Here is a 60,948-nt window from a genome sequence, read left to right as displayed (position 1 = left end):
GGCTGAATCCATCCCTCAATGGGGATTCACACCAAAGAAAAATTTCAGAATCACTTGGAATACACTGGACAAAAAACACTGAATACATGCAACGGAAGAGTAAAATAACGAAAATATAATTTCTAGGGGTTGATGACTATAATTAACTAATATAGTGAATACCTAAATAATCAAATCGAAAGGCGTTTTATATTGAAATTAACTAATATATAAAAAAAATCATCATCAACAGATCATTGCCCACACTAAAATTCGCATTTACAATTCACGTGGAAAGGTGAAACTAGTTGATTAAGAATTTAAATTTGAATTGGCAACGGGGAGATAGCCGTTGGAATGAACATACATTTTCAACCCTGACATGTGATCCGCTTGCCTTTTAAGAGAGGGTTAAATTTCGAACAACAAGAACAGTAAAATTCCATGTACCCGATCTGACCCTCCTCTCTGTCTTTCCCAACGGCCACAAGAAAACAGAGACTCCACTCACGTCAGATCATCTCTCTCCTCCCTCCTCGCCTCCTCCTCCTCCTCCTCCTCTTCTGCTTCGTCTGCGTTTCCTTTCTCCTTCGTCTACTCATTCCCTTTTTCTCTTTCGACGGAGCCGCGGTCGAGCCAGCGGTGCCTGATTTGGCTCGATCGAAAAGGGGCGGAGCCAGATGTGGCTGCCTGTGCAGCGGATCATCGTTCACGGTACGGAGAGACAGAGGAAGGTGGGCGACTGGACTGCACACGGCGGCGGAGGCGAGGCGAGGCGGACGGACAGTGTGTTGGTGACAGATTCGAGGGCTTGCTGGATAGAGTTCAAGGCGGGCTCTTCGATGCTTCGTGCGGGATCATCCTGTGAGTCTCTCGAAACTCCATCGCTCATGTTTCTTGTTTTTCTTGTTGATGAGGCAGCATTGAATTTGTTTGTTGCCGGTGGTTGTTAATTGTCCTGTTCTTGCTTTGTAATCTTGCTGGGAGTTTCTCGATTCTTTTGGGCTTGTGTGAATGGGTGTCGGCATTGCACGCCGATGATGCTGTGGGGTTGTGGGAGATTATCATCTCCAAGAAAACGAGCGCAAGAAATCAGAAGAACTATATTCTGGCAACTTTAACTCTCTGCCCGTGAAGTTTCACATGCTTTTTGATTATCATACGATACGTTGTATACCCAATTATGGGGAAGTACCTTATCTGATGATGTTTCTAACGTCACCCATTCTCAAGTCCAGCCTTGTCATCGTCTGGCTGAAAAATCTTTCGACTCTGCTATTCTTTACCGATTTTCTTGCCCAAAAAGATTTGAGTATTGTTGAACAGAACTGCTTTTGGCAAATGACCATTTTGAACCATCTGCTATTCGACTTTTCTGTATATTTCCCAGTCATCTGGGATGCATATTTGGAAAAATGTTTCTCTTAGAACTATATCCTGTTATTCTGGTCCAATGATCGGTCTTCCGTAGCTCTGGAATTAGTCTCTGAAAATTGGTTTCTATCAAGCCTTTCGGTAATTTCGCACTGAGAGTGTTAGAGGTTCTTTTTTCAAAAAGTTTATCAACTTCAACTGGAACTATTTGAGTCCTCTTTACGTAGAATTTTTGCGCTACTTTTTTAAGATGTATTTTATCGGCCATCTGTATTTGTCCCTCCTTATTCTGTCTGTGTTATCTTTCCCAAATCTCAGAAAAGACATGATAGTTCAACACTGATACTTTAATGTGTGCACCGAAAAATTGTGTCCAAAGAGGCAATGCCTAAGAGGTGAAGAGAATAATTTATTTTGCAAAACTTGCCATATATCTAAGAGTATATATATATGTGTATATATATATACAATGAAGTATATATATATGAGAACAATGAAGTATAAGAGATTGGCAAATTTATGAGTATGAGAAAACTCTAAAGGTTCTATGTTTCTGAAATAATCAAAGAACTCTCGAGTTCTATAACAGTATGATACAATATAATAATTCAAATGTTAAAGTAATTATTGAAAGGAAATAAACTAAGTAAAGGAATGATGTATATATGATGATAAATAGTATAAATAGCGTAAGCAATGTATAAGATCTAAAGTAAGAGTATGCAGAAACAAAATCCAACCATATAGGTATTATAAGAAATTATATTACAAGACTGCAAATTGTTTTAAAAAGTGCAAAAACTAAAATATCAAATCATTCACTGGGGCGGTAATTTGCACTTCAAGAAGTATTGATATATGTATTATAAGAAAATGTATTTAAAAAATAAGAATACAAGGTAACAAAGCTTGAAGCTTGAAATGATGAAGGATTATTATAAGAGAGAGTGAGGAGGAAGAAGAGAGAAATCTGAAATTTGAATCATGCCCTCTCTTCGTGTTGAGAAAACCGTATTTATAGAGGGTGCTATAGTGAAAATGTTATAGTACTAAACAAAGTGTAAAGTGAACAGTACTGAATGAACAGTATTTGTTAGATGTTTGTCATTTTCTATATAGTGTATTGCTTTTCCGCTGTTATAATAGTATTGTCATGTGATATTCTGTAGGCAAAATTGATCTCATGGCAGTCATTTTTGTTAGTGTCACTATGATGTGACTGTGAGGATTCATCTTGGTTGTCTTGTGATTTAGAAAATCCACATCATGATTCTTCCACTTCCGAGAGTATTTGTCTAAGAACATTGAAGTATTGGATGGTGCTATATTTATTCTAGATCAAGGAGTGTTGCACTCGTAATAGATTTTTCGTGCAAAAATGTTATATTTTTCCTAGAGATAAGACAGAATATTACATGCCAATACTGTTACAGCGACGGAAAAGCAATACAATGTAGCAAATACTTTTTCACTCAAGATCTTGTATACTTTACACTGTTCAGTATTATAGCACTTTCACTATAGTACCCTTTATAAATACGCTATCTCAGCACAGAAGAAATGGGGGCTTGATCCAGATCTCATAATTCTATCTTTTTCCTCCTTACTCCCTCTTGTAATCCCCTATCTCTCTTCAAGCTTTCTTACCTTGCACTCCTAGTCACAAAGTAAGTTTATTTCAAATATATTTAGTGTAGTTTATACATAGTTGTCAGCTTACATGATGGTTGATTAATATTTTCTTGTAATACATATATCAATACTTCATGGAGTATGAATTATTGCCCTAGTGGATGACTTGATATTTATTTTCTACACTTTTCAATATATGTAATTTCCAATTTATATAAATACAAATTCATACCACCTATATGGTTGATTTTTGTTTTTGTATATTCTTATTTTATATCTTATATATTGTTTTGCTCTTTAGATTATTTTTAATTCTCAAGACTTTATTAGTCATACATGTTCATAATTTTATTTAACTTCATATTCATAATCTTATCTTATACTCTTAAGTTTGTCAATCTTTTATACTTCCTTGTTTTATGGGTTAAGATCGAAGTACCATATGAGAGAATACAGGAGTATAAGAAATTAACAGATCTATAAGAGCAGAGAATGTATAAAGACTAAATACAATGTAAAGAGCAAATGCAATATATAAAATACAAAGTAAGAGTATGTATAAACAAAAACCAACCATGAATGTAGTATGAACTTGTATTATATAAACTGAAAATTACATGTATTGAAAGATACAAAAACTAAAGCATCAAGTCATCCGCTATGGCGGTACTCCGCACTCCACGGAGTATTGATGTTTGTATTACAAGAAATAGTTAACCAACTATCATGTAAGTCGGTAATCGTGTATGAAATATTCTAGGTGTATTTGATAACGAACTTACTTTGTAACCAGGGGTACAAGGTAAGAAAGCTTGAGGCTTGAAGAGAAGAGGGTTTACAAGAGGGTGAGGAGGAAGAAGAGAGAAGTGAGATCTAAAAATTTCGAGTCCCTTCCTCTTGTGTTGAGAGGGTGCATTTATAGTGGGTGCTACAGTAAAAGTGCTACAGTGTTGAACAATGTAAAAGTGAATAGTGAATAGTGAACAGTGAATGCCTATTTTGCTATAGTGTATAGCTTTTGCGCCGCTGTAACAGTGTCAGCATGTGATGTCTTGGCTTTAGTCTCTGTCTAGGTTGATCCCGTAGCAGTCGTCTTCATTGGTGTTTCCACTATGATGCGACTGTGAGGATCCGTCTTGACTATCTTGAGATTTGGAAGATTCACATTATGATTCGTCCGCTTCCAAGAGCATTGTCCTGAGGATGTTTGTCAATCTCTTATACTTTCTTGTTTTATGGGTTAAGATCGGAGTACCATATGAGAGAATACGAGAGTATAAGAAATTAACAGATCTATAAGAACATAGAATGTATAAAGACTGTATAAAATCTAAATACAATGTAAAGAGCAAATGCAATATATAAAATATAAAGTAAGAGTATGCATAAACAAAAACCAACCATGAAGGTAGTCTGAACTTGTATTATATAAACTGAAAATTACATGTATTGAAAGATACAAAAACTAAAGCATCAAGTCATCCGCTATGGCGGTACTCCGCACTCCACGGAGTATTGATGTTTGTATTACAAGAAATAGTTAACCAACTATCATGTAAGTCGGTAATCGTGTATGAAATATTCTAGGTGTATTTGATAACGAACTTAAGAAAGCTTGAGGCTTGAAGAGAAGAGGGTTTACAAGAGGGTGAGGAGGAAGAAGAGAGAAGTGAGATCTGAAAATTTCGAGTCCCTTCCTCTTGTGTTAAGAGGGTGCATTTATAGCGGGTGCTACAGTAAAAGTGCTACAGTGTTGAACAGTGTAAAGTGAATAGTACTGAGTGAACAATGTAAAGTGAATAGTGAATAGTGAACGGTGAATGCCTATTTTGCTATAGTGTATAGCCTTTGCGCCGCTGTAACAGTGTCAGCATGTGATGTCTTGGCTTTAATCTCTGTCTAGGTTGATCCCGTAGCAGTCGTCTTCATTGGTGTTTCCACTATGATGCAACTGTGAGGATCCGTCTTGACTGTCTTGAGATTTGGAAGATCCACATTATGATTCTTCCGCTTCCGAGAGCATTGTCCTGAGGATGTTTGCAGTATTCCTCTTTGCTCTAGACCGCAAAGCAAGTGCTGCACTTGCTATGAATTTTTCCTATAAAAGCGATGTATTTGATGGGACCGTGGTTATTTGGGTTTTCTAGCTGTTTAGCCATGTTCTAACCGCAGTTTCGGATCCTTGTTCAAGAAATCTGAATCCATCCCACCACTTTGTTTTGTATTTTCGGATAAATATTGGTACATCAGGTTTGGTGGATGTACTATATTTAAATTCCCATGCTGTTACCCAAGAAATTCTGAATATTATGAAGAAATGCATAAGGCATGGGAACCTTATATCATGCGGTGTTGGTATGAAGTATTCACTGAAAACCCTGTATTCTTATATGACTGTGGGGTGTAGTATTATGTCCAAAGGACCAAAGAGATCCCACTAGGAGTCAAACCAATTTGGAAGGCTTTGTCTTGGGAAGTTATCTTTAAAAAATAATAATAAAGAGTATTGGAAATTTGTATTTTGTCTGAAGAAAACATTACACCAAGCTTGTTGGTAATCTCAATATGTATATGAGGAGGAGTATGGTAGACTTTGGGTAAGTTTTGTTTGGAACTTTTTGGATGTATGAGGTGAGGCTCCCTAGTGTGAGGGATGTATGACTTTGCTAATGAATATAGTGGAGTAGAGGATGTTTTTTTGTATTGTTTTTGTCAGCAAAGTGAGTGGACCTTGCTGATTCTGTCTTCACTAGGATTTGCTCATAATAAGCAACGGTTTTGTTTGTATTGTGTGGTTTGAACAATCAGTTTTTTAAAAAGATGTTCTTTGCAAATTTGATTAGATCTTCATCGAAGAATCCATCTTCTACACCTCACAGTCAAACAAGGATACAAGGTTTTCAGTGAATATTTCATACCAACACCGCATGATATAAGGTTCCCATGCCTTATGCATTTCTTTATAATATTCAGAATCTCTTGGTAATAGCATGAGAATTTGAATATAATACATCCACCAAACTTGGTGTACCAATGCTTATCCGAAAATACAAAACAAAGTGGTGGGATAGATTCAAATTTCTTGAACAAGGATCCGAAGCTGCGGTTAGAACATGGCTAAACAGCTAGAAAACTCAGATAACCACAGTCCCATCAAATACATCGTTTTTACAGGTAAAATCCATAGCAAGTGCAACACTTGCTGCGGTCTAGAACAGAGAGGAATACTGCAACATCCTTAGGACAATGCTCTCGAAAGCGGAAGAATCACAATGGATCCTCAAGTTGCATCACAGTGGAAACACCAATGAAGATGACTGCTATGGGATCAACCTAGACAGAGATTAAAGCCAAGACATCACATGCCGACGCTGTTACATCGGCACAAAGGCTATACACTGTAGCAAAATAGGCATTCACTGTTCACTATTCACCTTACATTGTTCACTCAGTACTGTTCACTTTTACACTGTTCAACATTGTAGCACTTTTATTGTAACATCCTCTATAAATACACCATGGTTACAAAATAAATTTGTTTTCAAATACATCTAGAATATTTCATACACGGTTACCAACTTACATGATATTGGTTAACTGTTTCTTGTAATATAAACATCAATATTCCCTGGAATGCGGATTACTGCCCTAGCAGATGACTTGATGCTTTAGTTTCGTATCAATACATGTAATTTTTAGTTTATATAATATAAGTTCGACCACTTTTATGATTGGTTTTTGTTGGGACAAGGACCCCTGGAGTGCCAAAAGTTACGAAATGTACACTTAAGTGCCAAAATCGGAGCAAAATGGATCACTTGAGTGCCAATCCGGCCAAAATCCAACATTTTTCTGGCGAACCGAGCCCAAAACGACGCCGTTTTGCATGATGACATGGCCAAATAATGCAAAAACTAAGGCGTCGTTTTTGAGCTGTGTGATAAAAAAAAAAAATAATATAAAATTAAATAAATTAAATTTAAAAATAGATTTAGTTAAAATATTAAAAAATAATAATTTTAATAGTTAAAATAATTTTAAAATTAAATTTAAAATATTAAAAAAATAATAATTTTAAAAATAAAAAAATAAAAAATAAAAAATAATAATTTTAAAATTAGATTAGTTAAAAAATTTTAAAAATAATAATTTTAAAATTAAATTTAAAATATTAAAAAATAATAATTTTAAAATAAAAAATAAAAATTTTAAAATTAGATTTAGTTAAAATATTAAAAAAATTAAATTAAATTTAGTTAAAATATTAAAAAATAAAAAATTCTCAAAAATTTATAAATTAATAAAAGGGGGGGGGCGGTGGCCGAGGGCAGCCTCACCACCGCCCCCTTTTTTTTTAATTTTTTAATTTTAAAATTATTATTTTTTAATATTTTAATTAAATTAAATTTTAGAATTATTATTTTTTTAATATTTTAACTAAATCTAATTTTAAAATTATTATTTTTTAATATTTTAACTAAATTTAATTTTAAAATTATTTTTTAAATTTTTTTTTTTTATCTAAATCTAATTTTAATTTTTTTTAAAATTTTTAACTAAATCTAATTTTAAATTTTTTTATTTTTTTTTAAATTTATTATTTTTTTATATTTTAACTAAATTTAATTTTTTTTTAATTTTTTAACAAAATCTAATTTTAGAATTATTTTTTAAATTATTATTATTTTTAATATGTTAACTAAATTTTATTTTAAAATTATTATTATTTTAATATTTTAACTATTAAAATTATTATTTTTTAATATTTTAAATAAATCGAATTTTATATTTTATTTATTTAATTTTTATATTATTTTTTTACCATGTCAACCGAAAGGGACGCCGTTTTTGCAATATTTGCCACGTCGGCATGCAAAACGGCGTCGTTTTGGGTTCACTTCGCCGAAATTGTCGGAAAATGCCACGTCAGCCTTTTGGCCGGACTTTGGCCGAGTGGCACTTAAGTGATCCGTTTTTCTTCGAATGTGACACTTAAGTGTACCTTCGTAACTTTTGGACTTAAGTGTCCATTTGTGCCAACTTTTGGCACTTGAAGCGTTCTTATCCCGTTTTTTGTTTATGCATTTATGCATACTCTTACTTTATATTTTATATATTACCTTTACTCTTTACATTATATTTAATTCTCATGGTTTTATTTAGTTTTTATATAGTCTTTATACATTTGTTATTCTTATAGATCCGTTAATCTCTTATACTCCCTTATTATCTCATATAGTACTCCGATCCTAACCTCTTTATGATATATATATATATATATATATATATATATATATATATATATATATATATATATATATATATATCACAATGGGAAGCATTTCATTTTGGATTAAATAGTTTTTTTCTACACATTCCTTTTTCATGTCAATTGTATAGCATGTGATGATTTTCTTGAAACAACAATTTCTACTTAAAGGCTTCCTTTTTCTATTAAGTTTTCTCACACCTAACACTATTTTTAAAAAAAAATGTAATTTTTCTTTGAAAGGTCAATTTTTCCTCCATGCTTTTCTAAAATTATTGCAACTTTTATGTCATGACTGAATCCTTCGTGGGTGATTCTTTCCCAACTTCCTGCACTGCAACAGCCCCCCATAAAGTGTCTCATTTTCCCTGTCATCCCTCTCTTGCTCCTTTTTCTCCTTGCTTCACACACTTTGAGAAGGTCTTCCCCATTTGCGAGCATGTCCACTTCCCAAGTGTCTTTTGGGCTTCCCGAGGGCGATTCAAACACCGCGAGACCCTCCTCCAACTCCTTCGAAATTTCTCCTTCCGAGGATGGAACGAAACTTGATAGGTGCGATCCTATCATGATCGTAAGGCTCCGTTGGTGATCAAACTACCGTCTAACATTGGGCAAGAATTTAAGGTCAATAGAGATGGCGATGGAGAAGACGAGGAAGAGGGAGGATTCAAGACTTCTACGTCCGCTAATAGCAAGACAGCTAGCCGAGTGTCCACCGATGCCGAGGAGGCCCAGGTCAGAAGAGATTCTAAACTCGAAGACGCCACCAAGTGTTGGTGAGTCTTGCTTGACTTGTTGAGCGAGATTCAATCTTCCTTTGCACTTCCTTTTTTGACAAATTTTGGCAGGAAGATAAACTAGAGACCCAAGGAAGGGGACATTGTTGGGATATGTTTTGATAAACAAGAATATGTGAATAGATAAATTTGAACCAAAATTATTCATAGCAGGAGTAGAAACGCCCATACATATATTTCCTTAACATTATTTGTGCATTTTAATAAGAAGCACATAAAAGTGAGAAGAACGCTAATCACATTATCCTTGGTCATTGCCTAAAAAGTTTGGTTCTAATGTTCTTCAAATTTTGACTACGAACATTTAATTTTTTGACACAAACGTCTGATGTCTTTTGATAATATTGGTTCTAACATTTTTCAAATCCAAACAACGAACGTCTAATCTCCTTATAACGCAGGTTTTGACGTTCTTTAAATCTAGCTCTACAAATGTCAAGCCCACACACCACCAACACGCGTCGAACGGTGGAGAGAAACTTGAAAGGGGTCACCACGATGATGGTGCTAGCAATTTCTCTCATGTTGGACTGTTTGATTGATCACTATTGTCAGTCAACTATTGGCGATCATCGTTCATCCCATGATCTGCTCTCTCAATCACCTTTTTTTATAACTAGTCCTAAATCATATTTAGATCGGTTCATTAACTCTAAAACCATTTAAGAGAACTAATTCGGCCATAAAATCTGAGGGACGTAAGTTCGGTCATTAATTCAAGCATTAATTGGTCATTCAAATTTGAAACCGTTTCAAATCATTTATTTGGTTATTGACTTTGAACTCATTTCCAATATTAAGGTGGCTATTAATTTTGAACTCACTTTAAATTATTAATTCAGTCATTGAACATAAACTCGCTTAAGATCTTTGATTCAATCGTGAAGTTTGAAACCCCTTTCAAGTATTTTATTTTTAGCCCGATTCAATCTAATTGCCTCAATTGAGGGATTATGGTATGTGATATCCTTAGGTTCATCACTAAACTGGTAGTAGGATTTATACTAACACATTAATACAACTAAGAGAAGTGATAGTCCAAATTAGTCTCAACTTCCTACAAACCATGAGTGGCGTCTAACAATATGCCATGGCTACCATTGGGGGGGTTCTATGCTTGGAACTAGGGAAAGCTAGGTTAATTGAAGCAGGTATGTTATCCCAATGGGTGAACCTCATGTTCAAGCCATTCAGAGACTACCTTTCAAATGCAAACTACCCATAAATTTAGTTCAAAGCATAGAGATACTTAATGATGCCAAGATGATAACATTTCTAAGTAATCAAGCTGCATTTCTCAGAGGATTCTACTAAACTGGAGAGAAGGAAATATTTAGGGAGACATGGAGAGATTTGGGAGATAGGGATATTTACTTCTCAACCTGTATAGGCGATACAAGCCGCTCTTTCTTACAAGGCCTTTTATAGGCGATAAGTACAAAGCAGATTTGAAACAACAATAGAAAATAAAGGTAAGATGGGACAACACAAGGGGGACCGAGTATTGTTTGCTATAGTAATTAATGACCAATGATCAGTGCTATAGTAACTTTATTAGAAGCTTATCTCCATTTGGAGTTATAGTCATAATCTAAGCCGTCTGAGCTGTGAGTGTCTCTTTGTAGTAGCAAAGCATCCCACATGTTTAGACCATTTCAAGGAAGTTTGTTTTTAGGTTCATATATCCTAAAAGGTCTTGGAGTGTCAATCTCTTAGCTCAGTTTTTGGGTATGATTGGTTAGGGCCAGTTTGATTTATGGACATAATAAGAGATGGTGTTGGGGTCTAGTGCAAAGGATAAGGACAAAGATCCGTGATCATAAGAATCCTAAGAGGTCCCCCTTTTGATCCTAAGAGAATTGTGCGGGATTGTTAGTGTTTGCCGTTTCTTGCTTATATGCTTAAGTTGTCCTTGCCCAATTCTATGCCTAATTGAATTCTTCGAGTCCCCATCTTGCTACAAGTGTAAGTCCTTTGTGGTCCCATGGAACAAGCGTTGAGTAGTACTATATTTTTTCAAGAATGGTCCGATTTTCTTGACATAGAATTCTCTGGAGTTCTTTATAGTTGTATTTAATGGATCTAACGTAATCAGGAAATAATTTGTAAATACGAGCTATTTGAAGATGTGGTTGAGGTTTGTAAGTTATGTTACCTATTATGGCTAGAGTTTTATTATGTAAAAAGTCCATGGACAACAAAGATTCACAATAGTGTGTGTTTCGTTATGTTTGTGTAATTCTCAACTCCTTTAAGAAGAGTCGTTTTCAGTAAATGGGAGGATAAAACCATTTGAGCACGGTTAAGAGATTTATGTCATTCTCATGTTCATTATTATAATCAAGTGCGATTAGTTTGGTTAATTTAATAAGGAATTTTCTTGTGGAAAACTTAATAGCTATTAAATATTTATTGGTAAATACCATAACAACCTTCTAGATTAATGGATGTATAAATGAATAATATATCACATGGAGCAAATTAAAGAGAACAAAAAAGAGGGTTTAGCAAAAGCTAATCCCATTACAATTGATGTTGAAAAAAAAATCCTCCACCTTATGGAAAAGCTAAAATAAGAACAATCACAAAACTAAAGGAAGCCATGCAAACTCTTCCCCCATTATATCATGTACTGGGAAAATAGTCATTTAAACTGATGCTAGCGATGAATACTGGGCAATTATACTATTTGAAAAAATTAATGGTAAGTGACACTTTTGCCATTATAAAAGTAGAAAGTTTTTTCAATGTGAAATACATTATCACTCTACATCAAGGATATATTGGCAATGAATAATGGAATAAAAAAAAAAAATTGAGTCTAATCTTATCGACCATCATTTCCTAATAGAATCGGATATGGAATCTTTTCCCTAGATTACCAAACTCAAGTAAAAGCAAATTCTTCATTCCCTGCTGCTTTGATGGGATGAATGGTTTTTGAAGTACTTTTTCGAAACCAAACACATTGCAAGTAAGAAAAATGTACTTGCTGACTTTATCTCTAGGCCAAAGGCACCAGTGAAAATCAACATGTACATTCTAAGACATTCTTTTCCTTTGTCAGAAAAGTATAAAATCGAAAAAAAAAAATGCAAGAATGGCCAAGTCTGGAATACCTCTAGGAAATTATTGAGCAAATCCATAATGATAGGCTCATTGAAAATCTTGACAATCTCATGTTGCAGTGTCATATAGGCTCATTTATACCTCTATTAATATGGAAGGAAGATTTCCTTGAAAAACTTTGATGGTTATTATGATACTTAACTAATAAATAGTTATTGAGTTTCCAACCAAAAAAATTCTTATCAAATTAACCAAGCTAATTGCACTCGGTTATAATAACGAAAATGAAAATGACAGAAATATCTTAATCTTGCTAAAATGGATTTATCCTATTGTTTACTAGAAACACTTTTTCCTAGAGAAGTTGATAACTGCCCAAACTTTGATGGTTGTTTACTAGAAATAACAATGATGTGTTTCACAACCTAGAAACTTAATAACTCCATCGTCCATGGACTTTTATTCTTAATAACGGTACCCTCTCTAGTACTCTAGCCAAAGTAGGTATCACAACCTAGAAACTTCAGCCACATCTTCAGTAGCTCGTATTTACAAATCATTTCTTGATTGCGTCGGATCTATTGAATACAACTATAGAGAACTCCAGAGAATTCTATGTCAAAAAAGTCGAACCATTCTTGAAGAAGTATGGGACTACTCATGCCTATTTCATGGGGACTTAATCATAGGAGCAAGAAATGGTAAACACATATTATCCCACACAATCCTCTCAAGATTAATGGAGGAACCCCTTTCTCACAATTCTTATGATCATAGACTTTTATCCTTATCTCTTAGACTAGACCCCAATATCATCTCTTATTATGTCTAAATATCAAATTAGCCCTAGCCAGTCATGCCTAAAAGACTTAGCCAAGGACTAACACTCTAAAACCTTATAAGATACATGAATTTGAAGACAAACCTCCTTCAAATGGTCTAGAGATGCTTTCCTACTACAAAGAGAATTCACTCACAACGTAAACAACTTAAACTATGACTATAACTTTGGATGGAAATAAGCTTGTAATAAAATTATTGTAACATTGATCATTATTCACAATTATAGCAAATAGTATCTGCTCCCTATTCAGAATCCTAAGCTTGCAATAATTGGGTTACGGAACTCTATCCATTGTAATTATGTCAAGGACCCCAGTTTGTTATGCTGTTTTGTTTTGTCTTTATTTTTTATTTTTGATTCAAATCTACTTTATACTCATCGCCTATAAAAAGCCTTGTAATGGTAATGAAGTGGCAATTGGTGAGAAGCAAATATTCAATGTCACCTATAAGAACACAATGAACTTGTTAACTTTGGCGACCATATAAATCATCTTTCTATCTCACAATGTCCTGATCGAACAAAGGCCATGGAATTATTTGTAAAGCCACTAATTTGATCATATGTCAAAATTTAATTGACATGTATTTTTCGAGACATGAACCATTCTTTCTTGGTTTGTCACGATTAGATCGCATAGGACATCATTATTGTATAGATTGCATATTGTGCACACCATGTGCCTTCATATGTGAACAAATAATGACCATCAAGTATAATGATAGTTTGACAAAGCATCAATATGCACATTTGTAAACTATGGCCATCCAACATACAAGTCGGTATTGTGCTTCACGTCTAAGTATCTTACACAAGACCAAAGCATGAACTATTAGTCATTGACCATGTTAATAATCATTCTATACATGTCATGTTTAGTGAACTTGTTCAAGACAAGCACCTTTTTTGGCTTGGATATCACAATACACAATGACTTGTGACCCATCATCTCTCTAGATATCCAATACTCAATCGAGAAGCTTAAGAACATATCGGTCTCAACAAGATCATCAATATTCTTTCAATAATCCATCCACTATGAGTGATTTAAGGATCGAATATAACTATAAACCCATTACACATATTATTAACCCGTTCGGTCATAAATGATCTTATGGACTCATACATATAAATTGGACAATGAATGAATATTTTTCTGCCATTAACTAAATAATGCATCTTACATTCCTAACATGAAACAATTACATGATTGCTTTAAGACATATGACCGAAAGATGTAGCAACAATACACGAAGTATGACTAGTGGTACCGGCACCGGTGGATTCGAAAGGTATTGCTTTATCTCTTCAAAGACTTTCTAGTACTCAGCATCCTACTCAATTTCACTATATTTCTTTAGAAGTTTGAAGATGGTTTGGCTATCTCCAACAATTGAAACATAGCTCAATCTACCTAAAAGACTTCGAACTTACTTGACAATAGAAGGAGCTTTGAGATTATAGATGGCTTTTTTTATGTGTCAATTCCAATTCCTCGGCAACCGACCATGAAACCTAACAATTTCTCGGACTTTGCTCCCGATATGCATTTTATGAGGTTAAGTCTCAGTTTAAATTTTGTGAGTTAGTCAAATAACTTCTTTAAATTGTGAATATGGTCTTCCCCATACTTTGATTTGTCGATCATGTCCTCAAAGCACACCTCTATTCCCGTACTTTACCCCAAATACGAATTTTACAAGGTTAAGTCTCAATTTAGATTATCTGAGTCTGTCGAATAATTCTTTAAATTGCGAACATGGTCTTCCCCACACTTTGATTTGGTGACCATGTCATCAGAATACACCTCTATTTCCTCATGCATCATGTCATGGAGCAATGTGAAAATCACTCTCTAATATGTGGCTTTTGCATTTTTCAAATCAAACAACATCACTTTGTAAATCCATGATATAACGACCCGGGCCCCACTGTGTAATATTGTCCACTTTGGACATTGAGTCCTCACTGCTTTAAAACGCATCACACAGGTTAAAGGGACCCCAAGCCTTATAAACTAGCCTAGGACTCCCTCCCTAGGTGATGTGGGACTAGAGAGGACCTTTTCCCCTTCCTTGGGCTGGCACACTCTCCACCCCTTAAGAGCACAGTGTCCTCGTTGTGGCCCCCACACACGGTCAGGCACAATGTGCTCGCTGTGGCCCCCACACATGGTCGGGAGTCAGCTCTGATACCATTTGTAACGACCTGAGCCCTATTGTGTAATATTGTCTGCTTTGAACATTGAGTTCTCACGACTTTAAAACGAGTCGCACAGGTTAAAGGGATCCCAAGCCTTATAAACTAGCCCGTGACTCCCTCCTTAGGTGATGTGCGACTAGAGAGGACCCCTTCCCGTTCCTTGGGTTGTCACACATGAGGAGAATAATTCAAATCCTATGGTGCTATTGATGTCACGCCCCGAACCTCAAGCACGCGCACATCCCACTGAGGCCGATAGAAATGCGACTTCCCAGGACACGTCCCCGACCCATTCTTTTTAATTACACATGCGGAAGCGGATAAATAATCCCCAGACAAAACTCAATTGGGATAGAAAAGCAGGATCACATTTTCAAAACCAACCACATACTTTTTATACATATCAAACCAGTTCATTTACAGGACTAGGCTATTTACAAAAGATCTATAGAAGATCAGTCCTAAAAAACTAAGCTGTCCTAAGATCAGCTAGACAGGTCCATTCGCTAGCTCTTCAGTCGAGATCGACGAAGTAAAAAATCCTCTCAACGGCCCTCACTAGTCTACCAAAAAAGCTCAGGAGGATCCGCCATTTAGGGACTTGAAATATTATCCCACAACCGGGATGAGACAATATCTCAGCTTGTCCTACCCTCTAAAACTCGATTAGGAAGAAAATAAGCCCTGTGGTGCTCTAGTCACACAAAGAGGATGGAGGACTTACCTCACCTCAATCCATTCTTGTACGTCAGTACAATTTGAACATTTCTCAAATCAAACAATTGATCCAACGATTCAATCCAATCATACCATCAATCTTTCCATTCCACTCCATACTATCTATCATTTAATACCGTCTATCAAACTAGTCGTTAATATGACATATGCTTTCCAAAGCTGTAATATATAGATGGTAGCTCGCTCAAGCTGTATAAATAAATAGCTCACCAAAGCTGTAACTGATATAATAGCTCTTAAAAGCCGATAATTCAATAATAAACTAATCCATACTTCAAATAAATCAATCAATAAATCCAATCGATTCAGACCGGCTATACAAACCAATCACGGTGCTAGAAGCTAACACCGGGTATTTTCAAGTTAAATACCAAAACTTCTCCAATTTTATTCAATTCCTCACTTAGGAATAATTAACCATAATCATCCTTTCCACTCAATTTCTCAATTTAACATATAATTAGCACAAACCGACCGCATTGCTACGATCGCGCGAAATTCTAACGACGGCCATCCCAAAAATTTTCGAAATTATTAAATAATTAAATTTAATTCCGAAAATTAAATAATTAAATATTATATTATAATAATATAAAATAAATAAAATAATATTTAAAATTTCGAAATAATTAATTAGGGCTTAAACTAGATTACACTAATTTAAACATACAATTAGCCCTAATTAAACATCAATTAAACTAATAATACAACTAATCTAATTTACATTAAAATAATCTAATCTAACCACCTAAACCTAATTAGACTAATCTAAACACCCCTTAAGCATGATTAACTTGCTAAGCGAGGTTTAGAGGATAAACTCACCGGTTTTGCGGGCCGGTGAGTTCACGGCGACCACGACACCAAGGCGGTCGATAAACCCCAAAGTGACGACACCAACGGAGGTCGGGACGGGCTTGAAAATGGGCCATGAAGTCTCCAAAACCTTGCTGTCTTCTCGCTTCGATCCGGACCAACTGCAGAGAAGAAACCAACAACTTCAATGGCAAAAACGGGCTGACGGAGCTCCGGCGAGCGGGTGGTTGGCAACCGGCATCTCCTGGGGGTTAAGGGGATCTTGCTAGTGGTTGGTATGGGTGGAGGTAGGGTAGAAATGGGGAGAAAATGGCTGAAAACCGCGAAACGGGCGAAACAGGCGGAACCGGATGAGTCCAGACGGTCCGGCGAGCGGCGGCTTCGGGCGGCCGTACGGGACGGCCGAAGAATCGTTTCGGCAAGCGGCGAGGTGCTCCGGAACGGTCTGGATGTCTTCTTCGCGGCGATGGGTGACTCGTTCACTAATTCAACCGGGAAGTTAAATTTTTACTCGGATCTTTGGCGAAAGGTCGGTTGGAACAGAAACTGGAACAAGGGGAAAACAGAGGAGGAAATGGGGTCCGATGGGCATGCAACGGTGGAGGGCTGATGCTGCTCGGTTCCTCTGGTTTTTGCTGAGCTTCTCTCCTTCAACAATAATGGAGAAAGCCTTGGATTAAGGGAGAAGAAGCTGTTGAAGAGTGGGGGGGTCTCCTTGGGCTCTCTAGAGCTCAACATTTGCCATCTTCTCATTGGCTTTGCCCCACCATGACACCACATGACCTCAGCCACTCTCTCTCCTCCAAGCTTCCTCTACAAGCTTGGCAATAGGTGCAAAATGTGGTGTGCCATGGGAGCTACGAATTTTGGACATTCCCCCATTCAATCCATTCAATTCTCTCTCAATTCCATCCAATTGAAGCTCAATTAAACCAACCCATGTGTCCTCGGCCTTCTCATGACATTTCCCCGTCAAATTATCCAACTTGCATCTCGAAGATTCGATTAAAAATGGCCCTCTGACAATCTCGAACAAAAACGGCCTTACTTTGTTTTTCCGCCAAAATCTCGCCTTGTAGAAAAATCTTCAAGATGAGTCGACGTTCCTAAAATGAATTGTGACATGCCGTAACCTTCAATTTCTGAATTCGGGTTTAAAATCACGGTTAATTTCAATCTGGGCGCGATTTGAGCGCGTCCTAATCTACCGGGTAGCTTTTAGGAAATTTTCAGTGCAATTGACCCGTGGTTGATTATTTTCAAGCCACGGAATAATCTTCGACACATTGGTGACTTTTGATTGTGGTGAAAATCTCGAGATTTCAAATACGGACACAAGGTATCAAAACGACGTAAATAATCGCCCGGTGCCGGTCGACGGGGATATTGAAATCTGGTGGAATCACCCACACTCTAATTACATATCTTAGTCGAGTCGACCTATTACTGATCTCTGTTCGATTCTGACAGTGTTGTAATGATCCTTGAAGATTTATACGGTCGAGCGCCGGTTCATGGTCGATTCTCAAGCCTATTGCATTTAAATTCCTTAATGGCTTCACCTGATAGACTAGTTATCTCATGAGTGATCAGCTCGGAGATTTGAACTATAAGCGCATCGTTGAAAAGTCCGTCTCATTTAATTGAAAACGGAATTAGAAATTTAGGATGTCACAATTGACCCAAATGTCAATATGAGGTAACGAGAAATCATCCTTCAGACTTGCTCAATTTAGATCTCAGTTGCTCTAACCCATTCATCTTTCTTCATGACTAGCATAATATTAGAAATTCAATCAGGGTAGTGAGACACTTCGATAAAATCTACTTTTAATAACTTCATAACCTCCTCTCGATCTTCTTGGAAAGCTTTAGTTTCATTCTTCAAAGTTTTTGCTTTTTAGGCTGCACATTCGAGTTAATTGGTAGAGCATGCTCCACAATTTGTGGGTCTAATCCCGGCATATCCACATAGGACCATGTGATTACATCCTAATATTCTTTTAAAAATTCAATCCTTATTGCCTTGACCTCAAAGAGGTCCACCCCAATCTTGGTTTCCTTAATGTTTTTTGCATCGCCTAGACTTACAGTAATCATTTGTTCAGTTGTCAAAGGTTTCGATTATTCATGACGGAATCAATCTCTTTCAACATCATTCTAGACATCAATCATCCCCTTCAAAATATTTTCCATTTCATTTTCAGGTTTCATTCGAACATTGGAAAATAATTACATTTTCTTGGAAAATGATTTATTGGAAAATATTTTCCTGAAACGCCACATTTTCCGCAAAAGGAACGGAACCTAAATTTAAGAAAAACATCAGCCATAAATTGATTTATGAAATAGGTTATTGTCCACGCTTTTAAGATTTCATTTAATTCTAAAAAAAAGTACGTTTCTAAACAACAAAAATACTACAATGGCAGTTTGATGACATAATGCAAATTTGTCCTGCTTTCTAAGATTCATATCAAATTTAGCAGATTAGGAAATCTTGAATTACCATTAGGAAATAATTTATTTAAAAAAAATAATTTGCCAAAAATATTATTTTTATTGTATAGATGCCAATTTAGTATTAAACTCTTCAATTTTGTCAATTTAATCATAAATCTTTCGACAATTTACTAACGTAGTACTTCCAACCAAAATTGATTGCAAGTCAATGATGACGCTGACTATCCTACATATGATTAGTGTTGACATTTTAATTTTCTAATTTTAATTTTTTTCCTTTCCTTTGTTTATTTCACTATGGTTGATGAGGGTCGCCAAAGCTTGCCGGCCATCAAGTGACGACCGCAAAGCACTTGCCGATCATAGTGGGAAAAAAAGGAACAAAATTAAGAAAAAAATAAAAAAGTTGCCCATAATGGCGTCGATCTTAGCCGACACCAATTTCCAACTTAAATCGACTAAAAAGATTACATTAGTAAATTATCGAAATGTTTGCAACTAAATTGGTCAAATTGAAATATTCAAGACTAAATTGATATTCAAATAATATGACTTTTTTGGAGTCATTTCCGTTAATTTTTCAATGTCGAACTTCCATCTTATTTTAAGTGTTTGTGTTGTGAGAAAGTACTACCAGAAATGCAACGCCTCATAAATTCATAAAACAGCAAAAGGAATCTAAGCATGACTAAGGAATATTTAAGGAACCTGAATGAGTTGAAACCTCCAACCTTTGATCTTAAACGCATATCACAAACATAAATTTCAGATGATTAAAGTTGCAATCAAGTCAATGTTGTGGCTCTCCAATGAATTTGTGTAGGAACCAAAAATGCCGTCCACCATGTCCCGTGTTACCTACGACGCAGTTTCAGGCATTTATTAATCAGCTCCACCTCTAGACCCCCATGAGAGTGACAATCAATTACGAAGGCCACCGGGACATTTGTGGCAGAGGAACGGCAAAGTGTCTCAACATCAACACAATCCACGATCGTTAATTTCGATATTGATAATTGCTTGGAACGAGGAGGGGCGATGGTCGCAGAGGTCTATAATGAAAAAGAAAGGGTTGTGTGTTTTCGCCGAATTAGAATATCTTTAAGAAAAGTTGATTTCTCCCAGATAATTAAAAAAAAAAAAATGCATAAAGGAATGCCATACTACTACTTGACTACGGCTGAATCCATCCCTCAATGGGGATTCACACCAAAGAAAAATTTCAGAATCACTTGGAATACACTGGACAAAAAACACTGAATACATGCAACGGAAGAGTAAAATAACGAAAATATAATTTCTAGGGGTTGATGACTATAATTAACTAATATAGTGAATACCTAAATAATCAAATCGAAAGGCGTTTTATATTGAAATTAACTAATATATAAAAAAAATCATCATCAACAGATCATTGCCCACACTAAAATTCGCATTTACAATTCACGTGGAAAGGTGAAACTAGTTGATTAAGAATTTAAATTTGAATTGGCAACGGGGAGATAGCCGTTGGAATGAACATACATTTTCAACCCTGACATGTGATCCGCTTGCCTTTTAAGAGAGGGTTAAATTTCGAACAACAAGAACAGTAAAATTCCATGTACCCGATCTGACCCCTCCTCTCTGTCTTTCCCAACGGCCACAAGAAAACAGAGACTCCACTCACGTCAGATCATCTCTCTCCCTCCCTCGCCTCCTCCTCCTCCTCCTCCTCTTCTGCTTCGTCTGCGTTTCCTTTCTCCTTCGTCTACTCATTCCCTTTTTCTCTTTCGACGGAGCCGCGGTCGAGCCAGCGGTGCCTGATTTGGCTCGATCGAAAAGGGGCGGAGCCAGATGTGGCTGCCTGTGCAGCGGATCATCGTTCACGGTACGGAGAGACAGAGGAAGGTGGGCGACTGGACTGCACACGGCGGCGGAGGCGAGGCGAGGCGGACGGACAGTGTGTTGGTGACAGATTCGAGGGCTTGCTGGATAGAGTTCAAGGCGGGCTCTTCGATGCTTCGTGCGGATCATCCTGTGAGTCTCTCGAAACTCCATCGCTCATGTTTCTTGTTTTTCTTGTTGATGAGGCAGCATTGAATTTGTTTGTTGCCGGTGGTTGTTAATTGTCCTGTTCTTGCTTTGTAATCTTGCTGGGAGTTTCTCGATTCTTTTGGGCTTGTGTGAATGGGTGTCGGCATTGCACGCCGATGATGCTGTGGGGTTGTGGGAGATTATCATCTCCAAGAAAACGAGCGCAAGAAATCAGAAGAACTATATTCTGGCAACTTTAACTCTGCCAGTGAAGTTTCACATGCTTTTCGAAAACCATACGATACGTTGTATACCCAATTATGGGGAAGTACCGTATCTGATGATGTTTCTAACGTCACCCATTCTCAAGTCCAGCCTTGTCATCGTCTGGCTGAAAAATCTTTCGACTCTGCTATTCTTTACCGATTTTCTTGCCCAAAAAGATTTGAGTATTGTTGAACAGAACTGCTTTTGGCAAATGACCATTTTGAACCATCTGCTACTCGACTTTTCTGTATATTTCCCAGTCATCTGGGATGCATATTTGGAAAAATGTTTCTCTTAGAACTATATCCTGTTATTCTGGTCCAATGATCGGTCTTCCGTAGCTCTGGAATTAGTCTCTGAAAATGGGTTTCTATCAAGCCTTTCGGTAATTTCGCTCTGAGAGTGCTAGAGGTTCTTTTTTCAAAAAAGTTTATCAACTTGAACTGAAACTATTTGAGTCCTCTTTAAGTAGAATTTTTGCGCTACTTTTTTAAGATGTATTTTATCGGCCATCTGTATTTGTCCCTCCTTATTCTGTCTGCGTTATCTTTCCCAAATCTCAGAAAAGACATGATAGTTCAACACTGATACTTTAATGTGTGCACTGAGTAATTGTGTCCAAAGAGGCAATGCCTAAGAGGTGATGAGAATAATTTATTTTGCAAAACTTGCCATATATCTAAGAGGTGAAGAGAAATATATATATATCAGAGAACAATGAAGTATAAGAGATTGACAAATTTATGAGTATGAGAAAAACTCTAAAGGTTCTATGTTTTTGAAATAATTAAAGAACTCTCAGAGTTCTGTGAAAGTATGATCCGATATAATAATTCAAATGTTAAAGTAATTATTGAAAGGAAATAAACTAAGTAAAAGAATGATGTATATATGATGATAAATAGTATAAAGAGCGTAAGCAATGTATAATATCTAAAGTAAGAGTATGCAGAAACAAAATCCAACCATATAGGTGACATGAAATTATATTATAAGATTGCAAATTGTATTGAAAAGTGCAAAAACTAAAATATCAAATCATCCACCGAGGCGGTAATCCGCACTTCAAGAAGTATTGATATATGTATTATAAGAAAATGCATTTAAAAAACGAAGTTACTTTATAACAAAGGATACAAGGAAACAAAGCTTGAAGCTTGAAGGGATTAAGGATTATTATAGGAGAGAGTGAGGAGGAAGAAGAGAGAAATCTAAGATTTGGATCAGCATTGAGTGAACATTTATAAAGGGTGCTATAGTGAAAATGTTACAATACTAAACAGTGTAAAGTGAATAGCACTGAGTGAACAGTTAAATAGTACCGAGTGAACAATATTTGTTAGATATTTGCCATTTGCTATATAGTGTATTGCTTTTCCGCCGTTATAACAGTGTTATCATGTGATATTCTGTAAGCAAGATTGATCTCCTAGCAGTCATCTTCATTAGTGTCACTATGATGTGACTGTGAGGATTCATCTTGGCTGTCTTGTGATTTAGAAAATCCACATTGTGATTCTTTCACTTCCAATGGTGCTATATTTATTCTAGACTGCAGTGAGTGTTGCACTTGCAATGGATTTTTCCTACAAAATGTTATATTTTTCCTAGAGATAAGATAAAATATTACATGCCAACATTGTTACAGCGACGGAAAAGCAATACACTAGCAAATGATAGACATAATGTTGCAAATACTATTTATTCAGTACTGTTTACTTTACACTATTCAGTATTATAGCACTTTCACTGTAGTACCCTTTATAAATACGCTATCTCAACACAGAAGAAATGGGGCTTGTTCCAGATCTTAGAATTCTATCATTTTCCTCCTTACTCCCTCTTGTAATCCCCTATCTCTCTTCAAGCTTCAAGCTTTCTTACCTTGCACTCCTAGTCACAAAGTAAGTTTATTTTCAAATATATTTAGTGTAGTTTATACATAGTTGTCAGCTTACATGATGGTTGATTAATATTTTCTTGTAATACATATATCAATACTTCATGGAGTACGAATTACTGCCCTAGTGAATGACTTGATATTTATTTTCTACAGTTTTCAATATATGTAATTTTCAATTTATATAAATACAAGTTCATACCACCTACATGGTTGATTTTTGTTTCTGCATATTCTTATTTTATATCTTATATATTGCTTTTGCTCTTTAGATTATTTTTAATTCTCAAGACCTTATTTAGTCTTCATACACGTTCATAATTTTATTTAACTTCATAGTCATATTCTTAACTATATAGTTATAAGTTTAGTATAACTATAGTATTTCTCATACTCTTAAATTTGTCAATCTCTTATACTTCCTTATTTTCTGGGTTAGGCTCAAAGTACTATATGAGAGAACAAGGGAGTATAAGAGATTAACAGATTTGTTAGAATAGAGAATGTATAAAGACTGTATAAAAATTAAATAAAATCGCGAGAATTAAATATAATATAAAGAGCTCAGGCAATATATAAAATATAAAGTAAGAGTATACATAAACAAAAACCAACCATGAAGGTGGTCTAAACTTATATTATATAAACTGAAAATTATATGTATTTAAAGATACAGAAACTAAAGCATCAAGTCATCCGCTAGGACGGTAATCCGCACTCTAGGGAGTATTGATGTTTGTATTGCAAGAAATGGTTAACCAACTATCATGTAAGTTGGTAACCGTGTATGAAATATGTTAGATGTATTTGAAAACAAACTTACTTTGTAACTAGGGGTATAAGGTAAGAAAAATTGAGGCTTGAAGAGAAGATGGTTTACAAGAGGGTGAGGAGGAAAAAGAGAGAAGTGAGATCTGAAAATTTCGAGTCCCTTTCTCTTGTGTTGAGAGGGTATATTTATAGCGGGTGCTGCAGTAAAAGTGTTACAGTGCTGAACAATGTAAAGTGAACAGTACTAAGTGAACAATGTAAAGTAAATAGTGAATAGTGAACAATGAATGCCTATTTTGCTATAGTGTATAGCATTTGCGTCGCTGTAATAATGTCGGCATATGATGTCTTGGCTTTAATCTCTGTCTAGGTTGATCTTATAGCAATCGTCTTCATTGGTGTTTCCACTATGATGCGACTGTGAGGATCCGTCTTAACTGTCTTGAGATTTGGAAGATCCACATTGTGATTCTTCAACTTTCGAGAGCATTGTCCTGAGGATGTTTCAGTATTCCTCTTTGCTTTGGACCGCAGCAAGCGTTGCATTTGCTATGGATTTTTCCTGTAAAAACAATGTATTTGATGAGACTGTGGTTATTTGGGTTTTCTAGCTGTTTAGCCATGTTCTAACCGCAACTTCGGATCATCGTTCAAGAAATCTGAATCCATCCCATCACTTTATTTTGTATTTTCGGACAAGTATTGGTACACCAGGTTTGGTGGATGTATTGTATTCAAATTCTCATGCTGTTACCCAAGAGATTCTGAATATTATAAAGAAATGCATAAGGCATGGGAACCTTATATCATGCGGTATTAGTATGAAGTATTAACTGAAAACCTTGTATTCTTGTTTGACTATGGGATGTAGTATTATGTTCAAAGGACCAAAGAGATCCCACTATGAGTCAAACCAGTTTGGAAGGTTTTGTCTTATGAAGTTGTCTTTAAAAAATAACAACCAAGAGTGTTGAAAATTTGTATTTGTCTGAAGAAAACATTCCATCAAGCTTGTTGGTAATCCCAGTATGTATATGAGGAGGAGTATGGTAGATTTTGGGTAAGTCTGGTTTAGAACTTTTTAGATGTATGAGGTGAGGCTCCCTAGTGTAAGGGGTGTGTAGATGATGTTTTCTGTATTGTTTTTGTCAGTAAAGTGAGTGAACCTTGCTGATTTTGTCTCCACTAAGATTTGCTAAAAATGAGCAACGGTTTTGTTTGTATTGTGTGGTTTGAACAATTAGTTTTCTTGGAAAGATGTTTTTTGGAAATTTGATTGGATCTTTATCAAAGAATCCATGTTCTATAGTCAATATTTTCTGAAAAAATGTTTTGGGAAAAAACTTTAATCTTTGAGAATGAGGGGTTGCTTGTGACTTAATGACCACCTTATTCGAAATTCTTTTGTATTCCGCTTGTTTTTCTGCAGCAAGTGGGGGAATGATTGTTGCTTACCTCAATGGCACTAACTCTTTCTTTACTATTTTTTGTAAAGATTGAGCAAGTATCTCTAGTGTTTCTTTAGGTAGTATGGCAGCTAGCTGGGCTAGGGCTGGTATAGGTTATTCTTTTGAAGGCCTTTTTGGTATTGGATGTTGTTGTAAGAATGATTGTTTTTTGCCGTTTGAAGCCACGTCTTGATGGATGTTAAGCCTGTTGGCTTTTGGTGGTGTATTGGAGGTTTCGGCAATGGCTTTGCCTTTGCCTTTGTCTTTTTTGGGTCTTGGCATATTAGTATCCCCTGTTAAAATTCTATTGTGAGAAAATCAGGTAATGAATTTGAAGAACCGTTTATAAATTCAATGTCGAAATTGAATACTAAAAGTATGGCTTGCCATCTGGCAAAAATCTGTTTTGATGCAACGTTTAAAATGTCTTTTTGTAAAACGTCTTTAGCTAATTTGTAATCAATTCGTAAGAGAAATTTTTTGATTTAATAAATCTCCTTGGAATTTTGATATAGATAAAACTATAGCAAGTATTTCTTTTTTGATTTTTGAATAGTTTTGTTGGGTATGATTCCAATGTTTTGAAATAAACTAAACAACTTGTTCTTTGTTATTATTGACTTGTTTAAGAATGTCACCGTATCCTATTTGTGAGGCATCTATCTCAACTATTTTGAAAGTAGATGGGTCAGTTAGGTGTAAGCATGGTATATCTTTAACATGAATCTTTATTTGTTTGACAATATTAGTATGGATAGAGGTCCATGGTGGATGATCCTTTTGTAACCGTTGGTGTAAGGGTTTACAAAGGATATTTATATTGGGAAATAAATCCAAAATATAATTGGGATTACCTAAGAACCTTTGTAATTGAGTTTTGTCTTTAATCTCATCTGGAAATTTATCTGTAAAAGAGATTGATCTTTTTATGGGAGTAGTGGTGCCTAAATGAATGTAATGACTTAAAGAATCTAATCTTGGTTTTGAAGAGTGCAATTTTAGTAGGAGAGACTATAAGACCATTTTGTATGATTATTTTTATGAAAGTAGATAAATGTTTGAAATGCTGTTCTATATTGGAAGAGAATACTAGAACATCATCTATATAAACTATGATGTATTCTGAATAAGGATTGAAAAGTTCGTTCATAATTCTTTGGAATTTTGAAGGGACATTTTTTAGGCCATAAGCAACCCCTCATTCTCAAAGATCAAAGTTTTTTCCTAGAACATCTTTTTAGAAAATACTGACTGTAGAAGATGGATTCTTCAATGAAGATCCAATCAAATTTGCAAAGAACATCTTTCCAAAAAACTGATTGTTCAAACCACACAATACAAACAAAATCGTTGCTTATTATGAACAAATCTTAGTGGAGACAGAATTAGCAAGGTTCACTCACTTTGCTAACAAAAACAATACAAAAAACATCATCTACTTCATTATATCCATCAGCAAAGTTATACACCCCTCACAATAGGAGCCTCACCTCATACATCTAGAAAGTTCGAAACTAGACTTACCCAAAGTCTACCATACTCCTTTTCATATACATACTAGGATTACCAACAAGTTTGGTGGAATGTTTTCTTCAGACAAAATACAAATTTCCAACACTCTTGGTTGTTATTTCTTAAATACAACTTCCCAAGAAAAAGTCTTCAAAACTGGTTTGACTCCTGGTGGGATCTCTTTGGTCCTTTGGACATAATACTACATCTCACAGTCAAACAAGAATACATGGTTTTCAGTGAATACTTCATACCAACACCGCATGATATAAGGTTCCCATGCCTTATGCATTTCTTTATAATATTCAGAATCTCTTGGGTAACATCATGGGAATTTGAATACAATACATCCATCAAATCTGGTATACCAATACTTGTCCAAAAATACAAAACAAAGTGGTGGGATGGATTCAGATTTCATGAACAAGGATTCGAAGCTGCGGTTAGAAGATGGCTAAATAGCCAGAAAACCTATATAACCACAGTTCCATCAAATACATCGTTTTTACAAGAAAAGTCTATAGCAAGGTGCATCACTTACTGCGATCCAAAGCAGAGAGGAATACTGCAACATCCTTATGACAATGCTCTTGGAAGCAGAAAATCATAATGTGAATTTTCCAAATCTCAAGACAGTCAAGACGGATTCTCACAGTCGCATCATAGTGGAAACACCAATGAAGACGACTGCTACGGGATCAATCTAGACAGAGATTAAAGCTAAGACATCACATACCGACACTGTTACAACGGTGCAAAGGCTATACACTGTAGCAAAATAGGCATTCATTGTTCATTATTTCAGTATTCACTTTACACTGTTCACTTTTTACACTGTTCAGCACTGTAATACTTTTATTGTACCACCCACTATAAATACACCCTCTCGCACAAGAGGAATGGACTCGAAATTTTCAGATCTCATTTCTCTTTTCTTCCTCCTCACCCTCTTGTAAACCCTCTTCTATTCAAGCCTCAAGCTTTCTTACCTTGTACCCTGGTTACAAAGTAAGTTTGTTTTCAAATACATCTAGTATATTTCATATACAGTTACGAACTTACATGATAGTTGGTTAACAATTTCTTGTAATACAAACATCAATACTCCCTGGAGCTCGGATTACCGCCCTAGCGGATGACTTGATGCTTTAGTTTTTGTACCTTTCAATACATGAATCTACAAGTTCATATTACCTTCATGGTTGGTTTTTGTTTATGCATACTCTTACTTTATATTTTATATTTAATTCTCTTACTTTATATATTGCCTTTGCTCTTTACATTATATTTAATTCTAGCAATTTTATTTAGTTTTTATACAATCTTTATACATTCTCTGTTATTATAGATATGTTAATCTCTTATACTCCTTTGTTCTCTCATATAGTACTCCGATCCTAACCCCTTCATATATATAACACTTCAACAACTTTTCACGTTGGGAAGCATTTCATTTTGGACTAAATAGTTTTTTTCTACACATTCCTTTTTCATGTCAATTGAATAGTATGTGATGATTTTCTTGAAACAGCAATTTCTTCAGGCTTCCTTTTTCTATTAAGTTTTCTCACACCTAACACTTTTTCATGTAGTCCTTAGTACATCGGGCTTTGTTACATTTCTTAATAAATTGACTTACTATTTTTTTTTTAAAATGTAGTTTTTCTTTGAAAGGTCAATTTTTCCTCCATACTTTTCTAAAATTATTGCAACTTTTATGTTACGACTGAATCCTTTGTGGGTGATTCTTTCCCAACTTCCTGCACTGCAACAGCCCCCCATAAAGTGTCTTTTCCCTCTCGTCCCTCTCTTGCTCCCTTTTCTCCCTGCTTCACACACTTCGAGAAGGTCTTCCCCATTCGCGAGCATGTCCACTTCCCAAGTGTCTTTTGGTCTTCTTGAGGGCGATTCAAACACCGCGAGACCCTCCTCCAACTCCTTCGAAATTTCTCCTTCTGAGGATGGAACGAAACTTGATAGGTGCGATCCTATCATGATCATAAGGCTCCGTTGGTGATCAAACTACCGTCTAACGTTGGCCAAGAATTTAAGGTCAATAGGGATGGCGATGGAGAAGACGAGGAAGAGGGAGGTTTCAGGACTTCTACGTCCGCTAATAGCAAGACAGCTAGCTGAGAGTCCACCGATGTTGAGGAGGCCCAAGTCAGAAGAGATTCTAAACTCGAAGACGCCACCAAGTGTTGGTGAGTCTTGCTTGATTTGTTGAGCGAGATTCAATCTTCCTTTGCACTTCCTTTTTCGACAAATTTTGGCAGGAAGATAAACCAGAGACCCAAGGAAGGGGACACTGTTGGGATATGTTTCGATAAACAAGAATATATGAATAGATAAATTTGAACCAAAATTATTTGTAGCATGAGTAGAAATGCCCATACATGTATTTTCTTAACATTATTTGTGCATTTTAATAAGAAGCACATAAAAGTGAGAAAAATGCTAATCACATTATCCTTGGTCCTTGCCTAAAAAGTTTGGTTCTAATGTTCTTCAAATTTTGACTACGAACATTTAATCTTTTCACCACAAACGTGTGATGTCTTTTGATAATACTGGTTCTGACGTTTTTCAAATCCAAACAACAAACATCCAATGTCCTCATAACGCAGGTTTTGATGTTCTTTAAATCTAGCTCTACAAATGTCAAGCCCACACACCACCAACACGCGTCGAACGGTGGAGAGAAACTTGAAAGAGCTCACCACGATAGCAATTTCTCTCATGTTGGACTATTTGATTGATCACTATTGTCATTCAACTATTGTCGATCATTGTTCATCCCATGATTTGCTCTCTCAACCACCTTTTTATAACTAGTCCTAAATCATATTTAAATCGGTTCATTAACTCTAAAACCATTTAAGAGAACTGATTCGGCCATAAAGTCTGAGGGATGTAAGTTTGGTCATTAATTCGAGCATTTATTGGTCATTCAAATTTGAAACTATTTCAAATCATTTATTTGGTTATTGATATTGAACTCATTTCCAATATTAAGGTGGCTATTAATTTTGAACTCACTTCAAATTATTAATTCGGTCATTGAACATAAACTTGCTTCAGATCTTTGATTCAATTGTGAAGTTTGAAATCCCTTTCAAGTATTTTATTTTTAGCCCGATTCAATCTAATTGCCTCACATGAGGGATTATGGTATGTGATATCCTTAGGTTCATCACTAAGTTAGTAGTAGGATTTATACTAACACATTTATACAACTAAGAGAATTGATAGTCCCAATAGTCTCAAGTTCCTACAAACCATGAGTGGCGTCTAACAATATGCCATGGCTACCATTGGGGGGTTCTATGCTTGGAACCAGGGAAAGCTAGGTTAATTGAAGCAGGTATGTTATCCCAATGGATGAACCTCATGTTCAAGCCATTCAAAGACTACCTTTTAGCTGCAAACTACCCATAAATTTTGTTCAAAGCATAGAGATACTTAATGATGCCAAGATGATAACATTTCTAAGTAATCAAGCTGCATTTCTTAGAGGATTCTACTAAATTGGAGAGAAAGAAATATTTAGGGAGACATGGAGAGATTTGGGAGATAGGGATATTTACTTCTCAACCTGTATAGGCGATAAGTACAAGTTGCTCTTTCTTACAAGGCCTTTTATAGGCGATAAGTATAAAGCAGATTTGAAACAACAATAGAAAATAAAGGTCAGACGGGACAACACAACAGGGACCAAGTATTGTTTACTATAGTAATTAATGACCAATGATCAGTGCTATAGTAACTTTATTACAAGCTTATCTCCATTTGGAGTTACAGTCATAGTATAAGCCGTCTGAGCTGTGAGTGTCTCTTTGTAGTAGCAAAGCATTCCACATGTTTAGACCATTTCAATGAAGTTTGTTTTCAGGTTCATATATCCTAAAAGGTCCTGGAGTGTCAATCTCTTAGCTCAGTTTTTAGGTATGATTGGTTAGGGCCAGTTTGATTTTTGGACATAATAAGAGATGGTGTTGGGGTCTAGTGCAAAGGATAAGGACAAAGATTCGTGATCATAAGAATCCTAAGAGGTCCCCCTTTTGATCCTAAGAGAATTGTGCGGGATTGTTAGTGTTTGCCGTTTCTTGCTTATATGCTTAAGTTGTCCTTGCCCAATTCTATGCCTAATTGAATTCTTCGAGTCCCCATCTTGCTACAGGTGTGAGTCCTTCGTGGTCCCATGGAAGAACCGTTGAGTAGTACTATATTTCTTCAAAAATGGTCTGGTTTTCTTGACATAGAATTTTGTGGAGTTCTTTATAGTTGTATTTAATGGATCTAACGTAATAAGGAAATGATTTGTAAATACGAGCTACTTGAAGATGTGGCTGAGGTTTGTAAGTTATGTTACCTATTATGGCTAGAGTTTTATTATGTAAAAAGTCCATGGACAACAAAGATTCACAATAGTGTGTGTTTCAGGCTATGTTTGAGTAATTCTCAACTCCTTTAAGAAGAGTCGTTTTCAGTAAATGGGAGGATAAAACCATTTGAGCACGGTTAAGAGATTTATGTCATTCTCATTTTCATTATTATGATCGAGTGCGATTAGTTTGGTTAATTTAATAAGGAATTTTCTTGTGGGAAACTCAATAGCTATTAAATATTTATTGGTAAATACCATAACAGCCTTCTAGATTAATGGATGTATAAACAAATAATATATCACATGGAACAAATTAAAAATAACAAAAAAGAGGGTTTAGCAAAAGCCGATCCCATTACAATTGATGTTGAAAAAAAAAATCCTCCACCTTAGGGAAAAGCTAAAATAAGAACAATCACAAAACTAAAGGAAGCCAGGCAAACTCTTCCCCCATTATATCATGTACTGGGAAAAAAGTCCTTTAGACTGATGCTAGTGATGAATACTAGACAATTATACTATTTTAAAAAATTAATGGTAAGTGACACTTTTGTGCTTATAAAAGTAGAAAGTTTTTTCAATGTGAAATACATTATCACTCTACTGTCAAGGATATATTGGCAATGAATAATGGAATAAAAAAAATTTGAGTCTCTTCTTATCGACCATCATTTCCTAATAGAATCGGATATGGTATCTTTTCCCTAGATTACCAAACTCAAGAAAAAGCAAATCCTTCATTCCCAGCTGCTTTGATGGGATGAATGGTTCTTGAAGTACTTTTTTGAAACCAAACACATTGCAAGTAAGAAAAATGTGCTTGTTGACTTTATCCCTAGGCCAAAGGCACTAGTGAAAATCAACATGTACATTCTAAGACATTCTTTTCCTTAGTCAGAAAAGTATAAAAAAAAAAAAAATGCAAGAATGGCTAAGTCTAGAATACCTCTAGGAAATTATTGAGCAAATCCATAATGATAGGCTCATTGAAAATCTTGACAATCTCATGTTGTAGTGTCATATAGGCTCATTTATACCTCTATTAATATGGAAGGAAGATTTCCTTGAAAAACTTTGATGGTTGTTATGATACTTAACTAATAAATATTTAATAGTTATTGAGTTTCCAACCAAAAAAATTCTTATCAAATTAACCAAGCTAATTGCACTCGACTATAATAACGAAAATGAAAATGATAGAAATCACTTAATCTTGCTAAAATGGATTTATCCTATTGTTTACTAGAAACACTTTTTCCTAGAGAAGTTGATAACTACTTAAACTTTGATGGTTGTTTACTAGAAACACATCATTGTGTTTCTCCATCGTCCATGGACTTTTATACCTAATAATGGTACCCTCTCTAGTACTCTAGCCAAAGTAGGTATCACAACCTAGAAACTTCAGCCACATCTTCAGTAGCTCGTATTTACAAATTATTTTTTGATTGCGTCCAATCTATTGAATGCAACTATAGAGAACTCCAGAAAATTCTATGTCAAGAAAGTTGAACCATTCTTGAAGAAGTATGGGACTACTCATACCTATTTCATGGGGACTTAATCACAGGAGCAAGAAATGGTAAACACAGATTATCCCATACAATCCTCTCAAGATTAATGGAGGAACCCCTTTCTCATGATTCCTATGATCACGGACTTTTATCCTTATCTCTTAGACTAGACCCCAATATCATCTCTTATTATGTCTAAATATCAAATTAGCCCTAGCCAGTCATGCCCAAAAGACTTAGCCAAGGACTAACACTCCAAAACCTTATAAGATACATGAATTTGAAGACAATCCTCCTTCAAATGGTCTAGAGATGCTTTCCTACTATAAAGAGAATTCACTCACAACGTAAACAGCTCAAACTATGACTATAACTTTGGATGGAAATAAGCTTGTAATAAAATTATTGTAACATTGAACATTATTCACAATTATAGCAAATAGTATTTGCTGCCTATTCAGAATCCTAAACTTGCAATAATTGGGTTACGGAACTCTGTCCATTGTAATTATGTCAAGGACCCTAATTTGTTATGCTGTTTTGTTTTGTCTTTATTTTTAATTGTTGTTTCAAATCTACTTTATACTCATCGCCTATAAAAAGCCTTGTAATGGTAATGAAGTGGCAACGGGTGAGAAGCAAATATTCAATGTCACCTATACGAACACAATGAACTTGTTAACTTTGGCAACCATATAAATCATCTTTCTATCTCACAATGTCCTGATCGAATAAAGGCCATGGAGTTATTTGTAAAGCTACTAATTTGATCATATGTCAAAATTTAATTGACATGTATTTTTCGAGACATGAACCATTCTTTCTTGGTTCAACACCGGCTGAGAATTTTATTATAGTGTCACGATTAGATCGCATAGAACATCATTATTGTATAGATTCCATATTGTGCACACCATGTGCCTTTGTATGTGAACAAATATTGACCATCAAGTATAGTGTCAGTTTGACAAAGCATCAATATGCACATTTGTAAACTATGGCCATCCAACATACAAGTCGGTATTGTGCTTCGCGTCTAAGTATCTTACACAAGACCAAAGCATGAACTATTAGTCATTGACCATGTTAATAATCATTCTATACATGTCAGGTTTAGTGAACTTGTTCAAGACAAGCACCTTTTTTGGCTTGGATATCACAATGCTCAATGACTTGTGACCCATCATCTCTCTAGATATCCAATACTCAATCGAGAAGCTTAAGAACATATCGGTCTCAACAAGATCATCAATATCATCTTGATAATCCATCCACTATGAGTGATTTAAGGATTCAATATAACTATAAACCCGTTACACATATTATTAACCTGTTAAGAATATGTTCGGTCATAACTGATCTTATGGACTCATACATATAAATTGGATGATGAATGAATATTTCTTTGCCATTAACTAAATAATGCAGCTTACATTCCTAACATGTAATAATTACATGATTGCTTTAAGACATATAATTGACAGACGTAGCAACAATACACGAAATATGATTGGTGGTACCGGCACCAGTGGATTCGAAAGGCATTGCTTTATCTCTTCAAAGACTTTCTAGCACTTGGCGTCCTACTCAATTTCACTATATTTCTTTAGAAGTTTGAAGACGGTTTGGCTATCTCCAACAATTGAAACATAGCTCAATCTACCTAAAAGACTTCGAACTTACTTGACAATAGAAGGAGCTTTGAGATTATAGATGGCTTTTTTTATGTGTCAATTTCAATTCCTCGGCAACCGATCATGAAACCTAACAACTTCTCGGACTTTGCCCCCAATATGCATTTTACAAGGTTAAGTCTCAGTTTAAATTTTCTGAGTCAGTCAAATAACTTCTTTAAATTGTGAATATGGTCTTCCCCACACTTTGATTTGTCGATCATGTCATCAAAGCACACCTCTATTCCCGTACTTTACCCCAAATACGCATTTTACAAGGTTAAGTCTCAATTTAAATTATCTGAGTCGGTCGAATAATTCTTTAAATTGCGAACATGGTCTTCCCCACACTTTGATTTGGTGACAATGTCATCAAAATACACCTCTATTTCCTCATGCATCATGTCATGGAGCAAGGTGCACATCGCTCTCTAATATGTGGCTCTTGCATTTTCAAATCAAACAACATCACATTGTAGCAGGACAATGTAATGAAGGATGTTTGGCTGCCATCCTCCCTTTTTATCCGAATTTGATTATATCTAGAAAACCCATCCATGAGGAGAATAATGCAAATCCTATGGTGCCATCGACCCAAATATCAATATGAGGTAACGGGAAATCATCCTTCAAACTTGCTCAATTTAGATCTCAGTTGCTCTAACCCATTCATCTTTCTTCATGACTAGCATAATATTAGCAATTCAATCAGGGTAGTGAGACACTTCGATAAAATCTACTTTTAATAACTTCATAACCTCCTCTCGATCTTCTTGGAAAGCTTTAGTTTCATTCTTCAAAGTTTTTGCTTTTTAGGCTACACATTTGAGTTAATTGGTAGAGCATTGTTGGTAGAGCATGCTCCACAATTTGTGGGTCTAATCCCGGCATATCCACATAGGACCATGTGATTACATCCTAATATTCTTTTAAAAATTCAATCCTTATTGCCTCGACCTTAGAGGGGTCCACCCCAATCTTGGTTACCTTAATGTTTTTTGCATCGCTTAGACTTACAGTAATCATTTGTTCAGTTGTCAAAGGTTTCGATCTTCATGAAGGAATCAATCTCTTTCAACATCCTTCTAGACATCAATCATCCCCTTCAAAATATTTTCCATTTCATATTCAGGTTTCATCCGAACATCGGAAAATAATTACATTTTCTTGGAAAATGACTTATTGGAAAATATTTTCCAGAAACATCACATTTTCCGCGAAACGAACGGAACCTAAATTTAAGAAAAACATAAGCCATAAATTGATTTATGAAATAGGTTATTGTCCGCGCTTTTAATATTTCATTTAATTCTTAAAAAAAGTACGTTTCTAAACAACAAAAATACTACAATGGCAGTTTGATGACATAATGCAAATTTGTCCCGCTTTCTAAGATTCATATCAAATTCAGCAGATTAGGAAATCTTGAATTACCATTAGGAAATCATTTATTTTAAAAAATAATTTGCCAAAAATATCATTTTTATTGTATAGATGCCAATTTATTAAACTCTTCAATTTTGTCAATTTAATTATAAATCTTTCGACAATTTACCAACGTATTACTTCCAACCAAAATTGATTGAAAGTCAATGATGATGCCGACTATCCTACATATGACTAGAGTTGACATTTTAATTTTCTAATTTTTTTTCCTTTCCTTTGTTTATTTCACTATGGTTGATGAGGGTCGCCAAAGCTTGCCGGCCATCAAGTGACAACCGCAAAGCACTTGCCGATCATAGTGGGAAAAAAAGGAACAAAATTAAGAAAAAAATTAAAAAGTTGCCCATAATGGCGCCGATCTTAGCTGACACCAATTTCCAACTTAAATCGACTCAAAAGATTACATTAGTAAATTATCGAAATGTTTGCAACTAAATTGGTCAAATTGAAATATTCAAGACTAAATTGATATTCATATAATATGACTTTTTTGGAGTCATTTCCGTTAATTTTTTAATGTGGAACTTCCATCTTATTTTAAGTGTTTGTATTGTGAGAAAGTACTACCAGAAATGCAACGCCTCATAAATTCATAAAACAGCAAAAGGAATCTAAGCATGACTAAGGAATATTTAAGGAACCTGAATGAGTTGAAACCTCCAACCTTTGATCTTAAACGCATATCACAAACATAAATTTCAGATGATTAAAGTTGCAATCAAGTCAATGTTGTGGCTCTCCAATGAATTTGTGTAGGAACCAAAAATGCCGTCCACCATGTCCCGTGTTACCTACGGCGCAGTTTCAGGCATTTATTAATCAGCTCCACCTCTAGACCCCCATGAGAGTGACAATCAATTACGAAGGCCACCGGGACATTTGTGGCAGAGAACGGCAAGGTGTCTCAACCAACATCAACACGATCCACGATCTGATAATCTTGTTCCTCAACAAGAGTAATTTCGATATTGATAATTGCTTGTGATGAAGAGGCGATGGTCGCAGAGGTCTATAATGAAAAAGAAAGGGTTGTGTGTTTTCGCCGAATTAGAATATCTTTAAGAAAAGTTGATTTCTCCAAGATAATTAAAAAAAAAATGCATAAAGGAATGCCATGCTACTACTTGACTACGGCTGAATCCATCCCTCAATGGGGATTCACCAATGAAAAATTTCAGAATCACTTGGAATACACTGGACAAAAAACACTGAATACATGCAACGGTTGCGTAAAAGAATGAAAATATAATTTCTAGGGGTTGATGATTATAAACAACTAATATAGTGAATACCTAAATAATCAAATCGAAACGTGTTTTATATTGAAATTAACTAATATATAAAAAAAATCATCATCAACAAATCATTGTCCACACTAAAATTTGCATTTACAATTCACTTGGAAAGGTGAAACTAGTTGATTAAGAATTTAAATTTGAATTGGCAACGGGGAGATAGCCGTTGGAATGAACATACATTTTCAACCCTGACATGTGATCCGCTTGCCTTTTATGGGAGGGATAAATTTCGAACAACAAGAACAGTAAAATTCCATGTACCCGATCTGACCCCTCCTCTCTGTCTTTCCCAACGGCCGCAAGAAAACAGAGACTCCACTCACGTCAGATCATCTCTCTCCCTCCGTCGCCTCCTCCTCCTCCTCCTCCACCTCTTCTGCTTCGTCTGCGTTTCCTTTCTCTGTCCTTTGTCTACTCATTCCCTTTTTCTCTTTCGACGGAGTCGCGGTCGAACCAGCGGTGCCTGATTTGGCTCGATCGAAGAGGGGCGGAGCCAGATGTGGCTGCCTGTGCAGCGGATCATCGTTCACGGTACGGAGAGACAGAGGAAGGTGGGCGACTGGACTGCACACGGCGGCGGAGGCGAGGCGAGGCGGACGGACAGTGTGTTGGTGACAGATTCGAGGGCTTGCTGGATAGAGTTCAAGGCGGGCTCTTCGATGCTTCGTGCGGGATCATCCTGTGAGTCTCTCGAAACTCCATCGCTCATGTTTCTTGTTTTTCTTGTTGATGAGGCAGCATTGAATTTGTTTGTTGCTGGTGGTTGTTAATTGTCCTGTTCTTGCTTTGTAATCTTGCTGGGAGTTTCTCGATTCTTTTGTGCTTGTGTGAATGGGTGTCGGCATTGCACGCCGATGATGCTGTGGGGTTGTGGGAGATTATCATCTCCAAGAAAACGAGCGCAAGAAATCAGAAGAACTAGATTCTGGCAACTTTAACTCTCTGCCAGTGAAGTTTCACATGCTTTTCGAAAACCATACGATACGTTGTATACCCAATTATGGGGAAGTACCGTATCTGATGATGTTTCTAACGTCACCCATTCTCAAGTCCAGCCTTGTCATCGTCTGGCTGAAAAATCTTTCGACTCTGCTATTCTTTACCGATTTTCTTGCCCAAAAAGATTTGAGTATTGTTGAACAGAACTGCTTTTGGCAAATGACCATTTTGAACCATCTGCTACTCGACTTTTCTGTATATTTCCCAGTCATCTGGGATGCATATTTGGAAAAATGTTTCTCTTAGAACTATATCCTGTTATTCTGGTCCAATGATCGGTCTTCCGTAGCTCTGGAATTAGTCTCTGAAAATGGGTTTCTATCAAGCCTTTCGGTAATTTCGCTCTGAGAGTGTTAGAGGTTCTTTTTTCAAAAAGTTTACCAACTTCAACTGAAACTATTTGAGTCCTCTTTACGTAGAATTTGCGCTACTTTTTAAAGATGTATTTTATCGGCCATCTGTGTTTGTCCCTCCTTATTTTGTCTGTGTTATCTTTCCCAAATCTCAGAAAAGACATGATAGTTCAACACTGATACTTTAATGTGTGCACCGAAAAATTGTGTCCAAAATTGTGTCCAAAGAGGCAATGCCTAAGAGGTGAAGAGAATAATTTATTTTGCAAAACTTGCCATATATCTAAGAGTATATATTTATGTGTGTGTGTGTGTATATATATGAGAACAATGAAGTATAAGAGATTGGCAAATTTATGAGTATGAGAAAAACTCTAAAGGTTCTATGTTTCTGAAATAATCAAAGAACTCTCAGAGTTCTGTAAAAGTATGATACAATATAATAATTCAAATGTTAAAGTAATTATTGAAAGGAAATAAACTAAGTAAAGGAATGATGTATATATGATGATAAATAGTATAAAGAGCGTAAGCATATAGGTATTATAAGATCTAAAGTAAGAGTATGCAGAAACAAAATCTAACCATATAGGTATTATAAGAAATTATATTATAAGACTGCAAATTGTATTAAAAAGTGCAAAAACTAAAATATCAATTCATTCATTGGGGCGGTAATTAGCACTTCAAGAAGTATTGATATATGTATTATAAGAAAATGTATTTAAAAAATAAAGGATACAAGGTAACAAAGCTTGAAGCTTGAAAGGATGAAGGATTATTATAAGAGAAAGTGAGGAGGAAGAAGAAGAGAGAAATCTAAGATTTGAATCATGCCCCTCTCTTCTGTGTTGAGAAACCGTATTTATAGAGGGTGCTATAGTGAAAATGTTATAGTACTAAATAGTGTAAAGTGAACAATACTGAGTGAACAGTATTTGTTAGATGTTTGTCATTTGCTATATAGTGTATTGCTTTTCCGCCGTTATAATAGTGTTGTTATATGATATTCTATAGGCAAAATTGATCTCATGGCAGTCATTTTCGTTAGTGTCACTATGATGTGACTGTGAGGATTCATTTTGGCTGTCTTGTGATTTAGAAAATCCACATTATGATTCTTCCACTTCCAAGAGTATTTGTCTAAGAACATTGAAGTATTGGATGGTGCTATATTTATTCTACACTGCAGTGAGTGTTGCACTCGCAATAGATTTTTCCTGCAAAAATGTTATATTTTTCCCAGAGATAAGACATAATATTACATGCCAACACTGTTACAGCGACGGAAAAGCAATACAATGTAGCAAATACTGTTCACTCAGTACTGTATACTTTACACTGTTCAATATTATAGCACTTTCACTGTAGTACCCTTTATAAATACGCTATCTCAGCACAGAAGAAATGGGGCTTAATCCAGATCTCATAATTCTATCTTTTTCCTCCTTACTCCCTCTTGTAATCCCCTATCTCTCTTCAAGCTTCAAGCTTTCTTACCTTGCACTCCTAGTCACAAAATAAGTTTATTTTCAAATATATTTAGTGTAGTTTATATATAGTTGTCAGCTTACATGATGGTTGATTAATGTTTTCTTATAATACATATATCAATACTTCATGGAGTATGAATTACTGCCCTAGTGGATGACTTGATATTTATTTTCTACACTTTTCAATATATGTAATTTCCAATTTATATAAATACAAATTCATACCACCTATATGGTTGGTTTTTGTTTTTGCATATTCTTATTTTATATCTTATATATTGCTTTTGCTCTTTAGATTACTTTTAATTCTCAAGACTTTATTAGTCATACATGTTCATAATTTTATTTAACTTTATAGTCATAATCTTAACTATACAGGTTATAAGTTTAGTATAACTATAGTATTTCTTATACTCTTAAGTTTGTCAATCTCTTATACTTCCTTGTTTTATGGGTTAAGATCTGAGTACCATATGAGAGAATACGAGAGTATAAGAAATTAACAGATCTATAAGAACAGAGAATGTATAAAGACTGTATAAAATCTAAATACAATCGCGAGAATTAAATATAATGTAAAGAGCAAATGCAATATTTAAAATATAAAGTAAGAGTATGCATAAACAAAAACCAACCATGAAGGTGGTCTGAACTTGTATTATATAAACTGAAAATTACATGTATTGAAAGATACAAAAACTAAAGCATCAAGTCATCTGCTATGGCGGTAATCCGCACTCCACGGAGTATTGATGTTTGTATTACAAGAAATAATTAACCAACTATCATGTAAGTTGGTAACCGTGTATGAAATATTCTAGGTGTATTTGATAACAAACTTACTTTGTAACCAGAGGTATAAGGTAAGAAAGCTTGAGGCTTGAAGAGAAGAGAGAAGTGAGATCTGAAAATTTCGAGTCCCTTCCTCTTGTGTCGAGAGGGTGTATTTATAGCGGGTGCTACAGTAAAAGTGCTATAGTGTTGAATAGTGTAAAGTGAATAGTACTAAGTGAATAGTGTAAAGTGAATAATGAATAGTGAACGGTGAATACCTATTTTGCTATAGTGTATAGCCTTTGCGCCACTGTAACAGTGTCGGCATGTGATGTCTTGACTTTAGTCTCTGTCTAGGTTGATCCCATAGTAGTCGTCTTCATTGATGTTTCCACTATGATGTGACTGTGAGGATCCGTCTTGACTGTCTTGGGATTTGGAAGATTCACATTATGATTCTTCCGCTTCCGAAAGTATTGTCCTAAGGATGTTGCAGTATTCCCCTCTACTCTAGACCGCAGCAAGTGCTCCACTTGCTATGAATTTTTTCTATAAAAACGATGTGTTTGATGGGACTATGGTTATTTGGGTTTTCTGGCTGTTTAGCCATGTTCTAACCGTAGTTTCAAGAAATTTGAATCCATCCCACCACTTTGTTTTGTATTTTCGGACAAGTATTCGTACATCGGGTTTAGTGGATGTACTGTATTCAAATTCACATGCTGTTACCCAAGAAATTCTGAATATTATAAAGAAATGCATAAGGCATGGGAACCTTATATCATGCGGTATTAGTATGAAGTATTCACTAAAAATCCTGTATCCTTATATGACTGTGAGGTGTAGTATTATGTCCAAAGGACCAAAGAGATCCCACTCCCACTAGGAGTCAAACCAATTTGGAAGGCTTTGCCTTGGGAAGTTGTCTTTAAAAAATAACAACAAAGAGTATTGGAAATTTGTATTTTGCCTGAAGAAAACATTACACCAAGCTTATTGGTAATCTCAATATGTATATGAGGAGGAGTAAGGTAGACTTTGGGTAAGTTTTGTTTGGAACTTTTTTGATGTATGAGGTGAGGCTCCCCAGTGTGAGGGGTGTATGACTTTACTAATGAATATAGTGGAGTAGAGGATGTTTTTTGTATTGTTTTTGTCAGCAAAGTGAGTGGACCTTGTTGATTCTGTCTCCACTAAGATTTGCTCATAATAAGCAACAATTTTGTTTGTATTGTGTGGTTTGAACAATCAGTTTTTTTAAAAAGATGTTCTTTGCAAATTTGATTAGATCTTCATCGAAGAATCCATCTTCTACACCCCACAGTCAAACAAGGATATAAAGTTTTTAGTGAATACTTCATACCAACACCGCATGATATAATGTTCCCATGCCTTCCTTATGCATTTCTTTATAATATTTAGAATCTCTTCATTAACAACATGGGAATTTCATCCACCAAACTTGGTGTACCAATACTTATCCGAAAATACAAAATAAAGTGGTGGGATGGATTCAACTTTCTTGAACAAGGATCCGAAGCTGCGGTTAGAACATGGCTAAACAACTAGAAAACCCAGATAACCACAGTCCCATCAAATACATCGTTTTTACAGGAAAAATCCATAGCAAGTGCAACACTTGCTGCGGTCTAGAGCAAAGAGGAATACTGCAACATCCTCAGGACAATGCTCTCGGAAGCAGAAGAATCATAATGGATCCTCAAGTTGCATCACAGTGAAAATACCAATGAAGACGATTGCTACGGGACAGAGATTAACCTAGATAGAGATTAAAGCCAAGACATCACATGCCGACGCTGTTACAGCGGCACAAAAGCTATACACTATAGCAAAATATGCATTCACTGTTCACTATTCACTTTACACTGTTCACTCAGTACTGTTCACTTTTACATTGTTCAGCATTGTAGCACTTTTACTATAACACCCTCTATAAATATACCATGGTTACAAAGTAAATTTGTTTTCAAATACATCTAGCATATTTCATACACGGTTACCAACTTATATGATAGTTGGTTAACCGTTTCTTGTAATACAAACATCAATACTCCCTGGAATGCGGATTACTGCCCTAACAAATGACTTGATGCTTTAGTTTCTGTATCTTCCAATACATGTTCAGACCACCTTTATGGTTGGTTTTTGTTTATGCATACTCTTACTTTATATTTTATATATTGCTTTTGCTCTTTACATTATATTTAATTCTCGCGGTTTTATTTAGTTTTTATATAGCCTTTATACATTTGTTATTCTTATGGATCCGTTAATCTCTTATACTCCCTTATTCTCTCATATAGTATATATATATAACACTTCAACAACTTTTCACAATTGGAAGCATTTCATTTTGGATTAAATAGTTTTTTTCTACACATTCCTTTTTCATGTCAATTGTATAGCATGTGATGATTTTCTTGAAACAGCAATTTCTACTTAAAGGCTTCCTTTTTCTATTAATTTTTCTCACACCTAACACTTTTTCATGTAGTCCTTAGTACATCGGGCTTTGTTACATTTCTTAATAAATTGACTCACTATTTTTTTTTTAAAGTGTAGTTTTTCTTTGAAAGGTCAATTTTTCCTCCATACTTTTCTAAAATTATTGCAACTTTTATGTCATGACTGAATCCTTCGCGGGTGATTCTTTCCCAACTCCCTACACTGCAACAGCCCCCCATAAAGTCTCATTTTCCCTGTCGTCCCTCTCTTGCTCCCTTTTCTCCTTGCTTCACACACTTCGAGAAGGTCTTCCCCATTTGCGAGCATGTCCACTTCCCAAGTGTCTTTTGGAACGAAACTTCAAGGTCAATAGGGATGGCGATGGAGAAGACGAGGAAGAGGGAGGTTTCAAGACTTCTACGTCCACTAATAGCAAGACAGCTAGCTGAGTGTCCACCGATGCCGAGGAGGCCCAGGTCAGAAGAGATTCTAAACTCGAAGACGCCACCAAGTGTTGGTGAGTCTTGCTTGATTTGTTGAGCGAGATTCAGTCTTCCTTTGCACTTCCTTTTTTGACAAATTTTGGCAGGAAGATAAACTAGAGACCCAAGGAAGGGGACACTGTTGGGATATGTTTTGATAAACAAGAATATGTGAATAGATAAATTTGAACCAAAATTATTTGTAGCAGGAGTAGAAACGCCCATACATGTATTTCCTTAACATTATTTGTGCATTTTAATAAGAAGCACATAAAAGTGAGAAAAATGCTAATCACATTATCCTTGGTCATTGCCTAAAAAGTTTGGTTCTAATGTTTTTCAAATTTTGACTACGAACATTTAATTTTTTGACACAAACGTCTGATGTCTTTTGATAATATTGGTTCTGACATTTTTCAAATCCAAACAACGAACGTCTAATCTCCTCATAACACAGGTTTTGACGTTCTTTAAATCTAGCTCTACAAATGTCAAGCCCACACACCACCAACACGCATCGAACGGTGGAGAGAAATTTGAAAGGGCTCACCATGATGATGGTGCTAGCAATTTCTCTCATGTTGGATTGTTTGATTGATCACTATTGTCAGTCAACTATTGGCGATCATCGTTCATCCCATGATTTGCTCTCTCAATCACCTTTTTTATAACTAGTCCTAAATCATATTTAAATCGGTTCATTAACTCTAAAACCATTTAAGAGAACTAATTCGGCCATAAAATCTAAGGGACGTAAGTTCAGTCATTAATTCGAGCATTAATTGGTCATTCAAATTTGAAACCATTTCAAATCATTTATTTGGTTATTGACTTTGAAATGGTTTCCAATATTAAGGTGGCTATTAATTTTGAACTACTTTAAATTATTAATTCAGTCATTGAACATAAACTCGCTTAAGATCTTTGATTCAATCGTGAAGTTTGAAACCCCTTTCAATTATTTTATTTTTAGCCCGATTCAATATAATTGCCTCAATTGAGGGATTATGGTATGTGATATCCTTAGGTTCATCACTAAACTGGTAGTACGATTTATACTAACACATTAATACAACTAAGAGAAGTGATAGTCCCAATTAGTCTCAACTTCCTACAAACCATGAGTGGCGTCTAACAATATGCCATGGCTATCATTGGGGGGGTTCTATGATTGGAACCAGGGAAAGCTAGGTTAATTGAAGTAGGTATGTTATCCCAATGGGTGAACCTCAGGTTCAAGCCATTCAAAGACTACCTTTCAGATGCAAACTACCCATAAATTTAGTTCAAAGCATAGAGATACTTAATGATGCCAAGATGATAACATTTCTAAGTAATCAAGCTGCATTTCTCAGAGGATTCTACTAAACTGGAGAGAAAGAAATATTTAGGGAGACATGGAGAGATTTGGGAGATAGGGATATTTACTTCTCAACCTGTATAAGCGATAAGTACAAGTTGCTCTTTCTTACAAGGCCTTTTACAGGCGATAAGTACAAAGCATATTTGAAACAACAATAGAAAATAAAGGTAAGATGGGACAACACAACGGGGACCAAGTATTGTTTGCTATAGTAATTAATGACCAATGATCAGTGCTATAGTAACTTTATTAGAAGCTTATCTCCATTTGGAGTTATAGTCATAATCTAAGCCGTCTGAGCTGTGGGTGTCTCTTTGTAGTAGCAAAGCATCCCACATGTTTAGACCATTTTAAGGAAATTTGTTTTCAGGTTCAAAAGGTCTTGGAGTGTCAATCTCTTAACTCAGTTTTTGGGTATGATTGGTTAGGGCCAGTTTGATTTCTGGACCTAATAAGAGATGGTGTTGGGGTCTAGTGCAAAGGATAAGGACAAAGATCCGTGATTATAAGAATCCTAAGAGGTCCCCCTTTTGATCCTAAGAGAATTGTGCGGGATTGTTAGTGTTTGCCGTTTCTTGCTTATATGCTTAAGTTGTCCTTGCCCAATTCTATGCCTAATTGAATTCTTCGAGTCCCCATCTTGTTACAGGTGTAAGTCCTTTGTGGTCCCATGGAACAGGCATTGAGTAGTACTATATTTTTTCAAGAATGGTCCAATTTTCTTGACATAGAATTCTCTGAAGTTCTTTATAGTTGTATTTAATGGATCTAACATAATCAGGAAATGATTTGTAAATACGAGCTATTTGAAGATGTGGTTGAGGTTTGTAAGTTATGTTACCTATTATGGCTAGAGTTTTATTATGTAAAAAGTCCATGGACAACAAAGATTCACAATAGTGTGTGTTTCAGGCTATGTTTGAGTAATTCTCAACTCCTTTAAGAAGAGTCGTTTTCAGTAAATGGGAGGATAAAACCATTTGAGCATGGTTAAGAGATTTATGTCATTCTCATTTTCATTATTATAATCGAGTGCGATTAGTTTGGTTAATTTAATAAGGAATTTTCTTGTGGAAAACTTAATAGCTATTAAATATTTATTGGTAAATACCATAACAACCTTCTAGATTAATGGATGTATAAACAAATAATATATCACATGGAACAAATTAAAGAGAACAAAAAAGAGGGTTTAGCAAAAGCTGATCCCATAAAAAAAAAAATCCTCCACCTTAGGGAAAAGCTAAAATAAGAACAATCACAAAACTAAAGGAAGCCATGCAAACTCTTCCCCCATTATATCATGTACTAGGAAAATAGTCATTTAGACTGATGCTAGTGATGAATACTGGGCAATTATACTATTTGAAAAAATTAATGGTAAGTGACACTTTTGCCCTTATAAAAGTGGAAAGTTTTTTCAATGTGAAATACATTATCACTCTACTGTCAAGGATAAATTGGCAATGAATAATGGAATAAAAAAAATTGAGTCTAATCTTATCGACCATCATTTCCTAATAGAATCGGATATGGAATCTTTTCCCTAGATTACCAAACTCAAGTAAAAGCAAATTCTTCATTCCCAACTGCTTTGATGGGATGAATGGTTTTTGAAGTACTTTTTCGAAACCAAACACATTGCAAGTAAGAAAAATGTGCTTGCTGACTTTATCTCTAGGCCAAAGGCACCAATGAAAATCAACATGTACATTCTAAGACATTCTTTTCCTTTGTCAGAAAAGTATAAAATTGAAAAAAAGAAAATGCAAGAATGGCCAAGTCTGGAATACCTCTAGGAATTATTGAGCAAATCCATAATGATAGGCTCATTGAAAATCTTGACAATCTCATGTTGTAGTGTCCTATAGGCTCATTTATACCTCTATTAATATGGAAGGAAGATTTCCTTGAAAAACTTTGATGGTTATTATGATACTTAATTAATAAATAGTTATTGAGTTTCCAACCAAAAAAATTCTTATCAAATTAACCAAGCTAATTGCACTCAGTTATAATAACGAAAATGAAAATGACAGAAATATCTTAATCTTGCTAAAATGGATTTATCCTATTGTTTACCATAAATATCTTAATCTTGCTAAAATGGATTTATCTTCATCGTCCATGGACTTTTATACTTAATAATGGTACCCTCTCTAGTACTCTAGCCAAATTAGGTATCACAACCTAGAAACGTCAGCCACATCTTCAGTAGCTTGTATTTACAAATCAATTCTTGATTGCGTCGGATCTATTGAATACAACTATAGAGAACTCCAGAGAATTCTATGTCAAGAAAGTCGAACCATTCTTGAAGAAGTATGGGACTACTCAAGCATATTTCATGTGGACTTAATCATAGGAGCAAGAAATGGTAAACTCATATTATCCCACATAATCCTCTCAAGATTAATGGAGGAACCCCTTTCTCACAATTCTTACGATCACAGACTTTTATCCTTATCTCTTAGACTAGACCCCAATATCATCTCTTATTATGTCTAAATATCAAATTAGCCCTAGCCAGTCATGCCTAAAAGACTTAGCCAAGGACTAACACTCCAAAACCTTATAAGATACATGAATTTGAAGACAAACCTCCTTCAAATGGTCTAGAGATGCTTTCCTACTACAAAGAGAATTCACTCACAATGTAAACAACTCAAACTATGACTATAACTTTGGATGGAAATAAGCTTGTAATAAAATTATTGTAACATTGATCATTATTCACAATTATAGCAAATAGTATTTGCTCCCTATTCAGAATCCTAAGCTTGCAATAATTGGGTTATGGAACTCTGTCCATTGTAATTATGTCAAGGACCCCAGTTTGTTATGCTGTTTTGTTTTGTCTTTATTTTTAATTGTTGTTTCAAATCTACTTTATACTCATCGCCTATAAAAAGCCTTGTGATGGTAATGAAGTGGCAACTGGTGAGAAGCAAATATTCAATGTCACCTATAAGAACACAATGAACTTGTTAACTTTGGCGACCATATAAATCATCTTTCTATCTCACGATGTCCTAATCGAACAAAGGCCATGGAATTATTTGTAAAGCCACTAATTTGATCATATGTCAAAATTTAATTGACATGTATTTTTCGAGACATGAACCATTCTTTCTTCTATTGTCGCGATTAGATCGCATATGACATCATTATTGTATAGATTGCATATTACACACACCATGTGCCTTCGTATGTGAACAAATAATGACCATCAAGTATAGTGACAGTTTGACAAAGCATCAATATACACATTTGTAAACTATGGCCATCCAACATACAAGTCGGTATTGTGCTTCACGTCTAAGTATCTTACACAAGACCAAAGCATGAACTATTAGTCATTGACCATGTTAATAATCATTCTATACATGTCATGTTTAGTGAACTTGTTCAAGACAAGCACCTTTTTTGGCTTGGATATCACAATACTTAATGACTTGTGACCCATTATCTCTCTAGATATCCAATACTCAATCGAGAAGCTTAAGAACATATCAGTCTCAACAAGATCATCAATATTCTCTCAATAATCCATCCACTATGAGTGATTTAAGGATTGAATATAACTATAAACCCATTACACATATTATTAACCCGTTAAGAATAGGTTCGGTCATAAATGATCTTATGGTCTCATACATATAAATTGGACGATGAATGAATATTTCTCTGCCATTAACTAAATAATGCAGCTTACATGCCTCTAACATGTAACAATTACATGATTGCTTTAAGACATATGACCGACAGACGTAGCAACAATACACGAAGTATGACTAGTGGTACTGGCACTGGTGGATTCGAAAGGTATTGCTTTATCTCTTCAAAGACTTTCTAGCACTTAGAATCCTACTCAATTTCACTATATTTCTTTAGAAGTTTGAAGACGGTTTGGCTATCTCCAACAATTGAAACATAGCTCAATCTACCTAAAAGACTTCGAACTTACTTGACAATAGAAAGAGCTTTGAGATTATAGATGGCTTTTTTTATGTGTCAATTTCAATTCCTCGGCAACCGACCATGAAACCTAACAATTTCTCGGACTTTGCCCCCAATATGCATTTTATGAGGTTAAGTCTCAGTTTAAATTTTTGAGTTAGTCAAATAACTTCTTTAAATTGTGAATATGGTCTTCCCCACACTTTGATTTGTTGATCATGTCATGAAAGCACACCTCTATTCCCGTACTTTACCCCAAATACGAATTTTACAAGGTTAAGTCTCAATTTAAATTATTTGAGTCGGTCGAATAATTCTTTAAATTGAGAACATGGTCTTCCCCACACTTTGATTTGGTGACCATGTCATCAGAATACACCTCTATTTCCTCATGCATCATGTCATGGAGCAATGTGAAAATCACTCTCTAATATGTGGCTCTTGCATTTTTCAAATCAAACAACATCACTTTGTAAATCCATGATATAACGACCCGGGTCCCACTGTGTAATATTGTCCGCTTTGGACACTGAGTCCTCACGACTTTAAAACGCATCACACAGGTTAAAGGGACCCTAAGTCTTATAAACTAGCCAAGGACTCCCTCCCTAGGTGATGTGGTGTTAGGGAAATCCCTTATGATGTTTTGAAGATAACAAAATAAATCAAAGGCTACTAACATATTTAATGGTTAAGTAATAGACCATGCAGATGATAGAACATGTAAATGATATTGTCAAAGTGTGAAGACGACCATAAGACTAAACGTAACATGTCCAAAGTATATTCTGAAGATTTCCAGACTTTTGTGTCAAAGTCTGAAGACTGCTAGACTTTAGTGTCAAAGTCTGTTCTACATCAGAAGTCTGCTCACCCTGACAAATTCTAGACTGAACGTGAATGAAGAACTAGAAGACAGACTCTATACTGAAGCTAAACTGGGTACAGACCTTAAAGCTAAATCTGTTCAGAAGCAGAATATGTTCAGACTCAGATTGCAAAGTCTATCGCACTCAACTCGATTGTAAAGTCTATTGCTCTCGGACTTTACATCCGTAACTCGACGAACGTAACTCAAGCCCAATCATATAACGGCTAGTGATCTGGTTTGGATTCCACATCAAGATTGATTTGATTGACTCAATCTATTTGATAGACGATTGGATCTTGAAGACAATAACTTTCTATACGAAGAAGCTTTACTTATGGAAGCCAAGATTCCGTTTGTATGGGCGATCGGAATCAATTTGGGATTTTACCTTTGTCACTCAACGGCTACCAAATCTTCTAGATACAGAGTTGTCCAATGGGTATATTGGAAGACGATCCTCAAGATATTGTCTAATGGGTAGTTTGGAAGTGGAGGAGTATTTAAGGAGATGAAGGACCAATGAGCAAGTATGAGATAGAGCGTAGAATTTATAATTCTAAAGTCTGAGCGACCTTTGATCATATATTTGTCTCTTGAGAGCTTAAACGTTTATGATCGTGAGAGAAATACCAAAAGAGTGACTTAGTGAGATAGTGTGATCTACTAAGTGTTTGCACTCGAAGTTGTAATCTCTTGTTGATTGCATAGTGGAATCCAGCCAAGAAGGCTGTTAGCGTGGGAGAGTGGACGTAGGCTTGGATTAAGCCGAACCACTATAATTTCTGTGTTCTTATTCTCTTCCCTAACTCCTTTGTTTGAAGTTTATTTTATTCTGCATATATTTGCCAAGATTTATTTTAAACACCTATTCACCCCCTCTAGGTATTCATACTAGCACTCTCAATTGGTATCAGAGCCAAGTGCTCAGTTTATAAAAGTGTTTTTACTTTTGAGCTAAAGATTCTTTATGGCTAGTATCTTGGCACCATGACTTATGGAAGGGCAAAGCAACACAAGGCCACCATATTTTGATGGAAAGGAATACGACGTGTGGAAGAACAAAATGAAAGCATTCCTAAGATCCAGAGATCCCTTGCAATGGGATGTTGTGGAAAGAGGAATCAACCCCATTGCTGCGTCCACATCAAATAAGAATGGCAAAGACAAAGAAACCAAACCCCCCGCTCCTATGTCTCGGATGGAGTTGTCCAAAAGAGAAGCGCTTGATGTAAAAGCTATTATTATTTATATTGTGCTTTATCTCCTGCTGAATATAATAGAATCTCTTCATGTGAAACAGCAAAAGAAGTTTGGAATAGACTTCATGTTAGATATGAAGGGACCGATTGTGTAAAAGAGACAAAAGTAAACTTCCTGCTAGACAAATATGAATCATTCAAGATGAAGCAAGGAGAGTCAATTGGAGATATGTTAAGTCATTTTACATAAATTGTAAATGGTTTGGCGTATCAAGATCAACCTATTTCTTCTCCAATGAAGGTCAACAAACTCTTGCAAGGTCTCTCAAAAGATTGGAACCATGTTAAGACCTCAATCCAGGAGACTCAGAGGATCATGCCACTCTCCGTTGATGAATTGATCGACACTCTTCAATCCTATGAAGTGGAACAACTCAATGATGAAGATCCCGAAGGTAAGAAGTCCATCGCTATCTAATGCTGTTTTTGATGAAACAGACTCAGAAAATGACATGGACAACGAAAAATTTGCTTTTATGATCAAGAAATTCAAAAAACTGAGTAGAAAAGGAAGGAAGTTTAGTGTAAGACAATACAAATAGAATGGCCAGAAAAGAATAATGAAAGAAGATGATAAACAAGGAAATATAGGCTTGACGGCACATTCAGAATCTGAGTCTGACTCAGACACAGACTCAGAATCAGAGTCTGACTCAAACACAAACTCAGAATCCAATGAGGAAATCGAGGTAAGTCATTCAAAAATTCCTCTCAAAGTTTCAAAGTATATAAATGAGCTTTGCTTAAATCTCAAATCTTCTCTTAAAAGGATCTCCGAACTTAGAATTCTCGACTTAGGCAACATGATCTTTCTCAAAAAGAAAATTTTGAAATTTTGCAAAAAGATTTTCTACAAACAAAAGAAAGTCGAGATTTACTTGTCAAAGAAAATGATTCTTTGAATAAAGAATTTTCAAATATTTCGACAAGATTTTCAAATGGATCAAAAACATTAGAGCATATCCTCTCTATACAAGTTCCTTACTATAATAAGTCGGGACTTGGTTTCAATAAGGAAAGTGATTCTCTAATTGATTTTCCTAAAGTCAAGGAGAGACTTAAACAAAGACCTCCAAAGGCATTTTACAAAAATCATTTTCAAAAAGTGTTTGTAAAACCTATTAGTCGAAATGCCCTCAAATGTTCAAATTGTGGAGATTCAAAACACCTTGAGAAAGATTGTCCTAAAGACTGGAGACCTATTTAGAAAAATTGGGTAAAAATAGCATACTCTACTAACTCTCATGGACCCAAGAAAAAATGGGTACCAAAGAAAAGATGAGTTATTTTTGCAGGATATAAAGAAGAAAGAAGAAAGAGGAAAGAGGATTTGGTAAGGAATTTTTATTCTCAATTTGATTTGGGCAATAATTCTCATTATACTTGATATTCGATATATCCTTGGTTAATTGAGATTTTATAATGATCATATTTTGCTTTATGGAAGAAAGAATCGTATGATTTGTTTTTGTGATTTGTGAGTTGAGATTTGATTTAGTATGTGTGATTATTTGAGATAATTCAGATTATTTTGTCTAATTTTATACTTCAGATTTAATCATATTTTGCAAAGTGAAAATCTGTTTTACGTGATGATGCAAGATATTTTTAGATACTCAAGGAATTTTATTATCTCTGTTTTTATCGTACTATGACCATGTGAGAATTTATTTTTCAAAATATCATTATGCATAATATTCTTTCTTTGAATACTTTGTTACGATAAATTAAGAAAGAATATTTGATTATGGAGATTTTCTATTTTACTCTAACATCAAGGAAGGATCCAAATTGATGGATATCAAAAAGGAAATGAGTTGATTGCAGGAAATTCTATAAGGGAAGAGCGATAGTGAATCTACGCAGATTTTAGTACAATCTGAAAATATCTCCTACGAAGATTGGTAATGATTTTTTTTTTAATCAATGGTATATTTGAAACATATACCTGGGTAAGAGAAAAAAAATTTATCATCCCGCCTTGCAAATTTGTACATGCATTTATCATGATTTTGGATGATTATTTATTGCGAATATCTTTTGTTATAATTATAAGGTATTGCAATTTTGGCACATGACAAAAATATCTATTTTTCTTTTGCAAAATGCATATCTGAAATTTATGCTCAAGGAAATCTCTTTGATCTCGAAAGATATTACTGCATATTCATGGATATTCTTGCTATATTCTTAGAAGATATATTATATCTAGCAAGTTTGATTTGCAAATCAAAGGAAGATATTACGTGACATTTTTGCAAAGATTATTATCTGTTATATAAGATTTTGCAGGTCACAAAAGAATTTTCCATATGGATTTTTGGAAAACTCAATCAGAAAATCATGGAAATTCTATATTATCTTTCGGAAGTTCAAAGATTCTATTCCTTATGCAAAATTTTTGCAAATTGTTGAGGAAATCCCTTATGTGTCGTACAAAAGGTTGAGTAGTTCTGAATTTGAATTTTACATATGCTACTCAATTTATTTATTTGAAGAAAGGGTATTATATATTACGTGGATATTATTACAGCTTATTTGTGGAAAAATTTTGTTAAGTTGATGCAGGTTGAATTCGAGACGAGCTTAATTGAAGAAAATAAATTTTTGCCTCGAATTTCAAAATGCAAGTGATCGTTGCGGATGTTGCTACAAAGGAAATATTAGAAAAATATTATGTTCAACATGCACAAGCCACAATTGTTTCTATCCGCAAATATTGTCATGATCACAGGGGGAGAAAGCAAATCCAAAAGAAAAGGAAAAGAATCGTGATCATCTAAAAATGCAACAAATTGAGGGGGAGCTTTGATCAATTATGGAAAAATCTTTTTGGATTGATCGTGATCTTATTATGGATGGAAGGAAAGGTAAATGTGTCAGAATGTATTCTAAAAAATCCGCTTAGTGCATCTTTTATTACCTTTTGTCATTAACAAATCTCTTATTGATATTATCATTTTATCATGACGAAAAGGATAAATGAATTTTATGATGCATCCGTGATTTTTATTGAATGTTTGCTGATATATATATGATCGAAGTGAGCTATATTGCATATCTTCAATATTCGATTTACTTTATAAAAGCTGATTTTTGGAAATTGTGATTTATGCAAGACACATTTGTTATCATTTTATATTCTCTACGTGAATCTATTGTTATCGCTTTTTGATTATGACAAAAAGGGGGAGAAGATATGAATATGCATATGTGTTGATTGGTTGATATTATCTATGGCATAATATTAAGCTGTGATTATTTTTCTATATATTGTTATGTTCAATCTATTTGCTATCTTCTGATATCCTTTGATTTAAATTAATATCTTTAAAAGTATGTTTACAAATTTGCATATTCAGATATTGTTTTGTCATCATAAAAAAGGGGGAGATTGTTAGGGAAATCCCTTATGATGTTTTGAAGATAACAAAATAAATCAAAGGCTACTAACATGTTTAATGGTTAAGTAATAGACCATGCAGATGATAGAATATGTAAATGATATTGTCAAAGTGTGAAGACAACCGGAAGACTGAACGTAACATGTCCAAAGTATATTCTGAAGATTTCCAGACTTCTGTGTCAAAGTCTGAAGACTGCCAGATTTTAGTGTCAAAGTCTGTTCTACATCAGAAGTCTGCTCACTCTGACAAATTCTAAACTGAACGTAAATGAATAACCAGAAGACAGACTCTATGCTGAAGCTGAACTGGGTACAGACCTTAAAGCTAAATTTGTTCAGAAGCAGAATATGTTTAGACTCAGATTGCAAAGTCTATCGCACTCAGACTCAGATTGCAAAGTCTATTACTCTCAGACTTTACATCCAGAACTTGACAGAACGTAACTCAAGCCCAATCATATAACGGTTAGTGATCTGGTTTGGATTCCACATCAAGATTGATTTGATTTACTCAATCTATTTGATAGACGATTGGATCTTGAAGACAATAACTTTCTATACGAAGAAGCTTTACTTATGGAAACCAAGATTCCGTTTGTATGGGCGATCGGAATCAATTTGGGATTTTACCTTTGTCACTCAACGGCTACCAAATCTTCTAGATACAAAGCTGTCCAATGGGTATATTGGAAGACGATCCTCAAGATATTGTCCAACGGGTAGTTTGGAAGTGGAGGAGTATTTAAGGAGATAAAGGACCAATGAGCAAGTAAGAGATAGAGCGTAGAATTTATAATTCCAAAGTCTGAGCGACCTTCGATGATATACTTGTCTCTTGAGAGCTTAAACGTTTGTGATCGTGAGAGAAATACCAAAATAGTAACTTAGTGAGATAGTGTGATATACTAAGTATTTGCACTCGAAGTTGTAATCTCTTGTTGAATGCATAGTAGAATCCAGCCAAGAAGGCTGTTAGCGTGGGAGAGTGGACGTAGGCTTGAATTAAGCCGAACCACTATAATTTATGTGTTCTTATTCTCTTCCCTAACTCATTTGTTTGAAGTTTATTTTATTCCACATATATTTGCCAAGATTTATTTTAAACACCTATTCACCCCCCTCTAGGTGTTCATATTAGCACTCTCATGTGGGACTATAGAGGACCCCTTCCCCTTCCTTGGGCTGGCACACTCTCCACTCCTTAAGAGCACAGTGTCCTTGATGTGGCCCCCACACACAGTCAAGCACAGTGTGCTCGCTGTGGCCCCCACACACAGTCGGGAGTCGGCTCTGATACCATTTGTAATGACCCGAGCCCTACTGTGTAATATTGTCTACTTCGAATACTGAGTTCTCACGACTTTAAAACGAATTGCACAGGTTAAAGGGATCCTAAGCCTTATAAACTAGCCCATGACTCACTCCCTAGGTGATGTGGGACTAGAGAGGACCCCTTCCCGTTCCTTGGGCTGTCACACATGAGGAGAATAATGCAAATCCTATGGTGCTATTGACCCAAATGTCAATATGAGGTAATGAGAAATCATCCTTCAGACTTGCTCAATTTAGATCTCAGTTGCTCTAATCCATTCATCTTTCTTCATGACTAGCATAATATTAGAAATTCAATCAGGATAGTGAGACACTTCGATAAAATCTACTTTTAATAACTTCATAACCTCCTCTCGATCTTCTTGGAAAGCTTTAGTTTCATTCTTCAAAGTTTTTGCTTTTAGGCTGCACATTCGAGTTAATTGGTAGAGCATGCTCCACAATTTGTGGGTCTAATCCCGGCATATCCACATAGGACCATGTGATTACATCCTAATATTCTTTTAAAAATTCAATCCTTATTGCCTCGACCTCAAAGAGGTCCACCCCAATCTTGGTTTCCTTAATGTTTTTTGCATCGCTTAGACTTACAGTAATCATTTGTTCAGTTGTCAAAGGTTTCGATTCTTCATGACGGTCAATCTCATTCAACATCATTCTAGACATCAATATCCCCTTCAAAATATTTTCCATTTCATTTTCAGGTTTCATCCGAACATCGGAAAATAATTACATTTTCTTGGAAAATGATTTATTGGAAAATATTTTCCTGAAACGCCACATTTTCTGCGAAACGAACGGAACCTAAATTTAAGAAAAACATCAGCCATAAATTGATTTATGAAATAGGTTATTGTCTGCGCTTTTAATACTTCATTTAATTTTAAAAAAGCACGTTTCTAAACTACAAAAATACTACAATGGCAGTTTGATGACATAATGCAAATTTGTCCCGCTTTCTAAGATTCATATCAATTCAGCAGATTAGGAAATCTTGAATTACCATTAGAAATCATTTATTTAAAAAAAATAATTTGCCAAAAATATTATTTTTATTGTATAGATGCCAATTTAGTATTAAACTCTTCAATTTTGTCAATTTAATCATAAATCTTTCGACAATTTACCAACGTAGTACTTCCAACCAAAATTGATTGCAAGTCAATGATGATGCTGACTATCCTACATATGACTAGTGTTGACATTTTAATTTTCTAATTTTAATTTTTTTTCCTTTCCTTTGTTTATTTCACTATGGTTGATGAGGGTCGCCAAAGCTTGCCGGCCATCAAGTGACGACCGCAAAGCACTTGCCGACCATAGTGGAAAAAAAAGGAAAAAAATTAGGAAAAATATTAAAAAGTTGCCCATAATGGCGTGGATCTTAGCTGACACCAATTTCCAACTTAAATCGACTAAAAAGATTACATTAGTAAATTATCAAAATGTTTGCAACTAAATTGGTCAAATTGAAATATTGAAAACTAAATTGATATTCATATAATATGACTTTTTTGGAGTCATTTCCGTTAATTTTTCAATGTGGAACTTCCATCTTATTTTAAGTGTTTGTATTGTGAGAAAGTACTACCAGAAATGCAACGCCTCATAAATTCATAAAACAGCAAAAGGAATCTAAGCATGACTAAGGAAATATTTAAGGAACCTGAGTGAGTTGAAACCTCCAACCTTTGATCTTAAACGCATATCACAAACATAAATTTCAGATGATTAAAGTTGCAATCAAGTCAATGTTGTGGCTCTCCAATGAATTTGTGTAGGAACCAAAAATGCCGTCCACCATGTCCCGTGTTACCTACGACGCAGTTTCAGGCATTTATTAATCAGCTCCACCTCTAGACCCCCATGAGAGTGACAATCAATTACGAAGGCCACCGGGACATTTGTGGCAGAGAACGGCAAAGTGTCTCAACCAACATCAACACGATCCACGATATGATAATCTTGTTCCTCAACAAGAGTAATTTCGATATTGATAATTGCTTGTAATGAAGAGGCGATGGTCGCAGAGGTCTATAATGAAAAAGAAAGGGTTGTGTGTTTTCGCCGAATTAGAATATCTTTAAGAAAAGTTGATTTCTCCAAGATAATTAAAAAAAAAAAATGCATAAAGGAATGCCATGCTACTACTTGACTACGGCTGAATCCATCCCTCAATGGGGATTCACCAATGAAAAATTTCAGAATCACTTGGAATACACTGGACAAAAAACACTGAATACATGCAACGGTTGCGTAAAAGAATGAAAATATAATTTCTAGGGGTTGATGATTATAAACAACTAATATAGTGAATACCTAAATAATCAAATCGAAACGTGTTTTATATTGAAATTAACTAATATATAAAAAAAAATCATCATCAACAAATCATTGTCCACACTAAAATTTGCATTTACAATTCACTTGGAAAGGTGAAACTAGTTGATTAAGAATTTAAATTTGAATTGGCAACGGGGAGATAGCCGTTGGAATGAACATACATTTTCAACCCTGACATGTGATCCGCTTGCCTTTTATGGGAGGGATAAATTTCGAACAACAAGAACAGTAAAATTCCATGTACCCGATCTGACCCCTCCTCTCTGTCTTTCCCAACGGCCGCAAGAAAACAGAGACTCCACTCACGTCAGATCATCTCTCTCCCTCCGTCGCCTCCTCCTCCTCCTCCTCCACCTCTTCTGCTTCGTCTGCGTTTCCTTTCTCTGTCCTTTGTCTACCCATTCCCTTTTTCTCTTTCGACGGAGTCGCGGTCGAGCCAGCGGTGCCTGATTTGGCTCGATCGAAAAGGGGCGGAGCCAGATGTGGCTGCCTGTGCAGCGGCTCATCGTTCACGGTACGGAGAGACAGAGGAAGGTGGGCGACTGGACTGCACACGGCGGCGGAGGGGAGGCGAGGCGGACGGACAGTGTGTTGGTGACAGATTCGAGGGCTTGCTGGATAGAGTTCAAGGCGGGCTCTTCGATGCTTCGTGCGGGATCATCCTGTGAGTCTCTCGAAACTCCATCGCTCATGTTTCTTGTTTTTCTTGTTGATGAGGCAGCATTGAATTTGTTTGTTGCTGGTGGTTGTTAATTGTCCTGTTCTTGCTTTGTAATCTTGCTGGGAGTTTCTCGATTCTTTTGGGCTTGTGTGAATGGGTGTCGGCATTGCACGCCGATGATGCTGTGGGGTTGTGGGAGATTATCATCTCCAAGAAAACGAGCGCAAGAAATCAGAAGAACTAGATTCTGGCAACTTTAACTCTCTGCCAGTGAAGTTTCACATGCTTTTCGAAAATCATACGATACGTTGTATACCCAATTATGGGGAAGTACCGTATCTGATGATGTTTCTAACGTCACCCATTCTCAAGTCCAGCCTTGTCATCGTCTGGCTGAAAAATCTTTCGACTCTGCTATTCTTTACCGATTTTCTTGCCCAAAAAATGACCATTTTGAACCATCTGCTACTCGACTTTTCTGTATATTTCCCAGTCATCTGGGATGCATATTTGGAAAACTGTTTCTCTTAGAACTATATCCTGTTATTCTGGTCCAATGATCGGTCTTCCGTAGCTCTGGAATTAGTCTCTGAAAATGGGTTTCTATCAAGCCTTTCGGTAATTTCGCTCTGAGAGTGTTAGAGGTTCTTTTTTCAAAAAAGTTTATCAACTTCAACTGAAACTATTTGAGTCCTCTTTACGTAGAATTTTTGCGCTACTTTTTTAAGATGTATTTCATCGGCCATCTGTATTTGTCCCTCCTTATTCTGTCTGTGTTATATTTCCCAAATCTCAGAAAAGACATGATATTTCAACACTGATACTTTAATGTGTGCACCGAAAAATTTTGTCCAAAAGAGGCAATGTCTAAGAGGTGAAGAGAATAATTTATTTTGCCAAACTTGCTATATATCTAAGAGGTGAAGAGAAATATATATATATATATATATACTACCATAAAGGAGTGTTGCACTTGCAATGGTATAAGGGGAGGGATTATTGCTTACCTCAATGACATTGGATGGCTCTTTCTTTACTATTTTTTGTAAAGATTGAGCAAGTATTTGTAGTATTTCTTTGGATAGTATGGTAGCTAGCTAGGCTAGAGCTGGTATGAGTTCTTCTTTTGGAGTGGTATTTGGTAGATATTGTTGGTTTTCAATTATTTGAAATCATGACTTGATTGGTGTCAAGCATTTTGGCTTTCGTGATTTATTGGAAGCTTCAACAATGGCTTTAGTTTTGTCTTTTTTGGTTTTTGGCATAATTGTAACTTAGAGCCAGCGGGAAGGTATATATAGTCTTTTTAAGTATTCATACTCATAGATCGAGAGCCATTCATTGGCACCCTTCTTGTTTTTACAAAGTGATCCATTGATTTTGAAGAGGAGATATGAAATGATAGGCTAAATCTTAAATCGAAAGATCTTCTAGGAAATCTAATAGTTTTACTCTTCCCTCTATATGTTAAACAACATTAGTTGGATTTGTATTTTGAACAACTTGTTAGGAAATTTGGTTTTTTAATTCCTATTGTTTTGGTAAAGTGACTTGATATAGAAATTGTTGTATTTGCTCTAGAAATATCAGTCTGGAGAAGAAGTGTTTCCTTTTGTGGACTTTGTAATGGATCCTATAGACAAGAACTAAAGGGATAGATAGATCCATCAACTACCTTGTAATTATGTGTTTTTATTTGGAGTGTGAGTGCTTTAAGAATATCCTTTAGGGATACTAAGAAATTTGGATAACAGTTAAAATTAATTGGTCC

The 60,948-nt window shown here is 35.4% G+C and overlaps 1 long non-coding RNA gene across 2 annotated transcripts; it reads left to right on the top strand.

Moving 5' to 3' along the window:
- The first annotated feature begins 462 nt into the window (after positions 1-462).
- LOC120290877 lies at positions 463-24,861 on the top strand. 2 transcript variants are annotated; one of them, XR_005548603.1, is made up of 2 exons: positions 463-843; positions 24,508-24,861. It is a non-coding gene; the product is annotated as an uncharacterized LOC120290877 (long non-coding RNA). The 2 variants fall into 2 exon arrangements; XR_005548602.1 differs by lacking the exon at positions 24,508-24,861 and adding an exon at positions 3,779-4,229.
- Positions 24,862-60,948: the final 36,087 nt, after the last annotated feature.

Source organism: Eucalyptus grandis, chromosome 1, assembly GCF_016545825.1.
Source record: "Eucalyptus grandis isolate ANBG69807.140 chromosome 1, ASM1654582v1, whole genome shotgun sequence".
NCBI classification, from domain to species: domain Eukaryota; kingdom Viridiplantae; phylum Streptophyta; class Magnoliopsida; order Myrtales; family Myrtaceae; genus Eucalyptus; species Eucalyptus grandis.
This window is presented reverse-complemented; position numbering and strand designations above follow the sequence as displayed.